The following is a 64,192-nucleotide window of genomic DNA, read 5'->3' on the forward strand; positions in this document are numbered from 1 at the left end:
ATCAATTCAATTATGTTGCTATTTATTGGTATTATGAGATGGATATATATATATAGTGTTTATTTCGAGGTGCTACAGGCTATCTCCTTTCATTTCAATCCCTCCTCAATTTCTAAACAACCAAACAGTGATTATAACCTTCATATTGTTGGGATATACCTCCTTATTGGAGTGTGGGACCCAATTGGTTTGTTAAAGAGTTTCAATTTGGCTTGGTTTAGGTATAATATATTTTTATATATTATATTTAAGGAGACCCAATCTAATTTGGTAACAATTAGGGTTTGATTACAAAACCCTAGATTCATAATATATATATATATATATATTGATATTAGTTTTGTTGGGCTGAAGAGACAGAGGAGTGCTATCTATATTGATTTGTTTTTTGGTGACTTTGCTGGGTAAATTCCATTGTTCCATTGTTGACCGTTGGTCAATGCTTTGGGCTAATCAATCAATTTGGTGGCATTTGTGTTCAAGCTTCGGAAAAAAATACTCTGTTCGTGATTGGTTCGAATTCGGCTGGTTTGATAGATTTGATTTCGGTCTATTATTTTGGGTCTTCTTCAACTTTAGTTCTTAAGATTTTGATTCTTCTATTTGGTGAGGTCTTTCCTCTTGTTTATTTGTGATTATTTGGAATTCACCTAAGGGTGTTTTGTGAGACCATTAGTGTCTCGTTTGTAATCGTTTGAAACTTATTTGGTTGATAGTGGAATCGGATTTCGATCCCGTGGACGTACCTCACATTGAGGGAACCACGTAAAAATTCTTGTGTTGCCTTTGATTTAATTTTTCCGCATTAGTTTTTATTCCCATTGATTGATTTACTTGTGGGGAATCACGGATTTTCCCCAACAACTGGTATCAGAGCTTACGATTTATTTGGGTTTAGTTATTTGTGTAAATCAATGGAGGGGAATGTGGGTCGTATGTCTAGCTTCAATGGAAGTAATTGGGTAACTTGGAAAACTAAAATGAAGGACCTATTATTTTGTAAAGATTTGTATGGACCCATTGAGGGTGCTAGTGGCAAACCCGAGGGTATGAAAGATGATGAATGGAATAGGCTTAATCGAAAAGCCGTTGGTGTTATCCGTCAATGGATTGATGACAGTGTGTTTCATCATGTTGCTACTGAAACTTCAGCACATGATTTATGGAAAAAATTAGAGGGCCTTTATGATAGGAAATCAGCCACAAATAAAGCCTTTCTGTTTCGTAAGTTGGTTAATTTAAAATATAAAGAGGGCAGCCCTATTCCGGAACATCTGAATGAAATAAAGAGTATTGTTAACCAACTTGCTTCTATGAAAATTGTTTTTGATGATGAGTTGCAGGCTTTGATGCTACTTAGTTCTTTGCCCGAAAGTTGGGAGACTTTGGTTGTGACCGTCAGTAATTCAGCGCCCGATGGAGTTGTCACAATGGGCCAAGTCACTAGTAGCCTGTTGAATGAAGAAACTAGAAGAAAATCAGCGGGTTCCTCTCATTCGGAAGCATTCGTTGTGAGAGGCCGAAGCAAAACAAGGGGGAGGAGTAAGACTCCTCATGGTCGTGATCAAAGCCGTGACAAATCAAAAGATGGTTCTTTTTCAAAGAAAGACATTGAGTGCTATTATTGCCATGAGAAAGGGCACATGAAGCGAGAATGCCGAAAGCTCAAGAATAAGGAGAAAAGGCGTGACAAAAGTGTGGACAAGAAGCAAGAAGACACAACGGCAGTTACTACCAATGGTGATCTCATGGTCGTTTGTGAAGATGATTGTATCAATTTTGTGGGCCAAGAGAGCAATTGGGTGATTGATTCCGGTGCTTCTTTTCATGTGACTTCTCGAGTTGATTTCTTCACTACCTACACTGCAGGAGATTATGGTTCTGTTCGAATGGGTAATGAAGGTTTGTCCAAGATTATTGGTATGGGTGATGTTTTCTTGGAAACAAATTTGGGCTGCAAGTTGTTGCTTAAAGATGTGAGGCATGTTCCCGACATTCGCCTCAATTTGATCTCTACCGGGAAGCTAGATGATGAAGGCTACAACAACAAATTTGGTGATGGAATATGGAAGCTCATAAAGGGTTCCTTGGTGGTAGCTAAGTGTAAGAAGACTCATACACTTTATTCGATGCAAGGAAAAATTTGTAAAGGTATTGTCAACGCACTTGAAGATGATACTTCTACTGAATTGTGGCACAGGCGACTTGGGCACATGAGTGAAAAGGGGCTGCAAGTTTTGTTCAAGAAAGAGCTTCTACCCGGTTTGAAAGGTACACATCTTAAAACTTGTGTTCATTGTTTGGCGGGTAAACAACATAGAGTTTCTTTTCATAAAAATGTTGTTTCTAGAAAAGAAAATGTTTTGGAGTTGATTCATTCGGATGTTTGTGGTCCTTTAAAAGTTAGAACACATAGTGGTGCACTTTATTTTGTTACTTTCATTGATGATTATTCAAGGAAAGTTTGGGCTTTTCTACTAAAAACCAAAGATCAAGTTCTAGAAGTATTTAAGCATTTTCAGGCCATGGTTGAAAGAGAAACAGGGCAGAAATTGAAGTGCATCCGATCAGACAATGGTGGTGAATACATTGGGCCTTTTGATGAGTATTGTCGCAGCCAAGGTATTCGGCACCAAAAGACAATTAAGAAGACTCCTCAACAAAATGGAGTTGCCGAGAGGATGAACCGCACCATTGTGGAAAGAACAAGGTGTTTGCTTTCACAAGCTAAATTGCCAAGATCCTTTTGGGGTGAGGCGTTGAAGACAGCGGTTGACGTGATCAATTTGTCTCCTTCCTATCCTTTGAATGGTGATGTTCCAGAAAGAGTTTGGACCGACAAAGATGTGTCTTATGAGCACTTGAGAGTGTTTGGTTGCCGAGCTTTTGTTCACATTCCAAAAGATGAGAGGTCCAAGCTTGATAGTAAGTCAAGACAATGTATTTTTCTTGGCTATGGGCGTGATGAATTTGGGTATAGATTGTGGGATCCGGTCGACAAGAAAGTCATTCGAAGCCGTGATGTTGTGTTTCTTGAAGACCAAACAATTGAAGACTTTGGCAAAGGTGATCAACCGGAGCCAAAAACTAGTGATCTCATTGACATGGATTCATCTCCTTCATCTTCAATTGATGATGAAAATGGGAGAGATGTGCAGCCACCTATTGAAGATGTAGAGGATGATGCTAATCCTAATGAAGTTGAGCCAGAAATTGAGGAAGAGCATCCAACTCAAGAACCGCCACCACAACTTGAGTTGAGGAAATCTACAAGAGACCGACAACCTTCAAGAAAGTATCCTCCCAATGAATTTGTGTTAATTTCTAATCAAGGGGAACCAGAGAGCTACCAAGAAGCAATTGAGCATGCCAAGAAAGGTGATTGGAAAAAGGCCATGGAAGAGGAGATGAATTCCTTGCTTGAAAACCAGACTTATGATTTAGTGAAATTGCCTAAAGGGAGGAAAATTCTGAAAAATAAGTGGGTCTTCAAATTGAAGAATGATGGCAAAAATCTGAGGTACAAAGCACGTCTTGTTGTGAAAGGCTTTGGGCAAAAGAAAGGCATTGACTTTGACGAGATTTTCTCACCTGTTGTAAAGATGTCTTCTATTCGGGTTGTACTTGGCATGGCTGCAAGTATGAACCTTGAAGTTGAGCAACTTGATGTGAAGACCGTATTTCTGCATGGTGATCTTGAAGAAGAAATTTACATGGAGCAACCGGAAGGTTTTGTGCAGAAAGGGAAAGAGAAATTTGTTTGCAAATTGAAGAAAAGTTTGTATGGTCTCAAGCAAGCCCCGCGGCAATGGTACAAAAAATTTGACTCTTTCATGATGAATAATGGTTTTTTTAAAACCACTTCGGACCATTGTGTGTTTGTGAAAAATTTTCCAGATGGTAAATTTATTATTCTTTTGCTTTATGTTGATGACATGTTAATTGTGGGTCAAGATTCTACCATGATAAACAGGTTGAAATTGGAGTTGAGCAAGTCTTTTGCTATAAAAGATTTGGGACCGGCAAAGCAAATTCTTGGTATGAAAATTGTTCGTGATCGCAAAGAGGGGCTGATTTGGTTATCTCAAGAAAGCTACATTGAGAAAGTTCTTGAGAGGTTCAACATGAATAAAGCAAAGCCGGTTGGTTGTCCACTTGCGGGTCATTTCAAGCTTAGTTCGAATCAATGTCCTACAAGTGAGAAAGACAAAGAAGAGATGTTGAAAGTTCCTTATGCTTCAGCAGTTGGTTCTTTGATGTACGCCATGGTTTGTACAAGGCCGGATATTGCTCACGCCGTTGGTGTGGTGAGTCGTTTTCTCTCTAATCCGAGTAAAGAACATTGGGCAGCGGTAAAGTGGATTCTAAGGTATCTTCGAGGGACTTCGAAGGTGTGTTTGTGTTTTGGGGATGGTAAGCCGATGCTTGATGGGTTCACAGATTCTGACATGGCTGGTGATGTTGATTCTCGGAAATCTACTTCGGGGTATTTGATGACTTTTGCAGGGGGAGCTGTGGCATGGCAATCTAAATTACAAAAATGTGTTGCTCTCTCAACTACCGAAACTGAATTTATTGCTATTACAGAAGCTTGCAAAGAAGAGTTATGGTTGAAGAAATTTTTGCAAGAGTTGGGTTTGAAGCAAGAAAGGTATGTGCTTTATTGTGATAGTCAAAGTGCTATTCACTTGAGTAAAAATTCTACTTTTCATTCGAGATCGAAACACATTGATGTGAGATACCATTGGATTCGTGATGTGTTAGATTCGAAATTGTTACAACTCGAAAAGGTTCACACAGATGATAATATTTCAGATATGTTGACAAAGACTTTGTCGAGAGACAAACATTTGAAGTGTCGAACTTTGGCGGGTATGGTTGATCTCTCCACCTAAGTCGGTAGGGGGAGAATTGTTGGGATATACCTCCTTATTGGAGTGTGGGACCCAATTGGTTTGTTAAAGAGTTTCAATTTGGTTTGGTTTAGGTATAATATATTTTTATATATTATATTTAAGGAGACCCAATCTAATTTGGTAACAATTAGGGTTTGATTACAAAACCCTAGATTCATAATATATATATATATATATATATATATATTGATATTAGTTTTGTTGGGCTGAAGAGACAGAGGAGTGCTATCTATATTGATTTGTTTTTTGGTGACTTTGCTGGGTAAATTCCATTGTTCCATTGTTGACCGTTGGTCAATGCTTTGGGCTAATCAATCAATTTGGTGGCATTTGTGTTCAAGCTTCGGAAAAAAATACTCTGTTCGTGATTGGTTCGAATTCGGCTGGTTTGATAGATTTGATTTCGGTCTATTATTTTGGGTCTTCTTCAACTTTGGTTCTGAAGATTTTGATTCTTCTATTTGGTGAGGTCTTTCCTCTTGTTTATTTGTGATTATTTGGAATTCACCTAAGGGTGTTTTGTGAGACCATTAGTGTCTCGTTTGTAATCGTTTGAAACTTATTTGGTTGATAGTGGAATCGGATTTCGATCCCGTGGACGTACCTCACACTGAGGGAACCACGTAAAAATTCTTGTGTTGCCTTTGATTTAATTTTTCCGCATTAGTTTTTATTCCCATTGATTGATTTACTTGTGGGGAATCACGGATTTTCCCCAACACATATCCGTACCATACACTCACCAAGCAAACAACCCAACCCAGATCATCCAAATGAATCAAGTTGTGGTCCCAACAATAAACTACCTACCAAATTGGGAGACATTTGTAAAACAATGATGAAGGAGACTTGTCTACCCATCACTCCCTCCTTTTTCTATCAAAACACTTCCAATCCTTTTGGAACAAAAACTACAACCAGATGGGCGAAAGATAGGTGATGGAAGTCATAACTTTAGACCTGACACTCCCATGTCTTCGCATTTCCGTCAAATCCTCCATGCCGCCAAGCAACATAGCATTAAACCATCCAGTCACCCTTCAATCAATCTTGATACCTCTAGTGGAGAAACCATTTGGCCTAGAATGAATACATCAGAGCGAGGAAACTCTACCAGTCTAGGAGGTAACTCCTTCACTTCTCTAACACCCGGACTTGTCCATGAAGATACTTCTGTGGAACTGCCGAGGGGCAACCAACCCACATTTCCGCAGGCATCTTAAAGACCTTACCAATGAACATCACCCAACCATTGTGGTAATTAGAAAAATAAGGATAAGAGGTGACTGAGGTAGAGCCTTTAGCTATAATTTGGGCTTCTTAAATGTCTATATTTCTGATCCAGTAGGTTTCACGAGTGGTATATGGTTGTTGTGGAATGACCAAGACATCCAATGCGACATTTTTTCTAACACCATGTGGGAGGTTCATTCTTGGGTTAAGGTTCACTCTTCACCCTCTCTGTTTTTATTTTCTGCAATTTATGCCAAACCTCACTTTAATATTCAGAAAAATCTATGGGAAAATCTGAAATATGCTGCTAACCAACAAACCTTGTATTGGCTAAGGATGGGTAATTTTAATGAGGTTCTTACTAGTGAAAACAAATTAGGAGATAGACCTATAAATCCTAATAAAGCCATGAAATTCAAAAATTGCATTGATTATTTTGATATGATTGACTTGGATTTCTCTGGACCCCGTGTTGGACTTATTCGTGGACGAATTGATAAGTGTTGGGGAAATGAGAGTTGGCGCAATCTCTTCCCTAAAACCTTGGTTAGACACCTAGCTAGACTATCCTTAGACTATTGCCCAGTCCTCCATAATACAAATCCTCCTGGCTCCAGTAGGTCCAACGAGCATTCAAAAAGCTTTAGAGGATGGTCCTTCTCCTTTTCTATCTAATTTGAAAACAATCCTTACATCTGAGCTTAATGGCCTTCTCAAATTAGAGGAAGAATTTTGGGCGTTAAAAGCCAAAACAAATTTCATTCTGGAAAGTGGCCAAAACTCAAACTTTTTTCACCAATCCTTTATTTCTCACCGTAGAAGAAATAAAATCCTTAGGCTTAAAGACAATAATAATTGCTGGATTTTTGAAGTGCATAGGCCTGAATCCCTGTTAACCACTTATTTTTCCACCATTTTTACCTTTGAGTACACCTCTGAATGACAACACTAATCTCGTGTTTCCCTCATTCAGCCTCCACAACATCTTGTCGGTTATCTCTAACCCTACTAAGATCAAGGTTGTTCTATCCATCTTTAAATCTTGGAAAGCCACGGCCCTGATGGTCTACATCCCACATTTTTTCAAAAATGTTTGGCTATTATTGCTCCTTCTGTAATCCAAATCATTACCACCATCTTTGCTGATGGTTGCATGAATCCCCATCTAAACCATACCCTCATATGTCTAATCCCTAAAATCACCAGCCCTGAGCTTATAACCAAGACCTATTTCCCTTTGCAATACCATCTATAAGTTGGTCACTAAGATTCTGGTAACCAGACTTAGACCTTTCCTTAAGAAGACAATCAACCCTTGTCAATCTAGTTTTATCCCTGGCCGTAATGACATTGATGATGTGGTTATTGTTCAAGAAGCGGTCCACTCATTCAAATACAAAAAAGGGAAAAAAAAAAAGGTAACATGCTAATTAAGATTGATCTTGAAACAGCCTATGATAGATTGGAGTGGAGTTTTATTTGCAGAATTCTATTGGTTTTCAATTTCCCCCCTGTGAATTAAACTAATCATGTCTTGTGTTTCCTCCAAAGGCATCCGCCAAGGAAATCCCTTATCCCCTTACCTTTTTATTCTCTGCATGGAGTACCTCTTTATTTCCACATCTGAAGCCTGTGCAAATAAGAGTTGGAAGCCCATTTCAGTGTCTAGGTCAGGACCACTTCTACCCCATCTCTTCTTCAAGAATTATTTAATTCTTTTTGGAGAAGATAGTGAAGCAAACTGTGTTGTCATTGCTGAAATCCTTCAAAACTTTTTCTTTCTTTCGGCCAAAAAGTAAATTTTGCAAAGTCTAAAGTCCTTTTCTCAAACAATGTGGATGAGAGAACTAAGACACAGCTGACCACCACTCTCCAAATCCCTAGGGTGACCAATTCACCATGATAGACCCAAAGCTAGATCATTCCAATTTATCATTGATAAACTCAATAACAAACTTATGGGTTGGAAAACTAAAACCCTCTCCCTTGCTGGCAGATGCACTCTCATTAAAGCTGTCAATAGTGTAATTCCTACTTATATCATGCGATGCAACTCCCTTCCTATCTCGGTTACCAAAACCATTAATAGGTTCAATCGCAACTTCCTTTGGAGTTCTACCGAGGAGAAACGCAAAATTCATCCTTTAAGTTAGGAGAGTGTCATGAAAGCCAAGAAACATGGGGGTCTAGGGATTAGGAAAACCAATATCACTAACCAAGTCACCTTGGCTAAGCTCAATTGCAGGCTGAAATCCGAAAATTCATCCCTATGGACTAGTCTCGTCAAAGCGAAATATGGTAAAGGTGGTGGCACTAGGGATTCTCCTACTTGGCGAAGTTTAAGTAACGGTCAAACTCTCTTCTTGAAAGGAGCTAGAAAACTAGTTAGAAGTGGCACTGATACTTCATTCTGGTTTGAAGATTGGACTGGCCTTGGACCTCTCAGGCAGTGTGTGGAAGGACCTCTCCTGGATACAGAGATGAAGTTGCTAGTGCAGGATTGTTGGCATGATAACAACTCGAATTTTGACAAGCTCTCATGCATCCTCTTGTATGAAATTCTGCAAACCATCCACAGCTTGACACTTTCATGGTTCGACAATAACCCGGACCAAATTATTTGGAGAAAATATGCTAATGGTAATTTCTCTAGTAAATTGGTCTACAACCTTGTGTCTTCCAAGGAACCCTCCCCTCCACTCACCAATTGGAATTGGGTGTAGCAGCTCCAAACTAGTCCTAGAATCAAGTTTTTCTTCTGGTTGGTGTTACGCCAGCGCATATGCACAAGATCCTTTCTTGTACTAGAAGGATTACTGATTCTGATCAATGCCCACTTTGTGGGGAGGGCCCAGAGACAACTTTACATGCCATTGGAGACTATTTCGAAGCAAAATAATTTTGGAATCTCTTGGGTGTGTCCTGTCATGTTCCAATCTTCTTTTCAAACGACCTCATTACCTGGGTCAGAACCAACTGTTTGTCTCACTCTCAACACCCATCCTCAACCAACTAGTCTTCCCTCTTTCCCATCTCTTGCTGGCTTATTTGGAAAAATATAAATGCTTGCATCTTTGAACCCAACCCACCCCCTTTAGTCACCCCTGCCTTAGCGGTGGCCCAAGCAATTGAGTGGCTGTTTATTACCAGTGTTGAAGCCCAATCGTCCTTCAACCTAGATTGTGAGTTGGGTCCCTCCTAAACTAGGACGATTGAAACTGAATACAGATGGGGCATCCAAGGGTAACCCAGGCTAAGCATTTGCGGGAGGTTTGATCCGTGACCACTTGGGCAGGTGGGTCTGTGGCTTCACAAGAAGAATTGGCAACTGTTCCAACATCATGGACGAGCTTTGGGCAATGAGGGATGGTCTTAAATTAGTTTGGATAAACACTTTTTGAACTTAGAAGCAGAAACTAATGCAATGCTTGTGAAACAAATCATTTTGGAAAACAACCACAAAAATCACCACCTCACAAACTTGTTGATATCTGACTGCAGGTACCGATTGGAGAAATTGGGAGTGGTTTCGCTTAACCGCATCTTCAGAAAAGCTAATAGATGTGCTGACATTCTCGCCAACCAAGGAGCATTTTAGGATGATGGTCTTCATTTTTTGTCTTCTTCCCCACCTCCTTGTATTGCTACTACATTAGCAAATGATTGTTGTAGGGGTTGGCTACCCCAGGATACTGTAGTACGCTAATTTTAGAAAAAAGCGTGGTAGCTCGAATTGGAGGGACTCGAATGGCCCGAATTTGTGTTGGCCAGACGTCCGCTCAGACAATCGGGTGAAAGATTGTCTATCGCCGGTGTCACCATTGTTGACCGCGGCTGTCAACCTCCTCGCCGGACGACTATCCAGACGACCGGCACAGTATCAAGTCATTTGAGCCAACTTCATATTCGAGCTACTAAGCATTACTCCTAACTTTATTCGCATGATGCTCCAATTTACCCCCAAAAAAAAAATGAGGCGTCTATGTGAAAATAGGTGCTATTCGCATGTTTATGCGAACACAAAGGCCATTTCTTTTTTCCTGCCTTATGTGATGATGTTAGTAGCTGAGTTCTTGACTTTTGCTTTGTTTTTGTTTTACTTTCTTTACTTTGCCTTATCTTTATTTATTATTTTATTATTATTTATTTTTCTTCTTTCTTTCTTTTACTAATTATTATCATTATTATTATTTATTTTCTTTCTTTTATTATTATTATTTATAGCTATTTATTTATTATTTTTGTTACTTTTATTTTATTTTCTTTCTTGTTTTTATTTTACTTTTATATTTTTATATATTTATTTATTTATTTATTATTTACTATTTTCTAAAAATTGATAAAAATAAAGTGTCAACACATACTTTGATATGATGAATTCTATCATGACTTTAGTATTTTAAAGTTTTCTAATTCTAATAGTGGATAATAATATTGTATTTGTGAAGAAAATTTGTATCTTTTGTATTACCAAATAGACTTCATTTTTAGTATAAATTTTAAAATTCTAGTTTTTGATTATTTTTAATAGATCTAGGTACATGTTGTATGATTACCTTAGAAAGCCGAACAAAATGCTATATCAACAGTGAACTTTAATATAAAAAATAAAAAAAAATTCTAAAAGTTTTAATTTCTGGATTCAGTTTGACAAGATGAATCGAAAGTAATTTTTTTTAAAAAAAATTTAAAAAAAGTTTAGAAGAGACAAAAAATAAACAAAAAAAGTAGTAGACATATTTTTGGTTTTTTCAAATTTTTCTTTTTAGAATTTTTCAAAAAAAAAAATGTATCTTTTAGATTTGTCTTGACAAGACGGATAGGGAAAAAGATGGCATAATTTTGAAAAAAAAAAAATAACTAAAGACAAAAAAAAAAAATTAAAAATGACTTTTTTAGATGTTGGCAAAGGATGAGTCAAAGCTACTTCCATGTTTTAAACATTTTCCATTGATATTAGTAAAAATACTTATGAAATAAAATCTCAAAAAATAATCTAAGAGGGGCCATTCTATACCTATATATACAGTAACTGTCCGTATATGTACTGAATATGTAACTCGAGAAAAATAATAATATAAGAGTATTAACAAAGAGAAATACACACATAACATATGTTGGTTAAGTAATAAGTATATTCTTAATCAAACATATATCTCACTTTTGAGTATCATCATCCTCTTAATATAATTTTTACAATAAACACCAACTATAAGAATATTTTGGAAAAATTCAAAATATGAGATATTTTGTATCAATACCATCTCAAGACTTCACATATATAGAAGTATGAGCGAATTACACTAACAGTCCTTATAATTTGGGGCTCATGTCACTTTGGTATATGACTTTTCAATTGTGACATATTTGACTCTGAATTTTGAATCTTATTCCAAATAAGGATAATTGAAGATACCATTACTCAATTTTAATAGCAAAGTCATCAATTTGACTGGCAAAGACATCAATTTGACAGAAATAAATGTCAAAAAATATTTTTGAATTTTTAAAAATAATTTTTACCTACCAAAGATAAAATTTTGTAAAATTGATAGATCTTTTAGACATTTATTTATTTATTTATTTTACCAAACTAATTTTTATTATGTGTTTGGATAATGATCATGTAATGGGTGGTTGTTAGACTTTTAATATGTAATTGATATATTTTAATATATGAAATGTTTTTAGTTTTTTGATTTAATGGATTGATTTAAAATAATATCAAAGTTGTCGTCATATTTGACTTTTAGAAAAATAGAAACTAATTTTAATGAAAATAAAAACAATCACCAATTATATGATTATCATCCAAACACATAATAAAAATTAATTTGGTAAAATTAATTAATTAATTAATGTCTAAAAGATTTATCAATTTTATATAATTTTATCTTTAGTAGGTACAAATTATTTTTAAAAATTCGAAAATATTTTTTTGGATATTTATTTTATCAAATTGATGATTTTGCCTTTAAAATTGAGTAATGGTATTTTCAATTATCTTTATTTAAAACAAGATTCAAAATTTAAGGTAAAATGTGTGACAATTGAAAAGTTAAGAACCAAAGTGATACGAGTCTAAAACTATAGAAACCGTTAGTGCAATTCGCCCAAGAAGTATAGATAGATATATTAAAAGGGTTTAAATAATTTAATAACCTTTCAAGGTAGAAAATAATAAATTAATAGTTCATATCTATTGAGTTAAGTGGGTGAGTTTGGAATTTAGCCATTCTTTTATGGTCGAGTTTAAGATGGTTAGATTAGACTTGATGTCAGACTGGCCAGACTTGGAATTACACATATACTTTTATTATATAGTGTCGACTTAGCCTAAATTCAACTTGAATCTGATATTTGCCCACTCCTAATGTCTATGACATTCAAACTAAAAAAAAATATTCTTATATTAATTAGAATTGGAAATGATTATTAGATTGTATTTGGATCATGAATTTGAGTATGAATTCAAAAAGAGAGAGAAAAAAAAGTATGTAAAAAAAAAGAACAGTTAATTTGAATTCTCACCTACTTAGCATAGCCTTAAGGGAAGTCAAGATGATCAGTGGTTATACTTCTCACCTACTTAATTTAAATTCGACTCTTATCCGTCTCTCTTACTTGCCTGAATCTTGTAATTATGAGGCATCACTTGAGCTTGAGGTTGACACTCCTGAAATGGATTAAGAGAGACATTTGTATATCATATAATAATAAGTTCAAACAATTGGACTTTGCTGGAGCTTGGGCCAATGACCTCAAAAAAAGTGTGGGCTGGGCTGGGCTGAAAAATTGGCCCGACAAATTTTGAAATGTTTTGAGAAGGTTGTTAAATTTTTTTTTTTTACTTTTTTGTGAAATAAAGAAATGAATTAAAAATTATGAAGTAACTTTTAATCCACCTCTCAAAATAGGACTTTAGCTCCTGTTTTTTTGGGTAACCACATCCTTTTGCCTCCATCATTATTTGACAGCTGTCACATAAAAAAAAACTAAAAAAATAAAAAATAAATAAAGGAGAAGTTAAAAATAAGACAAAATAATTTTTTTATTTTTCATTTTATCAATTTAAAATTTATATTTTTTTTAATCTAAATCATTCGTCTATTTTTATTAAGTAACGACAATTGAAAAATGGTATTTTAATAATTAAATCTAATGTAGATATATATAAATAGAATATTATTTTTATTAAGTTTAATTGCTAAAATACTATTTTTCTATTGGTTTTACTAAATGAAAATAAATAGATAGTTTAAATTGAAAACAGATCAAAAGATTATAATTTAAATTGATAAATATAAAAATTCAAGATATATTTTGTTACAAGAGTTAAATTCTTGAGTGTTTTTTTTTTCTTATAATTTTTTCAAAAATAAATTATTGACAAGCGAGGGTGGCCTTGTATAGGGTTATTTTAGAAACTAGTTATTTTAATTAGTTTTTTTGATTTTTTACAAAAATAAAAATAAAAAATAAAAAATAAAAAATAAAGAATTAACTTTTTAACTATTTTGTGTTGTTGTCAAACTTGCCCTTAAATCCTTGAAGTTGAGATTGAAAATTCAACAAGCCATGAATGGATCCACATAATGGAGCTTCGAAATTCACATTATCAATTGGATTAATTTAAAAATGATCTAATTCAGGAATTTTTTTATTTTTTATTTTTATATCTAACAATTGGTGTGAGTGAAAATATGAATATTAAGGCCTCGTTTGGGAACAGGCTAATTTAGTAACTTTTTGGCTATTTGGCTAAAAAGGTAAGTAAAAAAAACTTGTATGTTTGGGATGACTTTTTGGCTAATTACGAAAAGATGTGCAAAAAGTAGAGAAAAAAGAGAATCTTTGACTTTTTGGTATGGGTTGTTGGTTTTTTGACTAATTTAGTAACTTTTTGGCTAATTAACTAAAATAGTCTCTTGCCAAACGAGGCCTAAGAGATATAAAAAATAAACCTAACGATTACACAAATTAGACAGATCACCAAAGAATTACAAGAGGAAAAAAGTCCACGCATATAAGTGAAAAAAATCCAACTCTAGACATTGAAGCGTAAAGATTGTCGGTCAACAGATTCATTCAGTTGACTTCTCCAAACTGAAAATTTTATTTATATTTATAAAGTAATTTCAAAAGACCAAAAAAAATACTTTTAACAATTAACATGCAGTAATTAGCATCATTAGAGTTAAATTTTATAAATGACGTTTTTTTTTTTTTTGTTGGTGCTTAAAATAGATATGTTGATAGGTTACTCCACGTACTCATCAAAGAGTATTATCCCGTTAGTACCTACAGCGCATCTACAAAGAATCCCACTGCACTTGCGTCAAAACCAAAATTAAAGCCCCGCATATTCTGAGCACTAAGAAATATATTAATCCCCAATAACAACTTAGGAAGACTCAAACCCAAGTTTTGATAAAAGAAAATTGGATGCGTGTCTCAAATATTCATGTGTTATTTTGGAAAAATGCTACGGGATTGATACTTCTACAGGAATACCCTTCAATGAGGAGTTTAGCAATCTCATAGGAATGTGGTATTGATAACCCAATTCCATGGAATTGTAGGTGAAGGTACTACTTTATCCTCCACTTTATAAAAATAACAAAATCATATTTCTATAATAAGAGTATTTACATTATTTAAATTTAATCTTAACTAACTAATATCGATAATTCTATTTATACCATCATTGTGTCTCATTACAATCCCAATTTTTTATTTTCTATTTTATTACAATTTTATATTTATTTAAACTGACAAAAAAAACTCTAAACCTTAACCCCTAATTTCTCAATCCACCAATCTTTCATCACTATGTCCACTAGTCACCACCATTGCCATTGTCACAGGTGACACTATCCACTATCGCTTGTGCCACTCCCACCTCCTTTTATACTCCACACATCTTCCTCTTCTTCTTCTTTGTCTCTAGAATCCTATTCTCTTTGTCACTTTTACAAGGGTACATGGTGAAGGTAGATGGGTTGTGATGAAGGGTTACTACAAACAAAGTATAACACAGCGGAATAAAAAATTATGGTCATACCTTTCAAACAGAGTCTGTACTGAAGGATCTCGTGGGTAAATCACGTGCTTCCTGAATCTGGTCAATCAACCCAGCAATGGGGTGATATTACAATAGTGAATGTCACCCACACAAACCACAGTGCAAATGGCTTTGATCGTTGTTTTTGGGAGAGAGTCAGTATATGGGAAAAACTCAAACACACATTATTTTTCCCTTAATCACCCATATCCCATATATCAGATATATATTCTATTTATCTCATTTATCCATATTAATTATATGAGATAATATCTGATATCTATATCATCTATCCATATCAGGATATGATAGATATATATCCTGAGTGGTTATCCAAATAGGTTTGAATTCAAATTCAAAACCCATTTGGATAAGGTTCAAAAGGCTGAAAAAGGTCATGCCACATGGGCGCCCATTTCTAACATCTCCCACTCGCATATGAGTTAGCATGACACTGCCACATCTCTATCTCAATCTCCCCAAAAATGAACAATCTCATACTAGCCAATGCACCATGCGACCGCTGAGAACACCTGCATGTGGGAGCTCTATACTAGAAACTCAATATGAGTCAGCATAGAGACATCAACCCAAAAAGGACAAAAATAGTGTCTCATGTACCCAGACCCATCTAGCTACATCAGTCCAAAAATATCTCTAATCCCTCAAAGAGCATGTTTGACTCTCTTAAGTCCCGCATTATATTCACACCCAATCAGCATCCTATAAAGAGCGATGTGAGTTGTCGACAGTGAAAATAGAGCAGAGATGTAGAACTAGATGATCTTCCCTTCACCCTCATATCATTCAATTTGAAATTGACCGCTTTCCTAGTAATGTCCCTTAAAGCCGAATCATACATGACCGCAAGCAACATACCAAAGTAGCTGAACATCAACTCCTCATCTTATGACATAGTCAAAGGTCACAAAAAGCATAAAGTGAAGTCATTTAGGGAAAAATGACTTTTAGGACTCACACGGTAAAGAAGCAGGGATCCATTCTTTCACCTCGCTAATGGGTCGATAAGCACATGCAGTATGAATGCGTGTTATAGTAGAGTTACTCTTCCAAAGAGTGATGTTAAACTCACACACCATACAGATCTTAGTCTAGTCGCTCTTAAGCGCACAAGTCGCTTCCTAGCGTCTAACTCGAATTCTCTATTTGCTCGCCTCTCAAGCATCAAATGAGATCTCGCATCTGGCTATCCATAACAGGCATATCATGGAAAAGTGGGTGCTCTCATATCCATGGTCGGTCTCTAACAAAACCTCATCCTGACTCCAACCAAGGCGACATAGCTAGTGGATAATTTTAGCTTCTAGTCTCATCCTTACTCTCTACCTAGCGCTAAGGGCGATTGCTCGTGTGAGTGAGCCAATCTTGCCTGCTAACATCAATTTAATTATTTTGTGTATGCTAATTCACAAGCCATTGCTAAAAGTAGTAAACATAAATGTGTAATAGAAACAAATATGAATACTAATGGCATAAATATCACCAAAAAAAAAATGAGTTCAACTGAATACACATAAAAATATCACCACCTACGTAGTCCTAAAGCCCTAACATGAGTAAGATAAACATCTCTAGCAATGGGCTTAGTCAAAGGGTCCGCAACCATGCGACTCGTAGAGATGTGCTCCAGGATCACTTCTTTCTGCGCCAAAATGTCTTTGATAAAGTTGAACCTCACATCAATGTGTTTGGTTCTGCCGTGGTATTTAGGATCCTTAGTGTAAGCGAGTGCAACCATGCTGTCACAATGGATAGTCACAGGGTCTGAAGTGTGTGTGACAACATCCAAATGCTGAAGGAATCTCCTCAACCACACGGCTTCCTGAACGACAGATGAACAAGCCACAAACTCAGCCTCCATAGTCGATAAGGCGATACAGGATTGCTTCTTACTGCTCCAAGAAATAGCACCATCGCTAAGCATGAAAGCATATCCTGAAGTAGACTTACGCTCATCTAGGTCTCCTCTCCAGTCAACATCACAATAGCCAACTAGATGTAGATCTGAACTCCGGTAGCAAAGTGTGTAATCTGCAGTCCCTCTAAGATATCATAATATCCTCTTAACTGCTTTCCAATGAGCTGGTCCTGGGTTGGATTGGTAACAACTCACCAATCTGACTGCATAACAAATGTCAGGACGTGTACACATCATAGCATACATCAAGCTTCCAATAGCATTTGCATAGGGAACACGGGCCATCTTTTCATTTTCTTCTTGAGTCTTAGGACCCATATCAAGGCTTAGGCTTTCGCCTTTTACAACAGGAGTGTCAATGGGTTTACAGCTCTGCATCTGGAACTGCTCTAGAATAGTCTTAATGTAAGTCTCTTGAGACAAACCAAGAAGTCTCCTAGAGCGATCCCTAAGGATCTTAACACCGAGCACATAGCTCGCCTCACCCATGTCCTTCATCTCAAATGTAGAGAACAACCACATTTTAGTGGCGACAATCATCTCCTTGTCATTTTCAGCCAATAATATGTCATCTACATATAATGATAATATCAGAAAAATGTCCTTGGACCGCTTAACGTGCACACAATGATCTTCATCAATCATCGTAAACCCATTAGAAACATGGCTCGATGAAATCTCAGATTCCACTGTCTGGATGATTGCTTTAAGCCATAAATAGATCGTTGAAGCTTGCAAACTTTGCGCTCCTGACCTACTGCCACAAAGCCTTCTGGTTGATCCATATAGATCTCTTCATCCAATTCTCCATTGAGAAATGCAGTTTTAACATCCATTTGATATAGCTCTAAGTCCAACTAAGCTACTATGGCCAAGATTAGGCGAATAGAGGCAAACCTTACAACTGGTGAAAAAGTTTCCTCATAGTCCACACCCTCTCGTTGGGTGTAACCTTTCGCCACTAGGTGAGCCTTATACCTTTCTATGGAACCATCCGCCTTGCGCTTGATTTTGAGAACCCATTTGTTCCCAATAGTCCTGCGCCCTGGCGGCAAATCAACCAAGTCCCAGACATGATTTTTCTTCATAGACTTTATTTCTTCATCCATTTTAGTATTCCATTCTTTACTAACAGGGGATGAGAGAGCCTCTTTGAGATTCTTAGGCTCCATCTCATCACTCGGAGCAATCATGAATGCTTCTCCTTCAATCTCAAAACGACGACGGGGTATAGCTCCACGTTTGCTTCTACGTAGTTGAGAATCCTGAGAATCCTCATCCATTGGATCTAATCCATGGGCAGGTAGATCGCTCCCACTGTCCCTAGGAGCTTGAGGAATTATTTCCTCATTCTTTACTAGGCTACTAGGTGCGCCTTCAAGTAGATCCTCCATCTCATAGAGTTCTACTTCTCTAGTTACCTCACCTCTGCTAGGGAAATCCTCCTTTAGGAAATCCACATCTCGTGACTCAATTTCAGTCACACTTCCATCTGGATGCTCCCCAACAAACACATAGCCCTTAGAATGCGCACTATAGCGAATGAAGATACACTTCTTTCCTCTAGGGCCCAACTTCCCAAACTTATGAGAAGCGTTGTGTATGTAAACTGCCAAACCCCAAGGCCACAAATTGCCCAAATCAGGCTTTTTTCCAGTCCACATCTCATATGGGGTGGAAGGAACTGATTTGGAGGGCACACGGTTAAGGACGTAGGCAGCAGTCAACAAAGCATCTCCCCAATAAGAAATTAGAAGATTAGCTTGCGCCATCATTGATCTAACCATGTCAAGCAATGTGTGATTCCTTCTCTCCGCTACACCATTTTGTTGCGGAGTCCTAGGAATTGTCAATTTCCTGATAACTCCTTTTTCCTCACAGAGCACTTTAAATTGCTCAGATAGATACTCACGTCCTCGGTCAGTCCTTAGAGCCTTAATGCTCTTGTCTAATTGATTCTCAACCTCATTAACATACCGTCTAAAGCAATCCAATGCTTCTGACTTGTGAGAAATCAAATAGACATAACCAAAACGCGTGCAATCATCTATAAATGTGATGAAATAAGGGGCTCCATGCCTTGCCCTCACATTCATTGGTCCACATATATCAGAATGAATAAGTTGCAATGGGATAGATGCCCTTATGGCTTTCCCAAATGGTTTCCTTGTTGCCTTTCCAGCAAGACAGTGCTCATAAGTAGGCAAAGTGACTCTAGCGAGTGGGCCTAAAAGACATTCTCTAGCCAATCTAGTCATCATGTCTTGCCCTACGTGGCCTAATCTAGCATGCCATCTCATAGAATCATTATCACAAAAAGATGCAATATTAGAAACAGAGCCATTGGCATTTTTATTAAGACTAGAATCATCCACATCCAAAACTAAAAAACCATCTGAAAGATAACCAAAACCATAAAAAATTGTTCCCAAATAAATGCTAACACCATTATTCTGAAAACAAAAGCTAAAACCAAGGCTCATCATGCTAATAACTGAAACTAAGTTTCGTCGAATATCCGGAGCATAAAGAACATCATGAAGATACAAGGTGCGCCCTCATCGCATTTCCAGCTTAAATGTGCCAATGCCAAGCACCTCCACACTGGACTCGTTCCCCATGTAAACTTTTTTGCTCCCAGCAGGTACTCGGCGATACTCAACGAACCCTACTCTGTCCCTTGCGATGTGGTCTGTTGCTCCGGAGTCTACAACCCAAAAATGAGGAGAATGAGCAATTAATGCTTGACTAGACACAAAGCATTGAATGCGAGAAATTAAGTAAGGGAGTACCTTCTTCTGCTCAGGGCAATCCCAAGCGAAGTGTCCTTCTTTGTTACAGTTAAAGCATGTCAATTTAGCCTTTGCCTTCTTACCACCTCTCTTGCCCCTACGCTTGAAATTTCTAGTGCCATTGGGCTTAAGCGCAGCTGCTGCTTGCTTCTTAGGGCACCTTTTGCTTTTTCACGTTTGAACTGAGAAGTCCTACGTGAACTTGACTCAACCACCATAGCAGAACCATCAGACTTAGCTGCCTCAAGGTGCTCAGCCTCTAGCTCCAAATGACGCGATATGTCTTCGAATGTTTTCACACTCTCATTATGCATCATGTTCTGCTTCATCTGCTCCCAAGAATTTGGCAGAGAGCGTATCACAGCCTGTACTTGCTACTCTTGAGTCAAATTGTGCCCAGCAGCCGCAAGCTCACGTATCATGGCTGACATGACTCTCAAATGCTGCTTCATCGAGTGATGCGCCCTTTTCTGATTTGAGTCAAACTTCATAGTCAGCCCACGTAGCTTTGCCAAAGAGGTAATACCAAACTTTTGCTTGAGAGCTTCCCACATCTCAAATGTAGTCGGACAATGCTCAAACTCACTAATCAAGTCGTTGTGCATGCTGCTCAACATAGTAAAGCGCACACACCGATCTTTGTTACGCCAAGTCTGAAAGGCTTCAAGATCACGACGATGTTGAGCTGTATTGCCCTTCTCTGGCTCAACCATCACTTGTCCAAATGTGGTCAACACTTCTTGCTCATTGAGGAGGTATTGGATCTTACGGCGCCATATATCATAATTGTCGCCATCCAATTTCTCTCCCTTAGTTAAGTCTGCCACCATTGTCTTAGCAGCCATTTCTATATACAGAGTAAACAAATGCGCAGGGGATATTAATGATAGCAACACAAAACAAAATATTTTGCAGCAAAAAAAATCTAAATTAAATAATGATAATTTTACACATGTCTCAAGATCGAAAATTTGCTAGGCTCGTAATCATCTCTTGCGCTTCTAGTGATAATTATCAAAATTTAATTTAATTTCATGCGCAAAAAACAATCAAACAATATCCCACTACTTATGGCATATACAAAGCATGATAAATTCCATACAATAGCATTTCAATGTAAATTTACAAACAACTCATGCTATATTTATTTAATAATGGAATTCAAATAAATAAATAAATAACTAATCATGCTTCTTTAATTGCAACATATTACAAACTCAAAAAATATGCTGTATTCAATATTCAGATTATGCCATAATTAAAGTGTACATCATTTTGAAATTTTTTGAAATTTTAAATAACTAATAAACACACATAAAATTACAAATAAAAAATCCAAAAACTGACAAACAGAAACAATATTCAGATTATGCCATAATTAAAATGTACATCATTCTGAAATTTTCTGGAATTTTTTTGAAATATTCTGGAATTTTAAATAACTAATAAATACACATAAAATTAGAAATAAAAAATCCAGAAACTGATAAACTGAGACAATATTACCAGTAAATAGTAAAACCTTTCAGAAGTCTACAATAAAAATTTCAACCCCAGAAAATTGTTTATGCAATACCAGAAGCGTTTTAAAGCATAAAACATGAATTATTAATACAAAAAAAATATTTTATATTTTCGTAAAATTTTCAAAATTTTACATAATGTAGAAAAATTAATTCTGAATCTAACAGTACAAACCACGCATAAAACAAATATGTAATGAATTAATTATGACCATTTAACGCGATATAGAATTAAAAATAAAACAAACAGTGTCTTATGCATCAGCAGCCAAGCCAACCAAGCCGTCAGAGGAAAACGGCGCAGCTCAGCGCCCGGCTCAGCACACGGCTCGGCGTGCGGCTTAGCCCGCGGCTCGATGCACGGCTCAGGGCACGGCGCGCGTGCGTGGCACGGAGGGCGCGCGCGTGGGCAGCGCCGCTGACGCGCGCGTAAGGGCGCGTAAGGGCGCGTCGACAGGGCATCTGGTGCGTAGGAACACGTGGGAGCGTGTGGGAGCGGCTCACGGCGTCGGGTGGCGCGTGAGCCCCACAGGCCGTCTTCCAGGGTGTTTTTGGGTCTGATTTTTGTACTGCCGGACTCCTTTTTTCAAAATAAAACCATTTACGGTATTAAGAAAGACATTAATGAACATAAAAAAATATTTATGCTCTTAATCTAATAAAAGTAGATTTTTTTTTCCTCCTTTACAAACATTCATGTATATAATGTATACATATACATATAAAAATATACACATGATTAAAGGAAACACGAAAATATCCATTAATGCTCTGATACCAATGTAAACAAAGTATAACGCAGCGGAATAAAAAATTATGGTCATACCTTTTAAACAGAGTCTGTATTGAAGGATCTCGTGGGTAAATCACGTGTTTCTTGAATCTGGTCAATCAACCCAGCAATGGGGTGATATTACAATAGTGAATATCACTCACACAAACCACAGTGCAAATGGCTTTGATCGTTGTTTTTGGGAGAGAGTCAGTATATGGGAAAAACTCAAACATACGTTATTTTTCCCTTAATCACCCATATCCCATATATCAGATATATATTCTATTTATCTCATTTATCCGTATTAGTTATATGAGATAATATCTGATATCTATATTATCTATCCATATCAGGATATGATAGATATATATCTTGAGTGGTTATCCAAATAGGTTTGAATTCAAATTCAAAACCCATTTAGATAAGGTTCAAAAGGCTGAAAAGGGTCATGCCACATGGGCGCCCATTTCTAACAGTTACGCAACAGAGGCAACTAGCTTGCGATGGTCACAGTGGAAGGGGGATTGGAGGAATGAGGGGTCACAAAAAGGAGAGGGATTGGAATGAGAGTGTGGTGGTTGGATGTAGCGAGAAGTGTGGTTAGTTTGTGAGGAAAATGAATGTAATAGTTGGTCATGGCATCTGTGAGGGGTTAGAAGGGGGAAGTAGCAATAAAACGGGTTGCCAGAAGAAAATAGAGAATTGGAGAGGGGAGTTGGTGGCAATAGTGGCTGTTGTAGGCGTTAGCACTAACTATTAGAGGTGGTGGTTGAGAGTGGGATAAAATTAAGGTTTGATAATTTAAGATAAAAATGAGGGTAAAGTTTGGTATTATGACAAGTGTAAAGTGAGAAAAATAAGATTTTGAAATTTGATTAGGGTGTAGTGGGAAATTGAATGTAATGAGACAAAATTGTTATGTAAAGTAAAATCACCCACTAATATCACTAAACTAACATACAAACAAACACAATTTATTTTACAATTCTAACCTAGTAACATCACTAATAATTCACTTTTCTCTATCACACCATATTCATAATTTTATCAATTTGGTTTAACAGAAAATAATAAAATAAGAATTAAAAAAGTGTATAGCGAATAAAAATAAGACTTCAAGTAAATGAGGACTTGGGGATGTTGTTGTGACTAAGTCACGACAGCGATCTGCTGTGAGCCTGTGGGGGCTTTTTCTGAATCTTTTTTGATGATTTGAATCGTTCATGTTGTAGGGTTCATCGAGTATATCATCAATTCCAAAAATCAAGTTAATCAGAAATCTGTAATTCCATGATTATATTCAAATTGTTTTACAAAAATTATCAAGATAATGTCAACCGTTTATTTTTTAAAAAACAAATGTGCTCTTGTTATAAAGTTACAGATTTCCAATCAATTTGAGTTTTTGCATGGATGATCTATTCAACAAACCCTACAATATGAACGGTTTATATCATCAAAAAAGACTCGAAAAAACCTGTAACGCCTCAAAAAGTACAAGACAACCATTCACAAATTGTCATAAACATAGGAGAAATATCACCTCTTCATTCATCAGAGTTTCCTTTATAAAAGACATTACATGCATTGCATTTTCATAAATATTAATCTTGAAACTATAGAATGTAACTTTAACTTCTAAACAACAAAAGTAAGTGCCCAAAGGACTTACAGCTTTCTAAGTTAATACTTGGTTTCAACAAAAGAAGAGTTCTAACTCTTTACATATAAAACCCTTGGCTTGAAATTCTACATTTAACACCAAACAAAATATACAAAATGGAGTCTTCGACCCCTAAACCTTCCAAGCTATCTCCTTGGAGGTGGCATGTAACAACCTAGATTTTTAATTATTTTGTAAAATTTATACTAATATTATTTAATCTCAGTTAGGCAAATATGTAATTTTATTTTGTATTATTATGTATAATTTTGTAAAATAATATAATTATTAAAAATTAAGGGGTCAAAGTATAAATAAATAAATAATAATAATAATAATAATAATAATTAGTGTGGTAGTAAAATAATTAATTAATTTTCTATTAGTATATGATAAAATGTAATTTAATTAATTTATTTATATAATTATATTAAAAATTTGGGCCACAATAAAATTATTATAAAGTTAAATATTTTAGATAAGAATAAATTAATGATAAGTGAATGGGACTTACCCACGTGGCAGCCGTGGCTCGGCGCCCACTGCTCCTTTCTATATGTAAGGAGAGAATGTGTTCAAAAGGTAAGCAGGAAAGGAAAAGAAAAGAAAGAAAGGAGAGAAAATAGAGGAAGAAAGGAGAAAAAAAATAATGGAAGTTAAAAGGTTTTTCTGATGGTGGAAAGAAAGAATAAGGTATTAAAGTTAAGATGAGTTATATTATATTTTGAGTCACTAAAATATATTTTATGTATGTTTTAACTTACCATTAGTTATTTTATATAAGTTGTATTTTATAAACTATTATAAACTATATTATTATTTCAGTAACGTGGATTATTTTCTGAACCCTATTTGCTTAAAAGGAAACTCATGGATATGTTTGTTTATATTTTAAAGAATATTTGGAAAAGACCTTATGTACAATTATGTTTTGTAAGTATCACCACGGGAGTCCCACGCCTTGGGGATTTAAATAACCATTGGCCCCTGCTTGACCACTTTGTGGTCCCCTGTTTGTCATGGATTCATTGACCCCTGTTCTGATTGTCACTCCAGTGACCCATGTTCTGTTCTGTATCGTGGTTATAGTTATTTACGTAATTTCTGTATTATATGTCAAATGATTTTCGTATTAAATATTCTGTACTTTAATATCAATTTCTGTTTACCCAATAATTATCCATGATGAATTTCATGCCCTTATACTCTTAGTATAATATTTCTCACTCTGTCATGTGTTTATAGTTGTTTACCACTTTCAGGTGACATGTCAGGGCCAGCGTGTGGGATAGGCACAAAGCACTTGTAGACATAGTTCAACTTTGGCAATGTAATTAAACAGAAGCTCCAATGATTATTTTAGTACCCTCACTTAAATATTTTTTCACTCGCATTTAGTAATTGTTTAAAGATTTGGCCAGAGGTAACTTCAATTACTGGCCATCACGATACTTAATCCTTGGGTACGGGAAGCGGGGTCGTGACAAGTGGTATCAGAGCAATAGTTTATAAAAATAAAATAAAATAAAATAAAATCATTGGAGCATAGGACACATGCACATTTAAGAAGTAGGATAGCAGGTAATTAGTACCTAAATATTACATTTTGTTAGTTGATTTAATTATATTATAATTTTATATGATTATATATATATATATATATATAATAATTTTTTTTTTTAGTGTGTCTAATTTGTGAAGGATATTAGATATAATTTATATTTGTTATAGTAAAAGAAGGACAAGAAAAGAAGGATGCCGGGTTCAAGCACCCACCAAAATTGTAATATAATTAAATACATATAATTTTCAGTTTAGTATTAAAAAAAAAAATTGTTTTGATGTTTTTTAAAAGTGGGTTCAAATTATAAAGATACTAATTTTGAAACTATTTCCCATTAATGAAAAGTTCATCTCAAAATTTTCAATTCTTGAATATAATTCTGTCATTGTATTCTTATTTTTATTTTATTTTTATCGTAAACAAAACGAGTGAAAAGTTTTTTAAGTCATCCATTATTTCTCATTTTAGCCCAATCTAATTTTTGACAACTAGAGAGTGAGTTGTTTTTGGTAAAGTTTTTTTGAGGTAATATCTTCTATCAGATTAATCATCTAAGATATATTTATCAAAGTGCGTAGCGGATAGCTTACACCTATAACAAATTTCGAAGACAAAATTTTAAAATGAGGGAAAATTGTAACAATCTAGATTTTTAATTATTTTGTAAAATTCATACTAATATTATTTAATCTCAGTTAAGCAAATATATAATTTTATTTTGTATTATTATGTGTAATTTTGTAAAATAATATAATTATTAAAAATTTAGGAGTCAAAATATAAATAATAATAATAATAATAATAATAATTAGTGTGATAGTAAAATAATTAATTAATTTTCTATTGATATATGATAGAATGTAATTTAATTAATTTATTTATATAGTTATGTTAAAAATTTGGGCCACAGTAAAATTATTATAAAGTTAAATATTTTAGATAAAGAATGAATTAATATAAGCGAATGGACTTAGACACGTGGCAGCCGTGGCTTGGCGCCCACGGCTCCTTTCTATATACAAGGAGAGAATGTGCTCAGAAGGTAAACAGGAAAGGAAAATAAAAGAAAGAAATGAGAGAAAATAGAGGAAGAAAAGAGAGAAAAAAATAATGGAAACGAGAAGGGTAATTAGTGGTAGAAAGAAAGAGTGAGATATTAAAATTAAGGTGAGTTATATTATATTTTGAGTCATTAAAATGTATTTTATGTATGTTTTAACTTACCATTAGTTATTTTATATAAGTTGTGTTTTATAAACTATTATATAAAACACAAATCAATTCATGGACATTGTTCATCATCATTTAAACAATTCAAAATGAGACTACAATTCATTTATCAACACTTCAATCATAAACAAAATTCATACACTTCCATTTCTTGCATTTTACAGAACTACGTCCGAGGGAACCGGCACCAAAATATATATAAGATTTCGGGACTTTCACCCTAGACACTTCGGCCAACTTAATTATCAATGGAGTTCATCCCCTATCTCCTCCCAAACAATAGAGTACATCCCCTATCTCCTCCCAAACAAGATACATGTACAATGTATTTAAATACGTTATCATATACAATGACCAATTAAATCATATATTTAATGTTTTATTCCAACCGTCATATTCAATGACATAATCCAATTGATTAGTTTCAATTCACCTAATCATCATGCAATTTCTACAACAATCATGACTATCCTCCACCGATAGCCCAAAACAGATATTTCTAAATAGATAAATAAATCTATCAACAGATAATTTATCAACTTTTCAATAGGTGAGTAATTTATTAATCCAACTACACCATTTAATCACATGTTCCTTCAATCTCGCAATATCCAAGCCAATCTCATTATTTATACAAAATAACTTATTTAATTCAAATTAGGGCAAATCTCCCCATTTATCAAATATTATACCTAAGACCAAATTTCATCAATGCTTCTTAAGTCATAACATATTCAAGACCTCTCATACCCATGAGGAACCCAAATAGAAAACCCCTCTTTTATATATATGGAAAACAACCAAAAATTCACCAAAAACCTTCCCAAATCACACAATTTATACAAGATGACAATATATATGTTAAAACCCATATAGGATAGTAGAATATTTCTACCTCAAGCTTAGAAGAGGAAGAAGGAAGAAAAACCCAAAAGTCAACGGAGGAGAAATCAAGCTTTGCTCCGATCAAAATGAAGCCATCGACAAGCACTACACTTTATCTCAAAGGAGCAAGGTGAGGATAGGCCTTCAAGCAAGTAGATCTAAGGACCTATGAGTGAAAAAGTGCCTTTTGAGAGAGAGAGAGATAGTGTTTCACGGTTTAGAGGGAGGAAAGAGAAGAAAAAGTAAATGAAAGGGTTAAGTGATGACCTATTTATAGTACTAGGTCAAAAATAGAAATAAGCCTCAAAGTCAACTCAAAATATCTAGTCAAAATATCCCCAAAAAGTAGGCCCAAACTGACAAAAAAAATCTGAAAAAAGTCGCAGGTATCGACCCCCCTGTAACACAGGTGTCGACACCCAAGAAGAAAATCTGGAACACTAAGTTTGACTGCACTACTGGTGTCGACCCTTCCCCAGGCTGGTGTCGACAACAAAAAGCAATGAGCAATTTCAGAACAAGGGTCGACCCTTCCCAAATTGGTGTCGACCCTTGCGGCCAACAAAAAGAGAAGGTGTCGACACCACCAAGACCGGTGTCGACACCAAAATGCAGTGAACAAATTCAGAACAAGGGTCGACCCTTCCCAGATTGGTGTTGGCCCTTGTGGCCAACTTAAAGAGAAGGTGTCGACACCACCAAGACCGATGTCGACCCCAGAACATGATTTTCATGTTTCCGAACAACTTTTCAACGCGAAAAAAGTGTGAACGAGCAATCCCAACAAGTTTAAATCAATTTGTACGCCTCCAAAACCAAGGTACAATAACACCAAAGATTCCCAAAATAAAATAAAGGGTTCAAATATACTTACCAAAAGCTTTAAAGGACACAAGTGCTACAAAACTTCCACGAGCTCACAACAGATTGTTGCTGTGACTTAGTCACAGTGGCACCCTAGGTTCAGTAAATGACCAATCTTCAAATTTAATGACATTTGGAGGAGAAATTATTAGGTGCCCTAGGTGCTCCTTCTAAGATTTAAGGTTCAAAATCTAAGTGTAAATAATTTATTAGAATTAATCTATATCGAACAAAGCCCTAGGTTTAATTTATGTTATGTTATTTTTCAAAATAAAATTAAAAATCACACTCTCTATCAATCGTAATATTAATAGATACTAGGGGTGGGCACGGATCGGTTGCGGTCACAGAATCTTCAATCCGTCATCCGTCTAGATTGAAGAAAATCAATCCGCATCCGTCCGTCAATCTGTAAATTTTCAACATAATTCAACATGTGCACTTCCTCAAAATAAATAAATAAATAAATAAAAATATGCACTTCCTTCCTCAACCACCACCTGTGTGCAATGCATATATATACTAAGTTTACAAACACTGTGCAGTGGGCAAACATTGTACATACACTGTCATATTTACAAACACCTATGTCTTTAATATTTTATTTATTTATTTTTTATTTTTGTAAGAATCAAATATGTCACATTTAATTACAAAAAAAAAAGAAGAAAAAAAATAATACAAGTACAACCATGGAATACATTCAATACTTTCATCACAGATGAATCAAACAAAAAAAGCTCAAACACCGCATAAACTAGTTGGGAGTGATAAATTCAATGAACTGTATTTGCATATTAAAAATTTACGAAACAAAATTGACCCAAAAAAAAACTATTGTCAATTGACTCAATTCGCATATGAGTCACGACAAACAACAACAATAGTAAATGACGACATAGCAAAAAGTAGATGATGCAATTCACCAAACATGAAAGAAGGAAAAAATAAAAAAAAACTCAGAGCAAAATTGTCACAATAAATAATCAAATACAAAAACACAAACATCGCAGAAACCAACTAGGAGTTATAAATTCAAGTGAGTATATTTGCATATTACATATTTACAAAACAAAATTGAAGTAGAAACACTAATTACTGAAAAAATGATAAATAAATAAAATACAAAAACACAAAACAGTGTCATGAGGACACACTGTTGCCGATTGCGCAATCAAAGACAAGAAAAGAAGGGAAGATAAAAGAAGAGAAGAATACCTTCGAATCGATGATTCGATCGCTGTTCGTAGCCATGGTCACCGATTACGGACCGCCGATCGTTGATCATTGCTAGCTACCACTGTCCCTGCTCGCCTTCGTTCAAGAGAGAGAGACAGACAAACAGATAGACAAAGACATACAGACAGCGTTATTTCAAAACCTAGGGCTTTACAAACTTGAAATGAAATGAAAAAAATAGGGGCAAGACAGAGGGAAAATGGAGGGAAATTAAGTGGTGGTGAGCGGGTCGGGCAAGGCAATGAATTTGGGGGTTTACCCATGGCTTGACCCGTGCACAAGAAAATGATATTTATGGGCCCGTATCCGCCCGCCATGTGTCATGTATCCACCCAAAAAACGTGTCGGGTCAGGTCGGGCGGATGTGGCGGGTTGGTCCATCCACTACTAGGGGGTGCGTGGTGCGGTTTAGGCAGTTTGAGAGTAAAATTACAAATCGAATTGCGGGTTAGTGGATTGACAAATTGCGGTTTGGGCGGATTGAAAAATATTATAACTAATTATCATATATTTGCATAATATATAACACTAATTTGTATAATATTTTTTAGATATATAACACGAAATAATTTTACATAATATGTTTCATATATATAACCACTAATTTGTAATAAATTTGATATCTTAAATATTTTTCACACTCATTTTTATGTTGATATTTTATCGAAAGTTAAAAAATATATATGTATTAACTATAGCGGAGCAGAACGGTTCGGTTGGCGGATTATAAATTTTAAAGTTTAAACCGCGGTTAGCGGTTAGAGTGGTGCGGATTAATGTGGATTGGCAATATTTTGCACAGTCCTATCTGCTGTATATCCCTAATAGATACCACGGGGTGTACTAATAAGTACACTTTTTATTTTTTTTAGGTCACTTCATCTCTCTATTTTTCTGCACATCTTTTCGTAAAAAATACATTTATTTAGATCATCCCAAACCAACTAAATTATTTGCCTTATTCACCCCATATTAAACTTAGGTTTGTTTTAACAATCAATTTTGATAATTCGAATCGTTCACATTTTAAGATTTGTCGAGTAAATCATACTTGTTAAAAATCAAATCGAACGGATATCAGAAATTACGTGTTAGGATCATTGAACTAAAAGTTTTATTAAAAATAAAACTGTTTATTAAATGTTTGGGTAAATTACAAATACACCCCTGAAGTTTAATTAAAATACGAATCGCCTCTTGTGGTTTTGAAAATTACATTCCACCCATTGAGATTTCTAATTTTATAACAAATCGCCCTTTTTAATAATAAATTATCAAGTTAATTAACAATTTTTAATGATGTTAGAAATATATTTTAATTAATAATTTAGGTAATTTTATTATTGTATAGGAGAACAATTATAAATTTTATTTTTTTAGTTAATTCTGTTAAATAAAAAATACTAACAAGGAGGTATTTATAATTTTTTAAACCATATAGGACAATCAGTATTTAAAACAAATCTCAAGAAGTGTATTTGTAATTTACCCTAAATTTTTTTAATAAACAATTTTTAATTTATTGATCTGAACAGGTAATTTTTAATATCCAATTAACTTAAATTTTTATAAATATAATATATTTAATAAATTTTAAAATATAAACAATTTAAATTATCAAAATTAGGGGAAAAAAATGACCCATTAACCTATCAAGGAGGGAACCAAGTAGAGAGACGGATGGATCCTTGCTCCCACAATGACCAGCTCCATTGACATGTGTCGTTGTACCATTGACTTGGCGGAGCCACCAGAGCGAGAAATTTCGTTCAAAAAACAAATCATTACCGCAATTCGAGAGAGAGAGAGAGAGCAAGAGAGAGAGAGTTTTCATTTTATTTGAATTAATTTGAGTTTCATTTCACACTTCTTCCATTCCACCTTCATTATTATTATTATTATTATTATTAGAATTAATTTGAGTTTCATTTCACACTTCTTCCATTCCACCTTCATTATTATTATTATTTTATTTTTATTTTTTTTAACAAACACACTTTTCAGACTTAAATTAGAAGATTATAAATTATCTTCTAAAATTTTTAAATTTATATTGTACTCTTAAAATTTTTAATTTCATAATAAATAGATAATTTTATTAATAAATCATAAAATTAATTAATAATTTTTAATAATATTAAAATTTTATTTCAATTAATAATTCAGATAATTTTATTATTGTATAGGTGAACAGTTAAAAATTTTATTTCTTCAATTAATTTTGTTAAATAAAAAATTTTGACAGGAAAGTATTTATAATTTTCACATAAAGCAATTCGTATTTTAAATAAATTTCAAGGGTGTATTTATAATTTACTCTTTTTTTCATCTTCTACTATATTATGGGTAAACACTTTCTAAGATTTGATTAAAATACTAATCGCTCTTTCTAATTTTAAAAATTTTATTTCACTATTGAAAATTTTAATTTAATAACAAATTATCATTTTTATTAATAAATTATTAAGTCAATTAACTTTTTTAATAATATTAAAAATATATTTCAATTAATAATTTAAGTAATTTTATTTTTACATAAAAAAATAATTATAAATTTTAATTTTTTAATTAATTATGTTAAATAAAATTTTTTAACAACATTGTGCACTTCAAACAAATCTTAGTGTATTTGCTTACCAAAAAAAAAAAAAAAAAAAAAATCTGTGTATTTGTAATTTACTCTAATACTATTATACATTAATATATATACTTATATATATATTTTTCTCATTTTGAAGAGAGGGAAAGAGAACAAAGATCCGAGATTCGTATGAATGGAGTCGAATCTCGGAACTAGAAAGTGATCAGAAGAATGCCTGTCTGCGGCTGACGATCCGAGGATTCAAAAACCCCATCGAAAAGAGAAACCCTAATTTCGTGATTTCTGATGCTGGATCGATTAGATTGAATCAAAATCTCGGTAGGTAGGAATCGATTAATCCTTTACTTTTTGCTCCGATCTACAGTCTCTGATCGATCGGTGTTTCAGATCGGGGGGAGAGAGAGAAAGAGAGAATGCCTTCACACGCGGATCTGGATCGGCAAATCGAGCACTTGATGGAGTGCAAGCCTCTAACGGAAGCTGAGGTCAAGACGCTCTGCGAGCAAGCTAGGGCTATTCTGGTTGAGGAATGGAATGTACAGCCGGTGAAGTGTCCTGTCACGGTGTGTGGTGATATTCATGGACAGTTCTATGATCTGATCGAGCTGTTTCGGATAGGAGGAAATGCTCCGGACACCAATTATCTTTTCATGGGTGATTATGTCGGTGAGTCTTTGACAATTTCAAGTATATTTTGTTATATGATTGATTCGGGGGGCTGTTGTTTTATGTGATGATTAGGGTTCGAAGTTGGGATTTTGGTTTTGTAGCTCAGAGAGAGAGAGAGAGAGAGAGAGAGAGAGAGAGAGAGAGATAGAAAAAAAATGTTTGGTGCTCTGTAAATGGTTTAATGCTTATTGATTATTGGATATTGGAATGACATTTGTTGTTTTTCTACAAATATATCAGGATGCCATTTTCTGTCTAATTTTTTGCATATGTTAGCCTTAGGAGTAAATTGGGAAAAAGGGTCAAAGTTGGGGGGGGGTGTGGCGGCGATGAACACTTCAAGGGTTAATGGGAAAATGGTTAAACATAAAGGGGGCAAAGTGCAATTTACCTAATTAACAAATTTATCTGTCGGAGGAGGTGATGACTCGCAAAGAGGAATTAACTAAAGTAACCATGTTAATCACCACAAGGCTACTAAAGATTATAGTATCCGAGTCTTACGTGGAGGTGCTTAATGTTTACTTTATGACAATTTACTATTTCTCTGGAACTTGTGTGATTATTGAATTTGGCTCAAGATTGTGCTTTGAATTAGATTTGAGGGTATTGCTAGGAATATCGTGTGGATATCCATATTTTGGGGGTCACAAACTCATTGAGTTGAGTTTCATTTATTTTTTCCTTTTGGGCCGCTATGATTTTAGATAGGCTTGTTTGTGAGGTTAGAAAAGGTGGTACTTAAATATTGTTGCATCTACTTCAAGTAATGGGACTTTAACACTAAATTTTTTCATAAGATGGCTAATACTCACAGGAGGTCCAATTTCATTAGTAGTTTGATCGTTGAGGGGGGAGGAGAATACGTCAAGAGATCTCAAATGGGATGGTGGATTTCTACACCAATCTGTATGGATTTTTCCTCTATTAAAATGATGATGATAGAACTTGGATGAAGAGACCATTTTTTGAGGGGGGAGGTTGTGGAGGTTTTGAAAAGTTGTAATCAGGAGAAGGTGTCAAGTCCAGATTGTTTCACCATGGGATTTTTGTAAGGGGGAATTACACTACAATGTATATTTTTAAAAATATTTTCAAATCAGTGGTAAAGTTTATAAATATTAATAATTAAATTCATAAACTTTTCAATTTATCTGTGAATATTTTGTAAACATCTAACTGATGTGTAATTTCTCCTTTTTGTAATGGCGGTCTTTCAATTTTTCTTTGGGTGTGCGACTTTTGGAAAGAGTTTAATGCTTCTTTTATAGTCCTGGTTCCTAAGAAGGGCGAGGCATGTGATCTGAAGGACTTCAGACTGATTAGTTTGGTGGGCAGTGTTAGCAAGCTTGTATCCAAGGTTTTGACATCGAGATTGAAGAAGGTGATTTATGAGAGCCAGAACTCTTTTTTGAGGGTAGGCAGATTTTGGATGCGGTTTTGGTCATGAATGTGGTTATGGATAGTAGATTGAAGAGATCCATCGCAGAATTATTGTGCAAACTAGACATTGAAAGGCTTATGGCCATGTTCGGCATTTCTCATGTCATTTATGCAAAAGGTTAGATGTGGGGAATGTTGGAGGGTTGGATTTGAATTTGCCTATCTATAGTGCTGTTCTCAATTATGGTTATTGAAGTTTCTTGTCTATTCTTTGCTAGTTGGAGAGGTTTGAGGTAAGGGGACTCCCTTTCCCTTCTTTATTATCATGATTATAGAGGCTTTTAGTTGTATGCCAGAAATGGTGGTTGAAGTCAGACTCGTTCATGACTTTGAGATTGGCAACATGGGTGTTCATTAGATGATGGTGTCCCATCTTTCTTTGTCGATGATAGACTCCTTTATTTTTATGATGCTAAGGAAGAGGAGCTAAGGTGGCTTAGATGAGTATTTATATGTATGCATATTAATGATGGGGATGTGGGTACTGTAATATTGAGTGGTTGTGACAATGTGGTGTCGTGTGGATTCATTGCCCACTTCATATTTAGGGATGCCTCTTGGAGCATTGTTTAAAGATAAAACAATGTGGGATGGAGTGGTGGAGAGGTGTGAGAAGAAGTTTGCTACTTGAAATAGACCGTATCTATCAAAAGGGGAAAGATTGACTCTGATTGTCTATCCTTACTATGCCTTCTTTAGTGTCAAAGAGATTGGAGAAGCTGCAAAAGGACTGTTTGTGTGGAGGTGTGGGGGGTGAATTTAAAAATCATCTGGTGGGTTGAGGCAAGGATTGCAAGCCTATTCAGATACTGGTTGCATGGATTAGGATATAATATGGTATTAGAAAGAGTAGAAATTTGAAGGAGGATGCATGTGACCTTGGTAAAACAGTTAATAATTTGGGATAAAACCTTGATTGTGATCAAGTTGCAGAAGGAAATCCATGTTTACTGTCATAATAATACTGTGTGGGTATCAGTTGAATGGTCTTGAGTATTTTTATTTAGATCTCTGAGAAGGCAGTAGTTATGCTTTATGTTTTTGCTAGGGAATCAAAGAGATAGATTTTTCTGTTGCAATTTTTGGAACTTGTTATTGTTTGCTCTCTAGTGCTGCAGTTTGAGATTTTTATGCTTCTTGATTTTCTAGCATTTGTTGACTATTATTCTAATAATGCAGATCGTGGATACTATTCAGTGGAGACTGTCACACTTTTAGTGGCTCTGAAAGTTCGTTATAGAGATAGAATTACGATCCTTAGAGGAAATCATGAAAGCCGGCAAATTACTCAAGTGTAAGACCTTTACTTTTTCATGAAGGCATATTATAATTGTTGTTAATGCATTTGGTAGCGAAAAGTTGAAGTATTGGATAATGTAAATGCATTTGGTAATCAAATTAGAAGAATTTGTTTTTCGTTCTTAGAAATGTTAGATGCCTCTGTATTCTTTATGAGGGCCTTATGTTTTTTGTACTTCTAGTTTTACTACAAAGGTAATGTATGTAGATGACATGAAATTTTGACTATATTTTCATTGTTCCCCCCTCAAGAATTTAGACCACAAAATTGATCATATATATGTGACTAGCAGTTGGCACACACAATGCATGTGCAATTCGAATAAATAAAAATAAAACAAAATATTTGTGCATCACTGAAGTGGTAAGAGAGTCTTCTTCCTTAGACTCAAGATCCAAGGTTCAAGTCTTACTCCTCCCATCTATCTATTTTATTTTTAAATAGAAAAATGAGGGACACGTGACATGAGGAGAAGCAAGGAAAGGCTTGGACACAAAGTCCAACCTTCACTTAATATATCACTAGCGGTTGGCACACGCGATGCATATGCAATTCAAATAAGTAAATATAAAATAAAATATTTATTATATATTGTGTGGTAGTCAAGTGGTAAGAGTCTTCTTTAGCAAATCTAAAGTCCAAGGTTCAGGGGCTCACTCTTACCATTTATCTATTCTTTTATTCTAGAAAAATAAGGGACACGTGGCATAAGGAGAAACAATCAAAGGTTTGGACACCAAGTCCAGGTTTCACTTAATAATAGTATAGACAGATAGATAGGTAGATAGATAGATATGAAGATTCATTTGAAAGAGAAGGGCGCATTGCGTCCCGATACTGAGGTTGAATGAATCATTCCACCTGAACCCATAGGGCGAACCAACAGCAAAAATAGAGTTTGGCACAGGTCAAAGGGGAAAGCAATGTGTGATGTCACCACACAAATATGCATCATTGTGAAAGGGTTGGGGCAGGGGGTTTGAATACTGAGGGCCTTCCACCTTGCAATGCTTTGTACGAGAATCTATTTGAAGAGAATTCAGAATGCCAGTTTGATTTTTTGAATGGAATAAATGATGTTGTTTGTGATCCTACTATATGCATTTGCATATTTCCTTGTATGTACATGGGAGACACCCTTTTTTCTTTCCTTGAAAAAACAACTTAGTCATAAAAAATAAAAATAAAAGAAGTTCTCAAACGCGTCTGTGTACTACCAAAGTTGAAGGGGGATGAAGTAGTGTAACAAAATGTTGAATGGCAAGATGGATGCTTTGCTTAAAGCATGCATGCCTTTTTGAATTCCACATCTTGAAGGTATTAATTCATGTGTTACTGATAGAAAAAGGTATTAATTCATATGTTTGATGTGTAAATATGCTTTTTGGCAGGGGAATCATAAAGTCAATACTTCATGCACATCTCCAGGCTATTAGCAAATGAGCATCTATGTTAGTGAAGGGATCCTTTACCAGATAAAGCTACTTAATGATTTTTCTCTTTAATTTGACCCATGCATTGTGAAACTATAAGAAATTTTTAACAACTTATGCTTGATGCACTGTCATGGGCTGAAACTAATGACACCTTAAATTTCAACTGATCAGCTTCATAGAGCCTTATTCACCTGTCACTCTACTAGAGTTTAACTTTTTATTACATAACATGCCATCTCTTCTCACCATCATTGTCTGCATGTTCTCCTTGTAATGCCTTCAACTTGAACCAAATTATGAAAAATTGCAATCAGTGGCATTTTTGCATCAATCATCACATATGATTTTCTGTTTGTTTGTTCTCACTTTGAACTGTTTCTAGTTTGCTTGTATGATTTAGTTTACATTCCTTCAATACTTAAGTACTCATTTAACCCTATTTTTTCAATATCCTCACTCATTTTGGTTGTCGTGCCTTGCTTCTCCAATTTTTGTACCATTCATATGATCCAATTTACAGGTGACTTTTAGAACTCTTCCTTTGTGTTGATGGGGCATTTTATAATATGACAACCATGGGGAATGCTTCTTTACTTCAATTTAATTCTAAATCTATTGAGTATCAACAATTTCATGTTCTTTCTCTCATTTGTGGATCTTGATTATATGTTAACGGAAAAATGGACACCTTATGGTATTTGATACTTAATAATAACTTGAACCCTTTTCAATCTTATGTTGGTTGCACCTCATGTATTTAAGATTAGTCTTGCTCATAATATTCAATTTTAAGTAATTGGAATTAAGTCTTGTTGAGTTTGAGTCACAAAGTTTCCATAATGCCCTAAATTGTATAACATTATTTTATTTGCATGGAAGCCACACTTTGGAGTACAGTTTGGGTTGTCTACTAAGTTCATAAATAGCCTAAATATCAACCTTTGATGGAAACCCGTGATTGAAATTTTATTTCTGATCTCTAATTGTTTCAAAGCTTGTAATTGCTCATATATATGTTCAATCTTGAAGGAAAATGTTAAGTTCAGGCTGCCCCTCTATTTATAGAACCTATGAAACCACTTTTTTTTAGTTTTAAAGTAGGGAGGCTTTTATGCCAAACATTTTCATCTATTGCCTTATTTTTATTGATAACCAAATGTGTTTAATCCTCGTGTAGAAACCATGCCAACTTTTTCATGTTGTTTCTTCAACTCTATCACTGACAATATCTTACACTGCTACTATTTATCTAAAAAATAATAATAATAAAATAAAAAATTGATGGCATGAGAGTTGTTATAGATAGTTTTAGAGATGGAGCATGTGTTACAGCTGGAGCTTGTAATACCAAGGAGGACAACTGAATTGAAAGTTGAGATGATCTGATTATGTGCCAAAAAACAAATACTACTACAAGAATAAGGACTGATGCCTTGTAGTTATGGGGCTGCAAAAACTATGAGAAAGCTTAAAATGTTATTGTTTGAGATAAGTCATAACTTTGATGATGACCAACCAGTCGAGAGACATTTATTTAGATAGAACAATATCACAAGATTCAAAACAAATTCATGTAGCTTTGCCTATAATTTGGAAAGGTATTTCACTGTGTCACACAGCTTAGAGCTACCATAGTTTCTTGTAAGTTACAAAATACTATAACCTCGTTATTATTCATAATGTTTTCTTCCTTTGTTCAGGTATGGATTTTATGATGAATGCTTGAGGAAGTACGGAAATGCTAATGTCTGGAAGTATTTTACCGATCTTTTTGATTATCTACCCCTTACAGCACTGATTGAGAGTCAGGTTTGAGTTGTACATTGTACAGTCATTTCACAATGATTATTCCTATACCATTTCTGACAGCTATATAATTTTTCATCCTAGATTTTCTGTTTGCATGGAGGACTTTCACCATCTTTGGATACATTGGACAATGTCCGAGGCTTGGACCGTATACAGGAGGTACGTGAACAATCGTTGTCATATGAGCTCTTTGTAAATCTAATCGCTGTACATTGCCATGGCATCTGTTTCTTTTTATACTTTTATTGATCTGAGACCCTTCTTTGCAACAAAAAACTCCTCATGCACCTGGCTGCCTTTTTCTTTTTATTAGAGAAGGGGGGTGGGGAGGAAAACATCTGAATTTTAATTCTCTGCCGACCCCGGGGGGGGGGGGGGGGGGGGGGGGGTAATGAAAACATCTGAATTTTAATTCTCTGCCGACCCATTTGCTAATAGCAGCCTGTTTGAACAATTATATGCATACTCTAAGTTCCCATGGTTTTCTAGTAATCATGGTGTATGTGATATTCAATTTTCTTTTCATGAAATTAGCTAGTCAGCATTACTTAATGATTGTTTGTGGGGTTGGTAGGTTCCACATGAAGGACCAATGTGTGATCTCCTGTGGTCTGATCCAGACGACCGTTGTGGATGGGGAATATCTCCACGAGGAGCTGGCTATACGTTTGGACAGGATATAGCGGCTCAGTTCAACCATACCAATGGGCTTACTCTGATTTCAAGAGCCCACCAGCTTGTCATGGAAGGCTATAATTGGTGTCAGGTTTGTGAAGTTAAAATGAGATAAACACTCGTGTGTCCTATTTGCTTTGTCTATTTACTCATGTTAACTGTATATATTGTTGCTATTTATGCTTTTTCTATAGGAAAAGAATGTGGTGACAGTATTTAGTGCCCCTAATTACTGTTATCGGTGTGGGAATATGGCTGCAATACTAGAAATTGGGGAGAACATGGAGCAGAATTTCCTTCAATTTGACCCGGCACCTCGGCAAATTGAGCCCGACACGACACGCAAGACTCCCGATTATTTTTTGTGATCTAAAAAAGACCTCAATAGACTGTTTGCAATCCTTGCTTGCCGTTGTCACTGTAGATGTGTCTTTTTAAAAGAGGACTTTTTGTTGTTTGCGGGTTATTGTCAACGTGATTCTTTTGTTTCGAGTTTGGCCTCTGCTGCTGACTTTGATTATATCATCTTCTGCTCGAGAAACTCAAGAAAATTGATGAAGGCACGGAGTCTTTTTTTTTTTTTTTTTTTTTAATTTCTTGTATATTTGGAGAGAGGAGGAAGCAGCAATAACACGGTATATTGTGTTCTGTAATTTTACAATTTAAGGTAGAAAAACCAGATTTCAGAATGGATGTGTGTCAGTTGTCCTTTTTCACTGACAATTGGCGGTTGAGAATGCAAATGCAAGGAACAACGGTAATAATTTTTGTTTACTATTGTTGGATTTCTCTTTTTGAGAGATCCTAGTCAACATTTGTTTATTGATGAGAGAGCATGAAAGAGACATAAGTTGTGAGATTTTACCAAAAAAAGTTATGTGATGAGGTCTGTTTTCCGGTCCCAGAGTGAAGGGATTGGTTTCTTGAAGTACAACCATTTTTTTGAAACTCACTCAGATTCATTTTTCTGATCTTATACTAGTTATTGCAACTAAAAAAATGTCAGCACATGCTGTGGATTATGTTTTGTTTGGGTTATCTTGTTCTCATGTGGTCATCAAATGATTCGGCTAAGTAATGCGGCTTGCCTATTGGACAAGAACTCTTGCATCTCCCTAAGAGATCGAGGATTCGATTCTTGCCACCCGAGTTTTTCTGCACCTTGTAGTCATTTGGAGATTCTTCTTGTATGATTGTCAAGGGTTTGTATGCCTCTGGTAACCTTGTCTCACCAATTGCAAAATCTTACTTGCCAAGTTACCTTTTGAAATCCTAGCTTTAGGAGAAATAGATAATGGAAAACAAGAGATAGGCACACATTGTTGGAATCAGCCTTGGACGATTGTGGGTCAGGAGCGACTATTTAGGGTAAAGTGTGTTTTTTCCTAAAAAGAGGTATAACTCTTTTGTAGATTTATTATATGCTTGATTGTCTAGTTTAATAATCAAGCGTTGTTAATAGTTTTCACTCTTTTACTTTGAACCACTTACTTCTTTGGATCCTTATCTACCAAAATTGATTCCCTTTTTGGAACCCCTATCATAATCCCAAAGTACCTCTTGTTTGGACCCTCAACATTGCTGCCAACTTTCCTTTGGAAGCATTACCCCTTACACCACCTTTCCTCCAACAACCCTCCTTCCTCGTCACCCCCACCTCCAGCTGTTGCCACCACCACCTCTAATGACTCACCCTAGCCCTCTCCCATTCTCTCTAGACCCACCCCAGCCACTTAGCTTCACCTTTACCTGTGGTTGCCTCCCTAGCCCTCTTGCCGCTCTGGCAACCCCTTTTCACCTTTGTGAGGCCCTTTATGCTTGAACTATTCTCCACCCTTGCAACGCCCAAAATCGACACAAGAGAGAGAGAGAGAGAGAGAGAGAGAGAGAGAGGCTCACAATAAGTAAGGTTGGTGATGACATGCCTGGGTGAATGGAAGGGGTGAATGATGGTGGAAAGGATCGTTGGAGCTGGGATGGGCTGGAAAGGTGTTTGGTCCGAGCTAGCAAGAGTGGAGTGGGCTTAGGGTTTGAGAAGATAGGGATAAGAATAAAATGGGAATTTCATGTTAATAGGAAAAAAGAAAAAAGAAAATGGTGGGATCTAAAAATGAAATGTGAGTGCTATTAACACTATTTTTAGTTCTCGTTTGGAAACATGTTATTTTAATAATTTTTTGATTTTTTATGAAAAATAATGTACAGAAAAATAAATGGAGTGATATGACAATTTATAGTGACTTTTTAATTTTTTTTGACTAAAATATATAATTAACAAACGAAACTTTAATAATCTCATGATATTTGAAAAGGTAGATCTATTTCCATTTTTCAAGTCATATCCCAAACGTGTGGGGTAGACTTTGAGATAGAGGACAACGAAAATGGAGACTACGAATGGATCCTGTGTCCCAAACAAGCTATGGAAAATTGGAAGCGCTTATGTTAAAAGTTAATGAATAATGATAAGAAAGAGTAACAGAAACTACAAATTTAAAACGAAAGAAGAAACATTTCTATGTAAAAGAAAGAGAACAAAGGAATGAACCAAACTGCAGGCAGAATACACGTGGTCATCAATACACTCTAACAATTCACTGTCATCAATACTGCCAATCAGTTGGGACTAAGCTTCAAATACTAGAGGAAAAAAAAAAAAAGAGTTAAAACCTAGAGTTTGTTGGAATTCTCATAGCTCCAACTCCTGCCGCAACACTGCTCTGTTTTCGCCTGAAGTATATAAGTGAACTGCTTATCAACAAAAGACCCAAAATAATGCCCTGTCCAAAGTGGTTCAGAAAATGCATCAGGACAAGAAGAAAGAAATCAGTATACACCAAAAAACATAATCATCTTGTTCATATGAACTAATAAAATCAAGATTACTTGCACTTTGGGACATGGAGTCAATGAATATGATCAGAGTACAAAACTGAATTACTAATGTAAAGTGAAAAACTGATAACAAGTCAATGACACTACCAGTAAAGAAATTAGACTAAGAAATTTTATCTTCCAAAATAATCTTTTCTTTTCTTTTCTTTTTTAAATTCAACTGAGGATGACATTGTGTATTTTCAAGTTTATAATTCCTTCACTTGAGGCCTCTCCTTCAATTTCTCGATGTTGTCAATGATTCTCAGAGGAAGTGAGAAAAAAAAGGCTTGGGATGATGTCTCCACAATTAAATTCCAGGACCAAACTTAAAAAAGATTTGTTGGAAATGGGTAGTTTTCACAATTGATTTAGGCTACTGTGTGATGGCTAGTGAGGTAGTCAGTTATAGCCTTCTGGGAAGATGGCTGACACATAAATAGCTTGTGGCAGGCAGAGGAGGAAAGAGTCAAGGCAGCCTTAGAGAGAAAGAAGATGGCAGTGAAGAAAGACCGTTCAATGAAGAGGAGAGGCAAGATGATCATCAACCTTGTGCCCTCGCTTAGGCTAGACATCTACTTAGAAGGCGTTGTGGCAGCCAGAGGACCTGCCACGTGGAGACTATTTCCAAGGTGGAAAAAATGTGGGGCCTGCCACGTTGCGAGGGTGATCCATAGATAAATGATTTAGATTTTAGTGGAATTTGAAAAGATAGAAAATAGAAAATTTGTTCTTCCATTGAATGAAAAAATTAATTAATTAACTTATAAATCATAAATAGATTGCATACATGCATAGATACAATACAACACACACAAAAAAAAACCTTTTTGTATTTTTTATAATTAACCACAAAAATTGAATATAACTAGGTATAAGATACTTATTCTATAATATAACTTCAGTGGACCAATTAGCAAAAGCCTACATCAGTAATAAGTAGGGCTGTGCAAAAACCCGAATCACCCGCCTAAATTGATCAATCCGAACTCAAAATTCAAGAATTGGACGGTTTCAATATCATGGCGGTCGGCTGAGATGCATTAGACTGAAGAATTTCAATTTTTCGGATGGGTAACGGTTCCATATGCACCCCATCACCTGACACGAAATCTTATCACATTCTCTCTCTCTCTCTCTCTCTCACGTGTTAACTTCTCTCTCTCTATCCTTCGTCTCTGACCCACACTTATCACACTCTCTCATGTTAACTTATTCTCTATATCAGTCTCCAATCTCCCTCCCTCTTCTCTGCTCAACTTCTCTCTCAACAATCTATGAGTTGATGATGAAAGAAAGAATCCTAGATTGCATGATTTTTGAATGCTCATGGTGGATCCTCTCCCTTTTCCACTGAAGATGCTGAAGTGTGGGTTTGATGTTGGGTCCTGAATCTCTAGATCAATGACACTGACAGTAAATCTGTGGTGGGTCCAAACTCAAGTGTCCCCTCTCTCTTCCATTGTAGAGTAACATAGTAGATGAATCTGATTCTTTTCTAGTCTTCCAATTTTTATTTTTCTTTACACTATCTCTCAGATCTATATAAGTATGTGCATTGTGTATATATATAGATATATAGATGAATGTATGTATATGTATAAATTTGGGTTTAAACTTCAAAGAGAAAGGTAAAAGAAATGATATGTTTGATTTTTCTCCAGTGACGCAACTGAAATCCGACCATCAAACTGAATGAAAGTAACGGTCGATTTCGAATTGTAATACAGTCGGTAGTGGGTGATGAAATCTTCAACCCAAGGTAGTCAGTTTGGGTGGTGGGTCAGTGGCAAACCCAACCCGTGAATACCCCTAGTAATAAGTGCTTGTACAGTTAAAAATGTAGATTCATCCAACCAAAAAGCAAGACATAGTTAATTTGTCAGCTCAGCCACGGAGCATGGACCCAGGGCATGGTAGCGGCATACCAGTTGCACACTGATGCGACAAGTGCAACATAGAAGTGATTATAACACATCAATGTACAACCAACCAGCAATAGTATATGTTTATGTATACATACTCTGTATGAGTCTTAAACAGAATAAATATGTAGCTTTCTTTTCTATTTAGATTTTTTGATAACTAAACAAATATGTAACTGGATATATTAAATTTTCCACCAATTGCATACTCAAAATACAATGCCCAAAAAATGTCATTAGACATAATTTTTAATTTAATGTATACAACAGAGCAAGAAAAAGAAAATGGGAATAAAAAAAGATTCATTTAATATTGCATGTCTATAATTTCTTATACCATAAACTTTTCAAGCATATTCCAGCTGCATTAATGTTAAATGCTTTCAAGCACATTCTTATCCATACTAATATTGCATACTTGACTTTTTATGACCATGTGAACAAAAATAAATTTCTTTCTAAATGAATTCTATATGCATTACTTTAAGATCAGGTTGTGTCCCAAAGTACGTACCATACATGGGATACGATGTTCTTGTTGTTTTTTTTTTTTTTTTTGGTATATTGACAGCCGTAGCTTGGGGGAGGAAGACTCAAACCCTTATCTCCTAGTGACATACAGGGGTTCTAGCAAACTAGGCCAGTCCCAGTTGGTTTATAATGTTCTGAAATGCAGGAGATAGTGGCAACCCTAGTTTGAACATTCCTTCCCAATTGCTTGGTCATGGTGACTTACCTCCCTAATCCTTCATTTCACCTGCTCCCTGGCAAACTTCATAAGATGCAGAGCTGAAATGTAGGGCCCTCTATCTCTCACTCTCTAAAACTCCAGTCATAGGCACTTGCATGGTAATGTGTACAGAGAAACAGTTCCATGAATACAAGGAAGCATTGCCAAATTTTTTTAGTTTTAAGTTCTTAAAATAATTGTTCTCAATCATGGATGGATAACAGTTAGCTGTCACCACCAGTCCCACCATCATGGATGGATAACAGTTAGCAGTAAAAGACTTAAAAATAGAATTCAGGGCCATGTTCTGCTCAAAAGGGATTTAATAACGGAATGTTTCGCAGAAAATGAGATTCAGTCACACTCCTAAGTGTACTAGTGAACTCTTCAAACTGTTAAGTACTAAAGATGATACATTTTGTAGAAATCAGTAAAGCATTCAGTTTTCCGGTACATTTGGGGGCTTGACCAGCATATTTGTGGAGCGTGACCAAATCTCATATTTTGCATAACATTTCATGACTGAACTGCAAATTCAATTCTTTTCCCAGCGAATGGAATGGTTAATCATTAGATGCAACAGATTTTTCTTAATTCTGAAAATATTTCTTCAAATATTAACTCATCCTAGCACCTACACATTGTTGGCCAAACCGAGTCCGGATTTGCTAAAGCTGAAGATCTCAATTTCACGGTGAAGTTGACCCATTATCAGACTAACTTGGACTCACTTTGGTAACCTAAACCATTCATCTTATACAACTAAGAAAATTATTCATGTAAAAAATCAAGTTGATCCAACATCAATTGTCATTCTATTAGATCATTTTTGTCTATACGGCCTACATGTTTTTAAGTCCATGTTCTTCTTAGCTTATCATATGAGATGAATAGTTTAGATCATTGATTTAAGTACAATGCTCCAACTTTACTCGTGAAGTTGAAATGTTCAACTTTATCAAATCTGAACTCGGGCCAAACCTAGGTGATTGGCTAATTACCTACAGGCTCTAGACTACATGAGGCTCAGCAATTCCTTGATAACAACTATGATTATCAAAAAAAGCAAGAAAATCATGCACTTTGGTATCCCAACATTGAATCAAAGGAATATCCTACAATGCTTTATTACAGCTCCCCCCCCCCCCCCCCCCCCAAAAAAAAAAAAAAAAAAAAATCTGAAGAACCTGATGAATTTTATCAATAACCTATCACAAGATAGGGATCTTTCATCCATTTATTTAGCACTTCGACACTTCAAAATTTAGAGTCCAGAACTCCTAGGTTAATATGCGCAAGTGTTCTCATGGCATGGTATAAGAAAGGAAAATTTCGATCCAAAATATACAAGGGACAAAAAAGTGAGTTAAATGTAAAACTAATTACCCAATTTACAAAGTAAATCATACCCGCCCCCAGGGGAGGGGAGGGAGGGGGATGGATGGGGTTGATCCAATGAGAATGAACCATCTAATATGACCATTTTATTGGTTGTATTGTATTCATAAACAATTTAAACAAATACAAGAAAGATGTCAAACCCACATCCTATATAAGTGCGCACACGTGCATGTGTAATCTAATTTTTTTCAAAAGCAGCAAGTGTGTGAAGAGATAAAACAGGATCACGAAGAAAGGCATGCAACTCAAATGATGAACATACCTCGAAACCAATTACTGACAGCTTCTCTTCGTTAATCGGTGGTATACAGCTTCTGTAAGTAATATAAGGTTGTGACCCACCCACTGATGTGGATGAATCAGCAAGTAAGCTTCTCTGTCTTATTGAAGTATATGACTCTTCTGCATTGTGCAACATCACATGTAGTTTTTCTTTGGCACTATTGTTTTCAAGAGTGGACCGATTTGGCTGAGCTTTTTTGCTGTTTACTTGATTTGTACCAGCTTCAATTTTCACACATTTCAAAGGAATACGATAACCAGTTTCACTGCAGCGATATTTTTCATCATTCTACAAGAAAACATGCAACACAGCAACTAAGTAAGAATGTGACACAGATAAGAAGCAAAATGGATGTCACAAAATTTAGAATGGGTGCTGTGTTTATTAATCTTTATAACATGGATGCTATAGTCCGTTTTTTTTGTTTTTATTTTTATTTTTATAGATGTATTAGGCGGAAAAAAGGGGAGGGGGGGGGGGGGGGGGGGAAGGCTCCAGGGGGGGTGCCCAACCCATTTGATTATATTAGACAAAGAAAGGTTGATTATAAGTTTAACATATATACTAACCGAACCCTGCAAATAGGTTTACTTTCTTTGTATTCCCAGACTACATTTTTAAATCTCTCCTAACTAAATTTGTAAATTGTCAGGACTAGTATACCACTGATACAACAAATGCCTTCCATATTGATAACTAAGCAGCAGTCTTGTTTTTTGGAATGTGTACTATTGCACAGCATATATAAAAACACGTAGAGATAAAATATGAAAAATGTCTGTATGGACTAGGCTACAAAAACTAGAGTGCAGATTACACCATTCAAATTAGATGGCCAACTTTTTCAGTGTCCTAATCAGTACATATGATCTTCAGTGGGAACCAAAAACTGGTCATGCTAAAGATGTGAACAACGAATTACCACAAAAACATCACACACAACTGTCATTGCAAAGGAAGGAGTAGCAAACTTGCCATTCAGAATCATATCATAGACATAATAGCTATCAAATATATTTTCCCTTTCAAAATCCATTTAACAGAAATAGCTTAAGAAACATAGCTGTTGCAAAACCAGACCTTTTCTACCTCACCACATTGGCATTCATGTGCTCTGGATGCATCTAGAAGAAGAAACGTAAGGCAAAATAGAGGCAACCCCATGCATGAGACTCCTGCTAAAGCAGGGTCTGGGGAAGGCAAGCTAACGACAATTACTAATTTATTAAAAGCCATTGTTAACTTAATATGCAGCATGCAGCCATCTATGAGACAACTGCCAAGAAGTTGATATGGAAAAGTGACAAGGAACATACAAATTAAATATGAAAAACAGGGGGCAAAATTCATTTTACATCCTTGTGGTTCAGCCCATGTGTGGATTACCTCCTATCATTTAGAAATAACCACAGGTTCGTGGATTGAAGTGTGCTACCAGTCATACTGTCCAAGTTAACAACAAGTGTGAAACACTTGTCACTGCCAGAACATGAGGAGGCTATGTGCTTATTTCCGAATGTCATGGAGTAAAGCACAAGGGGTTAAAGTTAACTTTGCCTCCTAATGAAATGACAAAAATGTCCATGGTTTGGTTCACACAATGAGGTTACTTATTTATAAGGGTATTTTAATATTTTCTCCCAAGTCCTACGGGCCTAATAGTAGACTTTAGTCCACAAACCACATGGGGGTTATGTGTTTATTTCTAAATGATAGAGGGTTATGTGAACATAGGCCAAACCACGAATAAAGTGGAATATGCCCCAAAAAACGCAAGTCTACTGAATATTGTAGCATAAAATGTGATCTTGGTGAGCAGATTGCAAAATGAAGGTAAGAAAAATAATTTAAAAATCCTAGGATGCAAATTAATAAGAGATCTCATGGTTGGACATGAGTGACAGGATTTTGTTGGTATTGGATAAATCCTTTAACCAAGCTGATTAATTTGTAGTATAAAGGCAACTACATTAACAAGAATAGTGAAGGGGAAGTGTGAGTGTAAGTAATCACTTCGGAAATGTGTAGAGAAGTCCTACGATAAAATAATGAAGCTAATGGCCTCATTTTTTCTTCATCTTGATGATCACAATGTCGCTACTCTCCACATTAATGACAATTAACCTATTTATACATCAAAGGTTCAAACAAACAATGGCCTCGTTTGGGAAGTTTGCTATTTTGGTAGACTATTTTAGTTTTTAGCTATTTTAGTAGGTCAAAATATTTGTGTTTGAGAAGATAGTTGGATTTTTTTGTAGTTGGATATGATGTTTGTGAGAGAAAAAAGTGAAATGATTATGGCTTTGATGTCAGTTAGGAGCTTTTTCTTGTTGTCTTCTCACTGTTTTGTATTTAGAGGATGCCTCATCCTCTTCTCTCCTTTTTCAGTTTTATTAATAAAGCTTTTGTTGTTGATAAAAAAAAAAAAATTTATGGCTTTGATGTGACATTTTGTCTTATTGGTTATTTTATCTTATTTTGTCTTTTTGTGGATTTTGGCAACAAAAAAAAAAAAAAACCTAAAATTTGCTTCCTGAACACCCCTAATATATCACTCATTGTTTACCAAAATTTCAATAATGCAAGGCAAGTAGGGCTAGTAGGCAAGGCTTCAAATAATTTTATTCCTTATTATATTAGTAGTTCAAAAATAAAATATCAAAAAAATAGGGCAAATTACATATACTTCCCTCGAGGTTTAGCTAAATTACAGATACCCCCTTGAGGTTTCAAAAATTATAGATACCCCCTGAGGTTTATATTTTCATAACAAATTGCCCCCTGAAGTTTATATTTTCATAACAATTTACCCCCTAATTTGTTATGCAAATAGTACCTTTAGGGGGGTATCTGTAATTTCTCAAACCTCAGGGGATATCTATAATTTTGCTAAATTTCGAGGGGGGTATATGTAATTTGCCCAAAAAAGTAAAAAAATAATATTATTTGAAAGTAATGAATGGTTGTTTCCCAAATGCATGGATTGTTTATAGAATATTATTAATTATATAAGTTACAATTGCTTCTACCAAAAGAAACTTTTCAAAGTTGAAGTTGATCAAATCTTACATTACGTCAAACATGTCACAACAAAGATTGGGGCCAATCCCTCTCCTCCGAAAACCCTATCTCTCTCTCTCTCTCTCTCTCTCTCTCTCTCAATCCTTCATCCCTACACCCCGAGCATCACTACTGGCTGGCCACGGTTGGCTGCCCTCTCTTTCTCTCTGCATGGTTGTGCATTTTCTTTTCAATAAACTTGAACCCTCATAGTATTTCCCACCATCTTCTCAACTAATCTAGTCTTTAGATTTGCTTAGGGTGTTTTTTGTTCTTTAGTTTTGATGTTGGGTGTTCGATTTTGGGAGTTTGCTAGGGGTATTTAGGTTATGGGCAATGTTTTGAAAAGTGGTTGCAGTCGCCGTAACGGCTGCAGTGATGTGATAGCGGTTGCGAGGTGTAAAGGCCGTAGCGTAACGGTTGCAGTAACCGGAACCGTAATTTTTTTTAAATTTTTTGCACAATTTGAAGAAACCTTACCGATGCGAATATATATATATATATATGTTTTTTCATAATCACATTATTGGAGTTTAAAATAAATTTTGATCAATTTTTGTTAATTTTTAAATATGATCCGATATATTTCATATTTTCAAATCATTATAAGAGGAGTTTTTTACATTTTATTTTAATAGTTAATGATTTTAAGAATAATTGATTTTAAATGTCTACAAATTATTTTTTATCAATACCTAAATTTACTATTCACAATTATAAATTTGTGCCATAAATTAAAAAAAAAAATTATAAAGAAAAAAAATGCATATAAGATTTTTTCTTTAGGTTTGGATCACTTAAGTATTTGTTCTTTTTTTGTAAGTTTTTGTTTTGTTTTTTGTTTTTTTTTTTTGGAAAAAGAAAGCTATTCAGAATATTGTAAAAGGGTGCAATGGTATCTAATGGACTGTTGCAGCCGTTACGGTACACCAAAACGGCCGTTACATGTGAATTTCCTTCACACCGCTATAGCGGCCGTAACGGGCATCACAACCGTTATGTAACAACATAACGGTTGTGGCCACTTTTTAAAACCTTGGTTATGGGTGGTAGCAGTTAGGGAGGAAAGGGAGAGGTGGTTTTAGACCTATCATTTTCGGCGGACTCAAATCTCTCATTTCTGACAGTCGACGGTTCCAAATATCTTTGAATGGGTGTTGTTTGGGTGTATGGATGTTGTATGGGTGTAGTTTGGTGGTTGATGGGCTTAGATTGTGTTCTAGATCTACAGTTTTCAGTGGTTTCAGATGGGTGTTGTTTGGGTGTTCGGCGGCTCCATATATACCATGGTGAGGAGCGACGTAGGTGTGAGAGGGTTTATGTAGTGGTGGTAAAGGCGAAACATGGGAGAAGTTTAGGGGCTATAGTGGCAAAATAGGGGAGCTCCAACAAAGAATAAGGAGCAAGTTGTTTGCAAAGAAGTTGGGTTTACATCGTGGTGCTGTTTGCAGCAGGTTTTGTTTGCAAGCATAGGAAGAGGAGTTTAAACAAAGTGTCTTCTTTAGGGGTGGAAGGGTTGCGCGTGTTCTTGTTCTGCAGTGGGCGAGTGGGAGTTTCAGCAAAGCATTGCGGGGAATAATTTTTTGACACAGACATGCGGCAGAATTTTTTGGAGGCTTCAAATATTTTGGATTGTGCAGTTAAGATCTTCTTAAGTTTTTTTTTTTTTTTTTTTTTTTTTTTTTTTTATATATATATTTATTGTAGTTGCTTTGTTTTGTTTTGTTGTCTTTAATTTAAAAAAACTCATGAGGCCGAGGGGTTGGTTCTAAGGATGCAAGCTGCAGTAGTAGGGGAGTTTGCACTCTCCAAATCTCTCTTGGTGCATTTTATTTCCTTGTACTTTATTTTGCCAACCAAAAAAATGTCACGAGAAAGATTGAATATAATAGTTATGTTATCCATTGAAAATAATATGGTAGATAAGCTAGATTATGCAAGATCAATTAGTAATTTTACCACTAAAAATGCAAGAAAAGTAATGTTTAAGTGATACCAAACTACAGTTGATGGATACCAAGACCATATTTTTATCTTTTTGAGTTCTTGTATACAAATTAAGTGCTTTAATATTCAAGCAACTTTATGTTGATACTAGGAAGTAGGCAATGCAAAATCTAGAATGATAATATAATTGTTCCAAGTCTGCTTTAAAAATAAGCATTGTCAAGCAAGACAGAATTCACAATCACAACAATCAACTAAGTTTCAGCATATTTCAATCAACACAAATCAATTCAATACAGAAACTACTCTAACACACATTCAAATAACCCTAAAACTCATCAAATTGAACTGATATCGATCCAATTAATTAGGAAAAACTTGAAATGAGAGAGAAACCTTTTCGGAGTAAAGGCAGGCAACACAGGGTCCAGAAGGAGAGCAATCGAAAGTGACGTTTCCACCAGAAGGGGTTTCCTTGAAACCCATCAGAACTCGACGCCCTCTGATTCCTACTTCTTCTTCTTCTCTTCTTCCTCTACTTCTGCGCAAAATTCAAATCAAAATCAAAATACAAGCTTTGAATTCACTTGTTTCAATCATTAATCTACAAAATAAAACAGAGAGAGAGAGAGAGAGAGAGAGGTGTTTTTACGATTCATGCCCTAATGCGAGATCGGTAGATAAGGAGAACAGAGAGAGAAGAAATAGAAGAAACGATGACAAGTTTGAAGAAGAAGCCATGGCTTTGCTTGTTGCTTCTCTCTCCTCTCCTCCCTCCGATTCTTACAGAAGGGGAAGATACACAACACCAGCCATGAACCAAGCCGGGCCCGGTTCAGCCCGGGTCTATGTTATTTAAAAAAGAAAAAAGAAAAAAGAAGAAGGGTAAATTACAAATATACCCCTATATTTGTTTAAAATACAATTGTCCCTTATAATTTTGAAATTATATTTGTTTCTTGAAATTTTTAATTTTATAACAAATGACCTTAAGTTAATTCTATTAAGGCCACTTTCAGGAAGGCAAAAAAACAAAGAAAAGAAAAAAAAGAAGCCAATTTATTGATTTATTTAGATCATATTATCTCTCTAATTTTTTGTAATTTTTTTTTTTCATAATAAGGCCTCATTTGGCATGTAACAATTTTAATCTAAAAGTCAAAAAATTATTAAAAAAATCAAAAAGTCTATAAAATATTCAAAAAAAGTCAAAGATTTTATTTTCTCTTTACTTTTTGCAGTTCTTTTCATAAAAAATTAAAAAGTCATTCTAAACATACTAGTTACTTTTATCTCATATTTTAGTCAAAAAACTAAAAAATTACTTAAATAGTTTATTCTCAAATAAGACCTAAGTCAATAAAAAAGTCACTTTTCAAAATAAGCCTAAATAATAAAATCTGACAAGAGATTATTTATAATTTTTTAAATTACAGAAATCAATTCTTATTTTAAATAATTTTCAAAAAATGTATTTATAATTTACCAAAAAAATGAATACAAAATTCGGCCTAAAATGATATTTTATGATCCCAGTGCAAAACCATTAAATATTTCAATAAAAATAAATAAATAAATAAGATTATGATTTCAATAAAAAAAAAAAATAAGATTACAATTTTTTTTGGGTAATATTTCTTTAAAAGAAAATTATTATTTTACTATTAAGGGTAGTTTTGGAAATTAACTATTTTAGTTAATTTATTTATTTTTTTTAACAAAAAATCGTAAAAAATAAAATAAAAAAAGAATTGATTTTTTCATTTTTTAACTAAGTGATTGTCAAAACACTTCTAAATAACCACTTCTAAATAACTACTGTAAATCATTTTAGACAAAACTATCCCCACTTGCCAATCACGTTTCAACAACATTTTTCACAATTCTTGACTCATTTGAAATTTTTTTAACTCAATTATAGCTTTTGATTTGGATTTTATATATATATTTCAAATTGTTTCATTAAGATTTACTACAAGACAAGATGTATGATATATATGAAAATTCTTTAAAAAAATATTGACCAAATTTTACTATGTTCTATGTTAAATGAAATTTCACTTCAAACAGTGATTCACTATCAAATTGTCATTATCTTCACTTTGTTAAACACAATGAAATTTTCACTATGTTGAACACAGTAAAAATTTCATTGTCCTCGCCATAGTAAAGTTTTCAATTAATGGTTAAATTAGGTCCTCATTTTCAAATTAAAGGCTTCAAAGTAAAATTTTTAAAACAAAGAAATTATACTGTTTTAGCACAATGTTTTTTGTGTAAAAAAGCACACTGCCTGTTGCTTTGAACAAATAAGAATGGTGGACGTGTATCCACAAAAGACAAAATAAGCTATTTTAGCCACAACAAATAAAACATCACATCCAACCCATAATCATTACACTCTTCTCTCACAAAAAAAGTCAAAAAAGCCAAAAAGCCAAAAAGCCCTTCCCAAACCAAGCTTTTTAGCCCAGGCTAAAATAGCCAAAAAAGCCAAAAAGCCAAAAAGCTAACCCACTTCCCAAACGGAGGCTTAAAAGTGTGACTGAAATTCGTTCAGTATGCACTTCTTGTAGGATATGTATCATATATATCTTATTATATAACTAGTATATACTCGTGCCTAAAGGTATGGTGTAAATAATATTGAGATTAAAATGTAGTTGTGATTTGTACGTATCATATTAAAATTAGTAGAGTCTGTAGCGCCTGATAAAAGTTCAAGTCAGCACTCCTATCATTAGTTTGTAGCTAACACCTAATACCTTGGTGAGTGTTATAGTACCCCGAACCACAAATGTCTGATTGAAATAATATAATTCATAGAACATAAATACCATAACCTCGCAAATAGTAGTCTTTAGAAATTATTTACAAATTAAGATACGGAAATCAAATATTTTGAAATAATTTTCCAATCAAGATACGAAAAGTATTGAAAAACTAAATGCATCATATCATAAAGAAGAAATCAACTCTATGCTATAGCATCCCAACAATATAGAAATACATTTTTCATAAAACCGCTTATGAAAAACCACTTAAATGGTAAAAAAAATAATTCCTGCAACTCATTTAGTTTGTCAAATTAATGTGAAAATCATCAATTACATCAATTATAGAATACAAATTGCTGCTTTACAAAATAGACAAATTAAAAAGATTTTAAAGTCATCTAATAGCCACCAAATATTGCTAGTATCAATACTTGAAAGAAAATATATAGTAAGAAGAGTAAATTAAATAAGAAAAATTATAAATATGTGATAACTTTACAAAATATTTAAAAACTCGCTGATTTGTAATTTTCTCGATGAAATAAGAAGATGAGTAAAGAGACTCCATATTACAGTTTGGTGCAAATCTCCATCATCTTATGAAAATAAAAGAGAACATAATTTTATACAAAAAGGGAGAAAAAAAAAGTGTATACAAAGTAGTGACAACTGACATGTCCAAAGTAGTGACAACTTACATGTCCAAAGTAATAACTCAATTGTAATAAACTGATTCAAAATAAAAGATCAAGTCAGTACTCTTACCATTAGTTTGTGGCTAAGACTTGATACATTGGTGAGTATCACAATACCTCAAACTACAAATATCTGATTGAAATAATATAAAACAGACAACATGGTGTATAACCTGACAAATAGTAGTCTATAGAAATTGTTTACATATGAAGATACGGAAATTAAATCTCAAAGAATAATTTTCCAATCAATCTGAAGAAAGTAGTGACACCTCAACAAAAAATAGACAATCTATATAACAAAACACACGAATTGTCACCCTAAAACAGTGAATTTTGCAGTCAATTATAAATTGAAAAACTAAATGCATAGCATCCCAGTAATAAAACCGCTTATGAAAAACTGCTTAAACGGTGAAATTTAATTTTGTAAAAAAAATAATTCCTGCAACTAATCTAGTGTGTCAAATTAATGTGAAAATCATCAATTACATCAACTATAGACAACTTTAGAATATAAATTGTTGCTTTAAGAAATAGCCAAATTAAAAAGATTTAAAGTCATCCAATAGCCATCAACTGATCTTAACATGTTTTCCTCCTCTAATCTTAACATAGTCCCACTCCCTTGATCTTAGCATATTCCCCTCCTCTAGTTTTACTACCTTCTTCGAAGCACTTGAAAAAAAATGAGCACACATGTTTTCCCTTGCCAACTGAACCATATTTTTTAAATAATCAACTCCCAAGTAGAAAGAACACTAGGACAACAAAGGCAATATACTATGATTATGTTGTGTTTTATTTTCATTGATAAAATAAAAGAGAGACATCATAATAAAACGTCAATTTCCAGTTCATGTTATATCAAATCCATTTAACCAAGTCAACAATATCCAAGACACATGTCAAAACATAGAGTTGTAACTGAATATACCAATCAAGTAAAGGGTTGAACACATGACTTTTAGGTGTAATTAAAACATGATCTCTTTCATAAACACTGCAAGTAAACCCAAACAAATTTGTCCCAAAAAAAACAAAAACAAAACCAAAAAGTAAACTAACCAAAAACAGAGCTCCCGGTTAAAATTTTTAAAAAATAATAAATAAATAAATAAATAAAAATGGAAGTAATAAATAGACCAAGCAACCATATGACATATTGCAGTGCACCCTAAACAAATGTTCTACAATAGGAAATGATAATATTAAATCTTAGAAATGACAATATTAAATCTTAAAAAATTTCATGAACTAAAAAAAAAAACTTACACAATTTCATTCACAATGGAAGCCAATTACTCTATTAAAGAATCTAGATACCTTTAATGGGTTAACATGCTGTAATGAAATGCTACAAACAGATATTGCAACAAAAACAAAAAACAATTTTAATAAATTAATAGGTACCAAAAATATATTGCTCAAATCCGCCCTAACACAATCTATAAATTGTGCATTTATAAGTACAAAAGGAAAGCAAAAGGTATAGAGTTTCAAAAGCAGAATAATATCAAACAATAGTAATTTTTCAAAAGGAGCATGAGAAACAGCTGACCTTAGATACATTTTATTGGTACAAAGGAGAATGAATCCTGTTCTAAGAAAGAAACATGTTCTAGATGAGAAATCAAACACACCTAAAAACACCCATATAGAGATGTTCCAATTTAACGTGTGCATCTTTAGACAAAAATAAAGCCATTAAATTAACTGGAAGCAAAAAAATAAATTATGATTTGCCACTACATAATCCAAATAAACATTATATTAAACACACTTAAATCAAACTTAGCTATACTGGAAACGCAAAAATATAGGGGAATAAAAGGCTTCACAAAAATATTTGAAATGCAACAAAGTCCACATAGGTGGAAAGCTTTACAAAAAGTGGGTCATAGCTATCGTCTACTTTACAAAATGTGTATACTTTACAAAAATATGTATTTGATAATGTCTTCAAATTTGTTCTTTCCCACAATTCTTATAAACGTCTTATCAATTTTCGAAAGGTCTTCATAACAAAACTTTAGGGTAAACAATATTTGTAGTGGAATTTGGCTCATCATTGGGGAGGAGGATACTTATACGATCGAAAGATGTGCATCTGGATAATGCCACGTATAGTCGCCCATGACTAAAAACAGGTGTATGCAAATCAACCCCAACAAATTTCACAGATTGTCCTTGAGATTTATTAATGGTCAAGGCATATGCCAATCGAATTGGAAATTGACGTCTTGTCATTCGAAAAGGCATTTCTGCAGAAGACGGAGTCAATGATATCCTTGGTATAAATTGCCAAATTGCCAAACTTCTCTCCAGTTAAGATTCGAGTTTCAATTATGCGAGTGTCGCACCTTGATACCATCAATCTTGTGCCATTACACAGTCCATCTTTCGGTGCAATGTTTCTTAATAACATTATTGGACAACCCACTTTCAACTCTACCTTAAAAGCTGGTAGCCCAGGAGGATCCATTGAATTTAAAAACTCATTAGGATATCTGTTTGTAATGGAAGGATCAATTTCATTATCTTCAGCCATCTTATCTGCAGCAAGATACGTATATGTATTCCCTGGAAAAATATTCAATGTAGTAATATTGATAGCACTGACATCATCATTTCGTGCAGAAAGAATTGTACGTTCCGTTAAGAATGATGGGGTTGATGTATCTGCCACATCCAATTGTGGATAAACTGCTGAGAGTAATTCCTTTAGATCCTGGCAGTTGTGTATTGTTGATGGAATTTTAATGATTTCTTATAGATTGGTTCCAACCTAATAAATAAAATAAAATAAATTAAAAAAAATGGTATAATCAAAGTATCCTCAAATGGTATAATCAAAGTTCGAATAAGTATTACCTCCGTCAAGAATTTTGCAAAAATAGCATTTCCAAGGTTTGCATGATTCAAGCGCATATTCAAATCTAAAGATAAAACATGTAGATCCTTCCTCAAAACAAAGTGTCTCAATGATGCATTCACAATTTGCTCACGAACTCTTTTGGTTATAACTGGTAAGAATTGTCAAAAGTCTCTACCAAGAACAACAGTGATACCCCCAAATGGCTTTTCACAATCACAAATATCTCGAAGTGTGCGATCAATTGCCTCAACACAATGTCTATGTTACATAGGAACTTCATCCCAAATTATGAGTTTTGTTTCTCTAAACAATTCAGCATGTAAAGATTGCTTGCTAAACCCACAAACTGAATTTTCCAAGACATCCAATAGAATGGAAAATGTTGAATGTGCAGTGCGACCTCATACTAATAGCAATGATGCAATTCCAGATGAAGCCACGGTAACAACAATATGGCCAAGGTTGCGACATTTTAATGCAATCGTATTGTACAAAAATATTTTTCTTGTTCCGGCACCCCCATTCAAAAAGGAAATAGTCCCTTTACTTTCAAAGACCGAAGAAGTGATTGCGTTATAAGCAATTCGTTGTCCATTATTGAGGCGATCAATAGTAATTTGCACATCTGTTTGTTGTGCCTCATTCTGTAGTTGTTGATGTTCAAATATCAATCGGTTACCAACTGTTGCGCTCCAATTTGCTGTAGGTTGTGGCATGGACGGGAAGTCATTTAAACTCTTTCCTGATTCTTGAAGCATTTGATTCAAAAGATATAAACCATAATCTTCAATTTGAGCCTCAGTTGGGTTAGAAATGGCAAACAATGTACGAAGCTTATATGCAAGATCATCACAGATATGCATTGAAAATTGATTCCATAACGCATGTGGTTGTAGTGGAAACCATTGGGTCAGAATAATACAAAATAATCTCCTCAATTGATATCTGGTTTGCATAACTGCAACCTCTTTCAGGCACTGTATCCATTCTTCATCATCTTCTGAGAGTCCTCTTGCAACACATGCTGATTTAAACGTCTCATGCAAAACATTGTTAACTGTACGTAAACATTGAAACGATCTTGGTCCTTTTGACAACAGTTAACAACAAACGCAGATAAAATCTTTCACCACAGTTGGGGCTGGCAAAGTACATTCTACTAATTGCATATCCATGTTCTCTTGGTTTCCATCTATGTTCTGACTTGAGCCAAACAAAATGTTGCGGAAATTCTTGGTAAGCGAATTGGCATTCATTTTCATTGGAAGCACAATAATAAAAAAAAACCAGTAAGAGTCGATTTTTGTTGCGCAGCTCTAGAAAGAATCATTTCCAATAAGTCATTAGGATTGAAAAGAACACGATGCATTCTGGGTAGATGAAGTGCCAAGCGAACAACTGTTGGCATCTCTATATACAAATGATGACCGAATATTCGCCAAGTAGCTTCTGGTGGTCCAATATACCTCGCATCAAGATATTGTTGGATCTCATTAATCAATCCCAAAACCATTGTTGTGCAATTACAACCCTTGTAAATGCACTTATGTATATACTTAACACATCTCACTCCAACACAAACTTCTACATTTATATGACAGTTGAACCATTTAGAAAGATATGCATTGTATGGTACAACATCCCTGTTATCAACTTCCTGTCCTCTCAGAGTATATACTTGACCACTATTGCGACGACGATAGATTGGATATCCATCTTGGTCCATAGTTGTTGATTCTTCAAAGGCTCGAGGGTATTTCTTAGTACATCTACCATTTTCCATACATGGTTCTTGGGGATTTCGAGCACCACATGGTCCATGTACCATGCAACACTTGACAGTTTCAAAAAGTGTAAGCTCATCTTTTACATCTGGAAATTCTGCACAAACTAATTTGTCTACTTGAGCACATGTTCGAATTTTGTCTGGACCATTAAGAAAGAGAAGCGCATGCATATGTGGTAGGCCTCGTTTTTGGAATTCAATTGTAAAAACATGTGCAACTTTATTACCGAACACTTTGTTTGTCTCTATCTCCTTCGTCAAACACGTTTTTTTTAGCTCAAAAACACAGGCAATCAAATCGGGACAATCAATAGCTTTTTGGTGTGGTAATAATGCTGAAGTAATTTCTGGCCAATTGAGATTTGCAGTCATGGTGAGAAAAATATCTGGGTGCTGGTTGTATCACGTGATAGCCATTGAATCTTGAAAGATTTTAAACATATGTCTAGGACTACCAGTAAATGAAGATGGCAAAATAAACCTTTGACGAATTTGATTAGGTCGCAAGTCATCTGGATCAATATCGCTTAAATCTTGGTAAAGTTCAGCCCAAATTTTCTTTGATTAAGCTTGTAGTACGTCAATCGATTTTGCTCAGTTGCAACCCAAGCATCTACCAAAAACTCTTGGAATAGTTTTCCACCTCTCAAAATTGTTGAATACTCTGTAGGTCTCTCAAACAAACGATAACTATAAAAATTCATTTGAGTAAGTCGATCAGTTGAAGGCCGATTATGTTTAACGTCCCACAATTTCAACTCAGGTTCCCATCCGAGCTCACCATACGGAAATAATAAAACATAATGTAATGGCAAATACGTTGGGTGACATTCATTAATTTGTATCAGTTCATTATTTCCCTATAGATGTAAAACAACATCTCTCATTCCAGTAACCTCGGTTCCACCACCTGGTATTACAACTGCAATCTCATCAGCAGTTGGTAGGTTATACCGTCGTCGATCTGTTGCTGAACTGTAGTGAAGATGAACAGGAAGATTTTGTCCAGTGAAGGCTAATTGATTCAAAATTGCATGGGCCTGGCGAAATTTGTCTACAAATGCATTAACTTGCAACAAACTATCTTGAATAGTTTTGAGAACATCCCTTCGTGAGGATTTCTACGATTTTGAACTTCTAAAGCTGAATCAAGATCATACATGTACAACTGAGCATAAGTCGCATCCTGACCTGGTTGTGGTAGAAGTGATCCTGTTCGATGTCGTAATTCCCCATGTATAATAAATGATTTAGGGCCGCTTCCCCTTAGTACTCTTGGATCTAATGTAGTGCCAAGACTTGTAAAAGTATTGGCTGCATTGTATACTCGAGTATAACGTCGAAACGATCTTGCTTGATCATCATCCCCATCATATAATGCTTGAAGCGGTGGAGGGGGTGTCATAAGCAGAGGTAGCCTAGTCTTTCCTTTTGAACAACAAGTTCCAAATGGGGGAACGCTTTTGAGATGATTGTGCTAATTTTTCGTTTATCCAATGTAAGGCTGAACAGTAAGGACATAACACATCCATCTTGCCGAGAGAATGACGACATGAATTCATGTGTGATTGAGTATTAATCACAGTACTTATAGTCATATCTTCTAATTCATCATCTGTACATAGATCCTCTTGAAAAAATGTGACTGTAGAATTAGGCCTACAAATATTTGTTGTGCATAAATTAAAATTTATATACATGTAAAAGTAAGAGTATTATTTAAAGAATTAAACATGTTTTACCAATTCCGAGCTAAAGATGTACTTTCCATAGAGAACGAACATGTGGATGCATGTGTAACCATTATTCGTTTTTGTGCCAACGAAGTATCTGCAAGTGTTTTTGTACCCTGTTCTAGGCAAGCGTGACTGCGACGACTCGGTGTTAATGAAGGGAAATCTTTAACATATGCTCCTAATCTCTCTCGTTCTTGTTGCAAGCGTTGTCCCGATTGGTATGTAGAGCATGCATTTTCATTTCTTTCATGTTCTCGTCGTGTACGTTGAGCTAATACAGCTCTTGATATAACATAACCATTGGGTCCCTAAAATATGAATATTAAATCATTGGATGCCTAAAATGTAAATATTATCAAGTACCATTTTCCACTATCCAAAGAAAATACCATTTTCTATTTTTATATCCCCTCTTCCAAAAAAATGCATTATACTCTTGCCCATGACTACCCATAGTTTTATAATAATAATAATAATAATAATAATAATAATAATAATAAATTGTGTGGTTTTGTTACACTAATGAACAAATGTTCGACCAACTTATGAGAATAATAAACGTTCGACCAGCAGATTGTGTGGTTTTGTAATAATAATGAACAAATGTTCGATCAGCAAATGAGCTTCATAAAGTGTTCTCATTTTCTTGTAGGGCCTATGCACTTACAGGAGACACTATATATTTCTTTCTCACTATATATTCCTTCATAAAGTATCCCTTATATATTTCTTTCTTCCTAGGAATATACAGGAGACACTAAAAAATGTGTATAGTTTCAAAAATAAAATACAATTATGGCTAAATAAAATACAATATATGAAGATACAAAAATAAAAAATAAAAAAACTCTACAAAAATCAGTAACAACTATACTGCTAAACATGCATTTTCATTTCGCTTGCCCTTGCAATCAGTCACCTTTGTTATTTATAATCTATATAATAAATTGTGTGGTTTTGTTATATAAACAAACAAATGTTCGGCCAACTTATGAACTTCATAAAGTGTACCCATTCACGTAGCTTGAAAAAAAAAAAATTTTGTTGCCCATTTTCTCGCTCCTCTCTTTATCTCTTTATCTTAAAATTTCCGCGCACTTACATTGAAAAGTGGTGCAGATTTCCACATATATACAGGAGACACTTAAAAAAGTGCACAGTTTAAAAGATAAAAATACAATTATGGTTTAAAATAAACAATTGCACATGCATTTTCACAAACACGCTACAATTATGACTTAAAATAAACAATTGTTTATTGCTTAAAATAAACAATTCGACATACAATTATAGCTTAAAATACAAACATACGAAAACTAACAATTTTTATAAAAAAAACACTCTACAAAAACCAATAAGAACTATACTGCTGGACATGCATTTTCCTTTCCCTTGCCCTTGGAAGCATAAGACACATTTTCTTTTCCCTTCGACAATGCCTTTGCATTTTCCTTTTCCATTGCCTTTAAAAAATAACCAAAGTCTAAGAAATAATCAAAGTATAAGAAATAAAAATAATAAAAAAAAGATAAGAAAATGATTTTTGAGCTGACCTTAGAAATATGAATGACATTGAAATCATGCTCATCATGAATCACTACACCGACATTTCTTTATTGAAGAAACTGAACCTACACATACAAAAACAAATAAGTAGCTGACATGTACACAAAATGAAATTTTATAAGATGATGAGTAAAGGGAACGAATATTACAGTTCGTTGTAAGTCTCCATCTAGCTACAAAAAATGAGGAATTTTTTTTTTTATAATCAGAACCTATAATACAAAAGTTTTTTAAAAATCTATATACCAGTTTTTTTAAAAAAAGGCAACTTACATTATCCATAACGTTAAAGGTCGTTCCAGCTTAGTATTGCCAAAACCTCTAACACAAAAGTTGACTTCAGTAAATACATATTAATTCAGTAATACATAATACAAAAGTTAACCTGTAAAGGTTTTGGAATACATAGCTTATGTAAATACAAAAGTTATTTTAATTCACCAAGTGAAACCAAACGAAGCAATCAATAGATACTTAAATAGAATCAAACTTATCGATGGCTTAAGCTTTGTTGAATTTAATTGAACTAAAAGAGGCTTAAATGGAACTACAAAATTTATAAAGTTAATTCATATGACAAACTAATAAAAAATCATCAATCATTTTGAAATCCACAGTTAATTCATATGATAAAATATCTCATTCAAGGAATTAATAAAAAAATCACATATATGACAAACTAATAACCCAATAATCATTTTCCGCCACCAAAATGAGTTGTGTTTCCAAGAATGTATTTATTAAAATTAACAAATAACAAAAGATTTGCAATAAATCCACAGTTTGAAGATAATAATTTGACTTCAAACATTTTCAGGTATTGGTAACACAATCTGAATCCAAACAACATCAAAGAAAGTAGTAATGAATCTTACTATTTTTCTTACAAATTAATAAATATTAAAATTGT

At 34.6% G+C, this 64,192-nt stretch overlaps 3 protein-coding genes across 4 annotated transcripts; 1 reads left to right on the plus strand and 2 right to left on the minus strand.

Annotated features, from left to right (window-relative positions):
* The first annotated feature begins 31,495 nt into the window (after positions 1-31,495).
* Positions 31,496-40,310, plus strand: LOC114270399 (serine/threonine-protein phosphatase PP2A catalytic subunit). 2 transcript variants are annotated; one of them, XM_028211873.2, is made up of 7 exons: positions 31,496-32,611; positions 32,677-32,955; positions 35,581-35,695; positions 38,838-38,946; positions 39,028-39,105; positions 39,521-39,712; positions 39,816-40,310. In XM_028211873.2, the coding sequence occupies exons 2-7, from the start codon at positions 32,703-32,705 to the stop codon at positions 39,987-39,989; spliced, it is 921 nt and encodes a 306-aa protein (XP_028067674.1). In that variant the 5' UTR covers positions 31,496-32,611; positions 32,677-32,702; the 3' UTR covers positions 39,990-40,310. The 2 variants fall into 2 exon arrangements, with proteins under 2 accessions (XP_028067674.1, XP_028067673.1); XM_028211872.2 differs by having other exon boundaries at positions 32,289-32,607.
* A 1,754-nt stretch (positions 40,311-42,064) lies between these two features.
* On the minus strand, positions 42,065-52,678 carry LOC114270400 (structural polyprotein). The gene is made up of 4 exons (XM_028211874.2): positions 52,497-52,678; positions 52,241-52,385; positions 46,814-47,122; positions 42,065-42,401 (listed from the first exon to the last, which is right to left on the minus strand). The coding sequence occupies exons 1-4, from the start codon at positions 52,583-52,585 to the stop codon at positions 42,285-42,287; spliced, it is 660 nt and encodes a 219-aa protein (XP_028067675.2). The 5' UTR covers positions 52,586-52,678; the 3' UTR covers positions 42,065-42,284.
* Positions 52,679-57,516: 4,838 nt separating this feature from the next.
* Positions 57,517-60,352, minus strand: LOC145802554 (uncharacterized). The gene is made up of 4 exons (XM_082895281.1): positions 59,482-60,352; positions 58,742-58,936; positions 58,191-58,342; positions 57,517-58,047 (listed from the first exon to the last, which is right to left on the minus strand). Exons 1-4 carry the CDS (start codon positions 60,350-60,352, stop codon positions 57,517-57,519), a joined length of 1,749 nt encoding a protein of 582 aa, XP_082751407.1.
* Between the last annotated feature and the right edge of the window lie 3,840 nt (positions 60,353-64,192).

This window comes from Camellia sinensis, chromosome 11 (genome assembly GCF_055761805.1).
Source record: "Camellia sinensis isolate YWXY chromosome 11, ASM5576180v1, whole genome shotgun sequence".
In the NCBI taxonomy this organism is placed as follows: Eukaryota; Viridiplantae; Streptophyta; class Magnoliopsida; order Ericales; family Theaceae; genus Camellia; species Camellia sinensis.

What these genes read in the sequence shown, in the direction of transcription:
- LOC114270399 (XM_028211873.2), top strand. Translation starts at nt 32,703, where the DNA reads ATGCCTTCACACGCGGATCTGGATCGGCAAATCGAGCACTTGATGGAG. An exon ending in AGCCGGCAAATTACTCAAGT is followed by an intron (nt 35,696 to 38,837) that starts GTAAGACCTTTA and finishes TCCTTTGTTCAG; the next exon opens with GTATGGATTTTATGATGAAT. An exon ending in CAGCACTGATTGAGAGTCAG is followed by an intron (nt 38,947 to 39,027) that starts GTTTGAGTTGTA and finishes TTTTCATCCTAG; the next exon opens with ATTTTCTGTTTGCATGGAGG.
- LOC114270400 (XM_028211874.2), bottom strand. Translation starts at nt 52,585, where the DNA reads ATGGCTTCTTCTTCAAACTTGTCATCGTTTCTTCTATTTCTTCTCTCT. An exon ending in CTCGCATTAGGGCATGAATC is followed by an intron (nt 52,386 to 52,496) that starts GTAAAAACACCT and finishes AATTTTGCGCAG; the next exon opens with AAGTAGAGGAAGAAGAGAAG. An exon ending in TGTCAGTAATTGGTTTCGAG is followed by an intron (nt 42,402 to 46,813) that starts GTATGTTCATCA and finishes CACTTTGGACAG; the next exon opens with GGCATTATTTTGGGTCTTTT.
- LOC145802554 (XM_082895281.1), bottom strand. Translation starts at nt 60,352, where the DNA reads ATGACTGCAAATCTCAATTGGCCAGAAATTACTTCAGCATTATTACCA. An exon ending in ACAAAAATCGACTCTTACTG is followed by an intron (nt 58,937 to 59,481) that starts GTTTTTTTTTAT and finishes TTCAAGAATCAG; the next exon opens with GAAAGAGTTTAAATGACTTC. An exon ending in TTGCAAAATTCTTGACGGAG is followed by an intron (nt 58,048 to 58,190) that starts GTAATACTTATT and finishes CACAACTGCCAG; the next exon opens with GATCTAAAGGAATTACTCTC.